The sequence below is a fragment of the Gobius niger genome, assembly GCF_951799975.1.
Source record: "Gobius niger genome assembly, chromosome: 8".
Classification (NCBI taxonomy): domain Eukaryota; kingdom Metazoa; phylum Chordata; class Actinopteri; order Gobiiformes; family Gobiidae; genus Gobius; species Gobius niger.
In genome coordinates, this window is record NC_136859.1 from 38,394,981 (window position 1) to 38,461,888 (window position 66,908).

Here is a 66,908-nt window from a genome sequence, read left to right on the forward strand (position 1 = left end):
AAAGGCAAATATATATTCTTAAAGGCTCTATACCTGATTTTTTTTTTAAGACAAACAATGACACAGGAAACCGCAAAATGAAAATGTTAGCTGTGGTGCATGAGTTCATAGGCACATTTTACAATTTGCAGGGTCATTTTATAGGGTCACTGTCAGGAAAAATGTTAGAAATCTCTCCTACAAGTTCATGACATTGATTCAAAGGCTTTATAATTAGATACACAGTGATATATATATATATATATATATATATATATAAAAAAAAAAAAAAACTCTTCCTCACCCTCCGCGGGCGGTCTGTTTTTCCTCCTGCTCGGGTCCTCTACCAGAGGCCTGGGAGCTTGAGGGTTCTGCGCAGTATCTTTGCTGTTCCTAGAACTGCACTTTTCTGGACCGAGATGTCTGATGTATTTCCTGGGATCTGCTGGAGCCACTCCTCCAGTTTGGGGGTCACTGCCCCGAGTGCCCCAACGACCACGGGCACCACTGATGCTTCACCCTCCAGGTTTTCTCCAGCTCTTCTCTGAGCCCCTGGTATTTCTCTAGTTTCTCGTGTTCCTTTTTCCTGATGTTGGAGTCGCTTGGTATTGCTATGTCGATCACAATGGCTTTCCTCTGCTCTTTGTCCACCACCACAATGTCCGGTTGGTTCGCCATTACCATTTTGTCCGTCTGTATCTGGAAGTCCCACAGGATCTTGGCTCGGCCATTCTCGACCACCTTTGGAGGTGTTTCCCACTTTGACCTTGGGGTTTCCAGCCCATACTCTGCACAGATGTTCCTGTACACTATACCAGCCACTTGGTTATGGCGCTCCATGTAAGCTTTCCCTGCCAGCATCTTATATATATATATATATATATATATATATATATATATATATATATATATATATATATATATATGATAGATAGATAGATAGATAGATAGATAGATAGATAGATAGATAGATAGATAGATAGATAGATAGATAGATAGATAGAGATTTTTGAAAATTTTGAACCATTACCAGAAAAAAAAAAGTCAAGTATAGTGCCTTTAAGATTTGCAAACATTTCATCAAAATGAGGAAAGACAATTGGACAAAACTTTTTTGTCGATGAGCAATGTCATAATTCGCCAATAGATTCAGATTAAATGTCAGTTTAATGCAATTTAATGCTTTTTAATGAGATGTGAGGGATTGATTTTGGGACAATTCATAATACTTTTGAATCCCCCCGAGATGGTTGTTCGGCATCAAAATGGCATTAAAAAGCATTAAACTTGACTTGCTGCTGCCTGTATAAAACTGTATTATTTTGCATTGATATCTGTTTGTGACATTTACATAAGTGCTGACCCTCCCTGCTCCTAACAGTAGGGATGCACCGATACCACTTTTTCTAAAACCGATACGAGTACGAGTACTTGGATTTAAGTACTCGCCGATACCGAATACCGATACGAGTACAAGGCATTTTCTTCAACATTCTTTATTTTTTCACAGCAGATTGGTTTGTAATTAGTTAATTTACTCATGTACATTTCCTTAAGTAAAGTAGGCGACACATTTAAGAGCAGTTATATTAGAATTGTGCTGATGCCATTTATTTATTTATTTTTATTTTCATTCAATATAATTTTTAATTTTTATTGCACTGTCCATCATAGACAGAAAAGCCCATGTCCAAGAGCTCCCCAATGCCTGTGCTTTATTCATTTATATATTTTTATTTAACAATAGTATTGAGATGTTACTTAAATGGTCTCTTTTCGTTTTTACTTCAGCTCCGTGTGGATTTTCTCGTGTGTTTGTAGTAACTTAGCGAGAAGCTACAGCGTTTTCATTGTTCTGCTGCAGCTCATTTTCGCTCAATATAAACATGCTGTATGTCTTAACGTTGCATTTTCTGAGGACTTTTTAGTCGCTGGGTTAGTTTTTCAGATGAATAAACCCCTGGGCATAAAACGGCGTCAGAATGGCCAAAACTGCGCTAGCCGCGAGTTAGCATCGTTAGCCTGTATCTTGTAAACACTGCAGACGCTGCAGATTTAGAGAGCGCAGTCTGTGATAAAGTCAGCTCTATGTGGAATATTGTATTTCCACTAAACAATTCTCCAGTTTGTTGCTATTTCCTCTCTTTAGCTGAGAGGCCTCGTAGGTGCGCTCACCGCACGTCAAATGGTATCGGTTCCTGGTATCGGGACCTCATGAATGAGTACGAGTATGAGTACAAGCATGTGGTATCGGCCCGATACCCGATACTGGTATCGGTATCGGTGCATCCCTACCTAACAGTCACATTATTAAAGGTGCACGATGCAACTTTTGCAAGTTCATACAGTATTAGTGCGTATTTGACTTTTCAGTGACCTTCCAGCGGCTGTATGGGTGGTTAGCTTAGTGCCTTCAATTTCCATCCCAGTAGCTCCTATGATGCTTCAGGATTCATTTTATTTCTGGTGTTTTAGGATTTCTGATGGTTTTTGGAATGAAATGTATATGTAACCATGGTGACAGTTCAATCAGCAGTGACAACCTAAAAAACTACTGATCCTGGAGCATCCAACAGGTTATCGAGATGGCCAGTAAAAGACTTATGCTAATCACCTAAGCATCCACTGGGTCACTGAAAGGACAAATACGAATTAATATCAACACAAAAAAGTTGCATAGTGCACCTTTAAACAACCTTTTTATTACAGCATGTCTCCAAAAGGAGCTAACGCCATGGGGATGGGCTCATAATTCTATTTTCATCATCAGTGTGTAAGTCCAAGCAGGAAGTACTGGACAAAGCTGCCAGTAAACTGCTCTAAAGATTACTGTAAATCACTCACGTGAATGATATCTTTTACAATCTGAAGATACACATGTTTCCTTCACTTAATGATTAATGTGGTCCTTTAAAATGTGAGCAAAACAGCAATGTACAGAGATAAGACACAAGCATAAATACTCAGAGAAACAACCCCTGGTCAACTCTGATCACATCGAATGTCAAGTCCTCAAGTCAGACCTGGTGAAGGTAAGTGGGCACTTAAATTTACACTTTAAAATCTCCAGTTTTCAAAAAAATGTCAATATAAAGCGCTTAGAAAATGTTTTCTTTCTCTTCCAGCGAAAATGAAGTGCATTACATTTTTGTTTTTGTTGTTGACGGTGAAGACCTGCTCCACCCGAACCTACCGTAAGAATCAATAGATCGTTTTTTTCCTTGAGAAATATTAGTGATTGCATAATTCTTCACTATTTTTCAGAGAACGTGGCTCTTCGAGGCAAAGCTACCCAGTCTGATCGGTTCAACAGTCTTTATGGCGCTGCCTACAACGCCATTGATGGAAATCGCGAGTCTAACCACCTCGCAGGCTCCTGTAGTTACACTGATGAACAGACCAACCCCTGGTGGAGAGTGGACCTGCTGGAGAACTACATAGTGACCTCCATCATTATCACCAACAGAGGAGACTGCTGCCCTGAACGACTGGACGGGGCGGAGATCCATGTCGGCAATTCATTACTGAATAACGGGATTGACAATCCAGTGTAAGTGACAATGTCCTTTAACAGATGCTTCTGGAGTTGCACAAGTCAATTTGTGTAATTTACTGTACGCCGTCTTCCTCAGAGTGGCTGTGCTCCCACACATCCCTGCAGGCCGGTCTCTGACCATCACCTTCACCAGACGAGTGGAGGGACGATACGTCTCTGTGGTTCTGCCAGGTTTACGCAGAATTCTGACGCTCTGCGAAGTGGAGGTGTACGGATACCACGCACCAACTGGTAATGATCAGCAGAAAACAAACTAGTGCTGAAAGTTGTCCTGTTTCTGTTATCAGAGATTGTTTCTCCCTGATTTAGCAGTAGAAATAGGGTTCTCACACATTGGCCAGGAGACACATGCCTTTCACCTTCATCACACGCTCTCAGCCATTCTCCACAGTTGTAATCCTGATAACCAAAGTGATCATGCAGTGACTTTGCCTCCCTTCTCACTCTGGTCTCTGTGTTGACGGCAGTGTCCCCTAGTGAAAGTCTCATGCCAAGGAGTGATCAAAACTTCATAGTTAGGGCCATGTCGCAGGGCTATGATTTGTAATGTGGGCATTTCGAACTAATGAAGGGTCAGATAGTGATAAAGATTTGTTTGTGATTATTACCAAGAGATTTGTCAACATTGTATTATTTACCATTTGCCAATGCAATGCTTAATGAAAGGTTGTTGAAAAATGTAATAACCTTTATGTTTTTTTGTGCAGGAGAAAATCTGGCTCTCCAAGGAAAAGCTACACAGTCTTCACTGCATGGCAATTACATGGCATACAATGCTATAGATGGAAACCGAAACAGTGACTGGAGCACATGCTCTCACACAGGGGCTAATTTAAACGCCTGGTGGAGACTGGACCTGAGGAAAACACACAGGATCTTCTCTGTCAATGTGACCAACGCACCGAGTTCTCATCAAAGACTTAACGGAGCAGAGATCCGCATCGGAGATTCCCTTGAGAACAATGGCAACAACAACCCAAGGTATCTTTAGAATTGTAATGGCAGCAATAAGCTGCGTCGGGAGTTTGTCTGATGCTTCTTCCAATCCGACAGACTCAATAATAATGCACAAAGAGCGGTACTTTCAAAGATCAGACAATAAAACTCTGAAGGGAGAGGAATGTTCAAGTATTTAATATTGTCATCACAAACACAAAGCTCTGGCCAGTTTAATCACAATGGGACAAATAACCAAAACTTTTACAAGCACTATCCCTTCAAAACATTACTCAAGTAAAAGTTGTTTGTTATGTAGGTTTTACTGAAACGCAAACTGAAACGGTTTTGTTCCTGTAGGTGTACCGTCATCAGCAGTATCCCTCCAGGCTTCACCCAGGGCTTCGACTGTAACGGGATGGACGGTCGATACGTCAACGTCGTGATCCCTTCGCGGACAGAGTACCTGGTTATAGCTGAGGTGGAGGTCTATGGATCTGTGCTGGACTAGATGCACTGGCAGCACAAGGCCTTCTAAAGACAATAATGGTCAAGGATTCAGTCCCAACAGTAGAGGGCAGCACTACAATGTTATTCACTTAGACCAAACGCTGTACACAATGTGTTACTTTTAATGATATAATTTCTAATTATAAATAAGATGAAATCATGGTTAATCTTTTCCTTTTGGAAACAGGACTCAATCGGCCCATTTAATGATCAGTCAAGGATAATTTATTCACTTATTTAAGAAAAAGGGGAATGATGAACATGCAAACAAAACATGTAAATCATGAACAATAAGAAGCATGTTGATAAAAAGTGTTTGTTTATTTCAAACTACTGATGTGTTGTATAGGTTGTTTTGTGCTGTATGTTGGTTATTGTAGTATCAGCATATCGTGAGTCGTGTATCGTGTATCGTAGTGAATCGTGAGTCTCCCCTACACTGTAATATCTATAGGATATTGTAAAGCTAAATCACAAAAAATACCATTCGACCTAAACGACAATTAACAATTATGTTCATGAATATTTGTATATACTGTATGTATTTTCAATAAAAAATGTAAACTGAATGACTGGTCATTTCACAAACTTACAAACTCGTACTTGAAAGAAAATGTTTTAATATGTGGGGCGGGGGGGATTTTAACATTCAATTAAATCAGAAAAATGACAATTCAAATGTCAAACCCGACACCATTTAAAAAAAAAAAGAAAAGTAAATAATTTCATGAAAGAAGAGGGAATAGTAGATGTATGGGGGGAAATAATTTGACATGATGTGACTACACTCACTATTCTGAGGCGCACAATGTTTACTCCAGAGTAGATGTTTAAAAACGCTATGTTTCGATGGATGAATTGTGACATAGGAACAAGTGCACTCTCATTTGGTTACATTTGGTTTATACTAAATTCACTTAAAGTGATAGTCTGGAGGGAGAGAGGACTCTTTTTGAAAAAAATAAATAAATAAAAACGGCTCAAGCTCCCTCCCCCTCCCTTCCTGATTTGTCTGGGAAGCCACGCCTGTTTTCCCGTGCACGCGCGAGGTTCAATGGGCCAAGAAGTGACGAGGAGAGACATTACGGTGACAGTGTCAACAATGGAGTTATCCGAGGTAACGATGAATTTATGTGAGAAAATCCTTGTGTTTGATTAGGATAACGCGTTTATGCAGCTAACTTTTTGTTCCGGCTGAAGTGCCCTGATCAGCAGTGTCCCCAAACTTCAGCCAGGGCTTAACGGGATGGATGGTCGCTACGTCAACATCGTGATCCTTTCGCGCACACGTACAAATATTTTAATATGCTTAAGGTTTGTATTTTTTTCTTTTTATATTCGAAAATAGCTGGAAACAGTGTAATAAAATATGCACATCGCAATTTGAAGATCACAGAATTGTTAAATCATTGCTATTTTCCTTTTCTGCTTTTAACTAATTTAACTAACTAATTTATGAATCACCAGATTCTCGGTTTATTTAGTGCTATCTATGAACGTCACAAAGGAGAGTAAATAATTGTAAGAAGCACAGATCTGTAAAACACTATTCACAAGTGTTCCATCAACTTTGGATGAGTACATGATTTATAGGAACATACTACACATGTGCAATTAGCAGTCAAAAGCAGATCTAAACAGGTGTTTTACTAACAGCGTTGCTCCTAGTTACCAACCAGCAGCTAGTTGTTTTTGCCGGTTAGCGTTCACTTTTCGTGCTCTACATAGAGATTCACCTGTAATCACTTGTGCACAGCTGAAATCGGGACAGTCTCCATCATCACTTAAACTTTAAACTTTTCTCTCTCACGGACTTATTCACGTTGGATCAACTACGATCTAACTCTCCGGGACCGAAAGCTTGTTTACTTCAGACCTTGGATTTACAAGGACGATGAGAGGCCAGATGAGGAGGAGAGCGAGACAAATGGAGGAGGGAGGAGAGGATGCAGATCTATACAACGTTTCTGAGGCGCAGGTAAACATTGAGCATTGAGTTAAAACCTAGGAAATGGAAATAAGCCACTATATTGGATTTTAACCCAGAAAATAAGCTGTAAAACTTGCTCAAATGTGAGACGGATTTGGACTTGAACATATTGTACTTGTTGTAAATGAGGCCACTGTTAATGTGATGAGGTCATCACAAGACTAGTCGACTCGACTTGGACTATCTTGACAATAAAGTTGACCTCTAAAAATCAGTAGTCGTAAATGCCCCAATAGCTCCTCCTCCTCCTCGCCTTTGATACTTCATGATGCACTACACTGTGTTCCAAATTATTATGCAAATTGGCTTTTTGTGTCAAAAAGGTAAAAAAAAAAACAATAATAATGAAACTCATGGATGGTATCGTGTCTCGGGGCTCTATGAATTACTGACATTAATCTCAGAGACCTGGGATGATTAGTTTTCAGGTTAAGCCCAGTTAAGGGAAAAACTACTGAAAAGGATGTTCCACTTTATTAAGCAGATCATCATTTTTAAGCAATATGGGAAAGAAAAAGGGTCTTTCTGCTGATGAAAGGCGTGAAATAGTTGAATGTCTTGGTCTAGGTATGAAAACCTTAGTTTTTTCATGAAAGATTAAGTGTAATCATCGAACTGATAAGAGATCTGTGGATGATTCAGACACACTCCGGTTTGTGCAGATAAAGGCACAATGAGGACGGTTTCTGCCAGACAAACACATCAGATTAAGAGAACAGCTGCTACAAAGCAGCAGACAGGTATTTGAAGCTGCTGGTGCCTCTGGAGTCTCCTGAACATCAAGGTGTAGGACCCTCCAGAGGCTGCAGTTGTGCATAAACCTTCTATCCGGGCCTCCCCTAAACTGTTAATTGAAGCTGAAGCAGAAACGGCTGCAATGGCTCAGAAATACATGAGACTCATTTTCAAACAGTCTTGTTCACTGATGAGGCTGTGTGACCCTGGATGGTCAGATGGATGGAGGAGTGGATGGTGGTGAATGGTCACAATGTCCCAACAAGGCTGTGACGTCAGTAAAGAGGGGGCGGAGTCATGTTTTGGACCAAAATCATGAGGAGAGAGCTGGTCGGCCCCTTTAGGCCCTTTTAGGATCCCTGAAGGTGTGAAAATGACCTTTGAAAAATATGTGGAGTTTCTGACTGACCACTGTCTTCTATGCTACAAAAAGAAGAGCCGTGTTTCCCGAACAAGATCCTCTTCATCATGACAACGCACCCTGTCCTGCTGTAAAGAAAACCTCTGCATCACTGGCTGCTATGGGCATAAAAGGAGAGAAACTCATGATGTGGACCCCCTCCTCCCCTGACTTCAACCCTAGTGAGAACATTTGGAGCCTCAACAAAAAAAACTTCTATGAGGGTGGGAGGCAGTTTTCATCCAAACAGCAGCTCTGGGAGGTTATTCTAACATCCTGCAAAGAAATCCAAGCAGAAACTGTCAGAATTTTAATGGATTTAAGAATTTTGAAGCTGCTTCACACAAGGGCTCCTATGGTAAAATATAACTTGACCTGTTAATATTTTTTTTGATTGAAATATCTTTTGATTTCAGTAAATATGACCTCCTAATGCTACAAATACAACAAATGACCATTTTCAGTTAATTACAAGCTTTAAAATGTATTGAAACGATGAGTTGCATAATAACTTGGAACAGTGGATTTTGAGGTTTTTACTATATTTATTTTTGAAAAAAATACTGTTATCACTAGGAAATTTCTTCCACCACATTTAAATGATCCTCGACCAGGTAAAGACTTGAAAATTATGCTGACTCTCATTTGAGTTGACAGTTTAGAAAATCAGAGAAAAATGTCATTTGCATAATAATTTGGAACGCAGTGTAGTTTGCTCGACTACAAGAGCAAGAAGAATCTTCTGAATACAGAAGGAAATGTACTACACTCGATCAACCCAGTCCGGTTGACAAAAGTTGGAAATCTCGATTACAATAACAGGTTGGATGATAATGGAGGAACTCGAAACCAACACCAAAGACTCTGGCCACTGAAGAAGAATTATCTTTGCCTTAGAGCCAACAAAGGCACAAGAAGTTGATAACATTTCAAATCATTAACATACAAGCAACATCTTGTGAGGTTCGTCCCAGTGATTCTTCAAGTCTGACTGATTATAATCATAATATTTGCACAACTTACAAATACTCCATGCGGCGTCACCCTGAGTTTGTTTGAACCATATACATCAGTACCTTCTCCTGATGTGACGACTCACTCGCTGCCGTCTCCAGATCCCCGCGCACACAGCCCGTCATTTACACTTTGATAGTGCGGCTCTTTCTTGTCCTTGTCTTGTCTTTGCCTCGGCGGTGAAACAAAAGGAGCCTTTTGACGCCTAAATGTCACTCGGAGCTAAATCGACACAACAAAGAGTGTTCTCGCAAATAGAGAGGCGACGTTTATGACCAACGCGGATGTTTTGAACAGCTCTGTATCATGAGCAGTGTAACCACATCAGCTCCCTTAAAGCCGTGTAGAAGAGTGTTATAATAGCATTTCTTTTGTTAAAGGTGTTGTTCCAGGTAATGGCTGTATCAATGGACTATCTTATCTTATTATGTGCTCACTCACACAGATCTCACACATATTTTAAGAAAGTAGGTCTTGGCTTTTCAAATTATGTATCACAGTGGCATATAGGCTGTAAGCTCTCCTCGATATGCTTTGAGATTTGGATATAATAATTGATTAAACCTAACCCTAGCTCTAAATGGTAAATGGTCTCAACTTGAATAGCGCCTTTCCACCTACATTAGGCACTCAAAGCGCTTTACAGCAAGGATCCACTCACCCATTCATACACCAATGTACGCAGACACTGTGGGCAATGTGGGTGAAGTGTCTTGCCCAAGGACACAACAACAGTGTGCACTTTCAGGAGGTGGGATTCGAACCCCCGACCTTCGGATCATGAGACGACCCGCTCTACCATCTGTACCACTGTCGCCCCCTCTAAGGTGCAGGTTACAGGTTAAAAACACACACAACTACAATTACACTTTGGTTGCCTTAAGTTTGAACGAGTCAGTCCTCATATGAATGCTAAGAGTTCAGTCACTGAACTAAAACTGCTGCTTAGCTCCAGCTATGACTTGCTTACAGTATGCTGTGGTTCCGGATTTAGCTATAGGAACTGGAAACTCTAACCCCAGGCTCATATTGAATACTTATGGTGCGAGTTCTGCAAAAAATCAAAACACATTTAAATTGTCATCAAAACATACCTGGAGCCGGTTTTCCACCCATTTGCGCATCTTCGAGTAATCTTTGGATCGCGGCGACCGCTCCCAAAAAGCTCCTCCCGAGGTCTTACGTATCCAGGAAATGCTTTCCTCACCTCTGGTTCTCTTGCTAAGCTTAATTCTCTCAGCACTTGCCATAGCTTCAATTCAGCAACACATTCATAAAAAAATCTCTTTAGTTGCACGACAGACAGACAGACAGACAGGCAGACAGGCAGACAGGCAGACAGGAGGAATGACTTTATTCGTATAGTGCCTTTCACAGGGGATTATTTTTACCCTGGGGGAGACGGACAGAAGCGCTATCGCAACTACACACACACACTCGTATAATGCTATCTTAGTGAGGACACTAATAGACATAATGTATTACTCTAACCCCTAAACCCCAAATACTAACCTTAATCCTAACCCTTTTCTTAATCCAATTCTAACCATAACCCTAAAACCACATCTTGACCCTCAAACAGTCCTTCAAAGAATAGAAATTAACGTTGAATCAATGACATAATTAGGCAAGTGACAGAGTAAAGGGGATATATATATATATATATATATATATAATATATATATATATATATATATATATATATATATATATATATATATATATATATATATATATATATGTACGCTCAGTGGCAGGTTAACAATAACAGAGCAGACCCACCAAGGCTGGAAACTGAACAGTACTGGAAAGGCATATGGGAGAAGGAGGCAGCACACAACAGTGATGCACAGTGGCTGGTGGCTCTGAGAGAGGACCACAGCAACCTCCCTGAACAGAATCCAGTTACCATCACAGTGGCAGACGTCCAAGAAAGAGCCTCAGGTATGAATAATTGGACAGCACCAGGCCCTGACATGATACACGCCTACTGGCTTAAGAAACTCACGGCTCTCCATGAGCGCTTGGCAGCGCAAATGAACCAGCTGCTGAGGGATGGGAATCACCGTGAATGGTTAACCGAAGGGCGCACAATCCTGATCCTGAAGGATCCCTCAAAGGGTACAGTCCCATCCAACTATCGGCCAATAACCTGCCTCTCCACAACGTGGAAGCTTATGTCCGGCACCATAGCGGCTAAGATAAGTAAGCACATGGATCAATACATGAGCACAGCTCAGAAGGGAATCGGTAAAGATACCAGAGGTGCCAAACACCAGCTCCTGGTCGACAGAACAGTCGCTCGAGACTGCAGAACCCGACACACTAACCTGAGCACTGCCTGGATTGATTACAAGAAAGCCTACGACTCAATGCCACATACTTGGATCATTGAATGCCTGGAGCTATACAACATCAACAGGACTCTAAGAGCCTTCATTGCAAACTCGAGGAGGTCGTGGAAAACCACCCTTGAAGCCAATGGCAAGTCACTTGCACAAGTCTCCATCAAATGTGGCATTTTCCAAGGAGACGCCCTGTCCCCACTGCTGTTCTGCATAGGTCTGAACCCCCTCAGCCAAATAATCAACAAGACTGGCTATGGATACCGACTCAGGAACGGGGCCACCATCAGTCACCTCCTCTACATGGATGACATCAAGCTGTAGCTAAGAATGAGCGAGACATCGACTCACTGATCCAGACCACCCGGATATACATTGCAGACATTGGGATGTCATTCGGACTAGAGAAGTGTGGTCGGATGGTGACTAAGAGAGGGAAGGTAGTCCACACAGAAGGGGTCTCACTCCCAGAAGGAACAATAGCAGACATTGAGGACAGTTACAAGTACCTCGGAATCCCACAAGCAAATGGCAACCTCGAAGAGGTGACAAGGAAAGCGGCTACGGCCAAATACCTCCAACGAGTAAGGCAGGTCCTAAGAAGCAGCTCAATGGCAAGAACAAGTCCCGGGCAATAAACAGCTACGCCCTGCCAGTAATCAGATACCCATCCATCCATCCATCCATCCATTTTCTTCCGCTTTATCCGGGGCCGGGTCGCGGGGGCAGCAGTCTCAGCAGAGATGCCCAAACTTCCCGATCCACACACACCTCCTCCTCCAGCTGTTCTGGGGGGACCCCGAGACCATCTCGCACACACACACACACACACACACACACACACATATATATATATATATATATATATACACACACACACACACACACACACACACACACACACACACACACACACACACACACACACACACACACACACACACACACACACACACACACACACACACAAAAAACTCTTCCTAACCCTCCGCGGGCGTCCTTTTTTTCCTCCTGCTCGGGTCCTCTACCAGAGGCCTGGGAGCTTGAGGGTTCTGCGCAGTATCTTTGCTGTTCCTAGGACTGCACTTTTCTGAACCGAGATGTCTGATGTGTTTCCTGGGATCTGCTGGAGCCACTCCTCCAGTTTGGGGGTCACTGCCCCGAGTGCCCCAACGACCACGGGCACCACTGATGCCTTCACCCTCCAGGTTTTCTCCAGCTCTTCTCTGAGCCCCTGGTATTTCTCTAGTTTCTCATGTTCCTTTTTCCTTTTTGAAGTCGCTTGGTATTGCTATGTCGACCACAATGGCTTTCCTCTGCTCTTTGTCCACCACCACACTGTCCGGTTGGTTCGCCATTACCATTTTGTCCGTCTGTATCTGGAAGTCCCACAGGATCTTGGCTCGGTCATTCTCGACCACCTTTGGAGGTGTTTCCCACTTTGACCTTGGGGTTTCCAGCCCATACTCTGCACAGATGTTCCTGTACACTATACCAGCCACTTGGTTATGGCGCTCCATGTAAGCTTTCCCTGCAGCATCTTACACCCTGCAGTTATATTCTTACACCTGCAGTTATGTTCTTACACCTGCAGTTATGTTCTTACACCTGCAGTTATGTTCTTACACCTGCAGTTATGTTCTTACACCTGCAGCATCTTACACCCTGCAGTTATGTGCTGGATTGTCTCATTGGCCTCTTTGCACAGTCTACACCTGGGGTCTTGTCTGGTGTGGTAGATCTGGGCCTCTATTGCTCTGGTGCTCAAGGCTCCTGTGCAGCCATGATGAGTGCCTCTGTGCTGTCCTTTAGTCCGGCTCTGTCTAGCCATTGGTAGGATTTCTGTATATCCGCCACTTCAGTTATGTTTCGGTGGTACATGCCGTGTAGGGGCCACTTCCGTTATGTTTCGGTGGTACATGCCGTGTAGGGGCCACTTCCGTTATGTTTCGGTGGTACATGCCGTGTAGGGGCCACTTCAGTTATGTTTGGGTGGTACATGCCGTGTAGGGGCTTGTCCTCCCATGACGGGACCTCCAGCACCTCATCTTCTGTTCCCCATTGTCTGAGACATTCACTGAGCACGTCATCTGTCGGAGCCTTGTCCTTGATGTACTTATGGATCTTGGATGTTTCATCCTGGACAGTGGCTCTCACACTCACTAGTCCTCGGCCTCCTTCCTTACGGCTAGCGTACAGTCTCAGAGTGCTGGATTTGGGGTGAACCCTCCGTGCATGATTAGGAGCTTTCGCGTCTTAACATCTGTGGTCTGTATCTCATCCTTTGGCAGCTTATTATTCCTGCAGGGTATCTGATTACTGGCAGGGCATAGCTGTTTATTGCCCGGGACTTGTTCTTGCCATTGAGCTGCTTCTTTGGACCTGCCTTACTCGTTGGAGGTATTTGGCCGTAGCCGCTTTCCTTGTCACCTCTTCGAGGTTGCCATTTGCTTGTGGGATTCCGAGGTACTTGTAACTGTCCTCAATGTCTGCTCTTGTTCCTTCTGGGAGTGAGACCTTCTGTGTGGACGACCTTCCCTCTCTGAGTCACCATCCGACCACACTTCTCTAGTCCGAATGACATCCCAATGTCTGCACTGTATATCCGGGTGGATCAGTGAGTCGATGTCTCGCTCATTCTTAGCTACAGCTTGATGTCATCCATGTAGAGGAGGTGACTGATGGTGGCCCCGTTCCTGAGTCGGTATCCATAGCCAGTCTTGTTGATTATTTGGCTGAGGGGGTTCAGACCTATGCAGAACAGCAGTGGGGACAGGGCGTCTCCTTGGAAAATGCCACATTTGATGGAGACTTGTGCAAGTGACTTGCCATTGGCTTCAAGGGTGGTTTTCCACGACCTCCTCGAGTTTGCAATGAAGGCTCTTAGAGTCCTGTTGATGTTGTATAGCTCCAGGCATTCAATGATCCAAGTATGTGGCATTGAGTCGTAGGCTTTCTTGTAATCAATCCAGGCAGTGCTCAGGTTAGTGTGTCGGGTTCTGCAGTCTCGAGCGACTGTTCTGTCTACCAGGAGCTGGTGTTTGGCACCTCTGGTATCTTTACCGATTCCCTTCTGAGCTGTGCTCATGTATTGATCCATGTGCTTACTTATCTTAGCCGCTATGGTGCCGGACATGAGCTTCCACGTTGTGGAGAGGCAGGTTATTGGCCGATAGTTGGATGGGACTGTACCCTTTGAGGGATCCTTCAGGATCAGGATTGTGCGCCCTTCGGTTAACCATTCAGGGTGATTCCCATCCCTCAGCAGCTGGTTCATTTGTGCTGCCAAGCGCTCATGGAGAGCCGTGAGTTTCTTAAGCCAGTAGGCGTGTATCATGTCAGGGCCTGGTGCTGTCCAATTTTTCATACCTGAGGCTCTTTCTTGGACGTCTGCCACTGTGATGGTAACTGGATTCTGTTCAGGGAGGTTGCTGTGGTCCTCTCTCAGAGCCACCAGCCACTGTGCATGACTGTTGTGTGCTGACTCCTTCTCCCATATGCCTTTCCAGTACTGTTCAGTTTCCAGCCTTGGTGGGTCTGCTCTGTTATTGTTACCCTGCCACTGAGCGTACACTTTCGCTGGTTGAGTTGCGAACAGACGATTTACTCGTCTGGCTTCGTTGTCTCTCGTGTACCTCTTTAGTTGGCTGGCCAAGGCTTGGAGCCTTTGTTTGGCAGTTTCCAATGCTTCAGGTATGGGCATCTGGCTGTACCTTTTGGGTACTTGCTTTTTCATTGCACCTTTCAAGGCCTCTGTCAATTGACTCACTTCCCTCTGTGCTGCCTTGATGTTTTCTTACGATAGCCAAGCGTCCCTAGGAATCACTGCTGCTTTCTGACAGTACTTCTCTTAGCCTCTGTAATTGGCTTCGGGGTTGCCTGCTGGACATTTTTGCCATGATCTTATTTTTCAGGTCAGTCGCTGCCTCGTTCAGCATGATTGCACTTATTGGGGCTTCGTTCCCAATCTCCATTGGGAGGGCTGGTGTTAACTCCCCTCTGACCTGGTGTCCTGGCTCCCCGTTGCCGGAGCATTGGTGTTGTACCTCGTCAATCTCAAGTTGTGATAGCAGTTGCCGTTTGTGGATGTTGGAACACTGAGCTACTAGTTGTTTCGCCGTGAGTTTGGACTGTGGGTTTATATATATATATGTATATATATATATATGTATATATATATATGTATATATATATGTATATATATATATGGGAACAGAAGACAATGGGGAACAGAAGATGAGGTGCTGGAGGTCCCGTCATGGGAGGACAAGCCCCTACACGGCATGTACCACCGAAACATAACTGAAGTGGCGGATATACAGAAATCCTACCAATGGCTAGACAGAGCCGGACTAAAGGACAGCACAGAGGCTCATCATGGCTGCACAGGAGCAGGCCTTGAGCACCAGAGCAATAGAGGCCCAGATCTACCACACCAGACAAGACCCCAGGTGTAGACTGTGCAAAGAGGCCAATGAGACAATCCAGCACATAACTGCAGGGTGTAAGATGCTGGCAGGGAAAGCTTACATGGAGCGCCATAACCAAGTGGCTGGTATAGTGTACAGGAACATCTGTGCAGAGTATGGGCTGGAAACCCCAAAGTTAAAGTGGGAAACACCTCCAAAGGTGGTCGAGAATGACCGAGCCAAGATCCTGTGGGACTTCCAGATACAGACGGACAAAACGGTAATGGCGAACCAACCGGACATTGTGGTGGTGGACAAAGAGCAGAGGAAAGCCGTTGTGGTCGACATAGCAATACCAAGCGACTTCAACATCAGGAAAAAGGAACATGAGAAACTAGAGAAATACCAGGGGCTCAGAGAAGAGCTGGAGAAAACCTGGAGGGTGAAGGCATCAGTGGTGCCTGTGGTCGTTGGGGCACTCGGGGCAGTGACCCCCAAACTGGAGGAGTGGCTCCAGCAGATCCCAGGAAATACATCAGACATCTCGGTCCAGAAAAGTGCAGTTCTAGGAACAGCAAAGATACTACGCAGAACCCTCAAGCTCCCAGGCCTCTGGTAGAGGACCCGAGCAGGAGGAAAAAAAAAGAGACCGCCCGCGGAGGGTGAGGAAGAGTTTTTTTTTTTTTGTATATATACATATATATATATACATATATATATATATATATATATGTATATATACATATATATATGTATATATACATATATATATATATATACACAATATACAATTGATGTCCCCTGTATTCTTGTCTTTTCAATGAGCTTTCTTCTTTCGGACTTTCTCCTTTTTTACAGTTTGATTATATCTGTAAATGGATGATCAAACCAGGAAGGATTTAGAGCTTTATCGTTTGTACAGTGTTTATTACTTCTATTGGATCATTTCACTTTGTCAAAACAACTGCAGATCAAGACTCATTTCTGCAGATGATAAAAGAAAAAAGGACTTTGTTGCAAAAGTGTATTGTTTTAACAGCACGTTTTACAAACATCCAGGTAGATTTAATGTTAGTGCCTTCAATCTATCTATCACTTGAAAATGTGAAATGTGCTTAATCAATGTTAATTTATCTAAAAAAATTATACTTATTATTAGTATTATTAAGTATTAGTATCGCATTCACTCACATTTAAAACATTTCCTCACATTTCTTTAACCAAATACTCACAGTTTCATAATTCTGTCGGAATAGCCCCACAGCTTATAACAGGGATCTCGCTCGCCCAAGGCTTTAACATTTCTAAGTACACTTGATAATCACATTTTAGATACATTTTCTTTGATGCTGAACATCTTGAACAGAATCTGCAAACTTTTAGGTTCATAAAGAAGAGTTTAAGGTCAAAATGAAAGTCATGTTCATTGAAATAGCAGAATTGCTCAAGCCCCTGATGCATAAGTCGCTCTCTGTTGCTTTTGTTATATAAAAGTAGCTCATTCTGTAAAAAGACGATATGTAACAATATGTAGTTGATTCAAGTGCTTTATCTTTCAGGTCATGTGTGGCTAAGATACAGGAACACGTTTGACAGCCCTAATTTAACATAGCTGTGTTTTGATTGACTGAAGTCAGTTTGAGTATTTTCTGGCACTGCCTTTATGTAAATTTCAGGTGGTTTTGTCGCAGTCCTCCTCAATGCTCCCTCCTACTCTGTGAAACAATGACTACCAGGGCCTTTACTGAGCCATGTCCCAAACTGCCCTTTGTCACCGGTTCTGTTCATTACTTTTATGGACAGAATTTCTAGGCGCAGCCAGGGGCCGGAGGGTGTCCCGTTTGGGAGCCTCAGGATCTCATCTCTGCTGTTTGCGGATGATGTTGTTCTGTTGGCTTCAACAAACCAGGACCTTCAGCTGCTCTGGGGCGGTTTGCAGCCGAGTGTGTAGCGGCCGGGATGAGGATCAGCACCTCCAAATCTGAGGCCATGGTCCCCACCGGAAAAAGGTGCATCAAGTGAAGGAGTTCTCGGGGTCTTGTTCACGAGTGAGGGACGGATGGAGCGTGAGATCGACAGACGGATCGGTGCGGCATGGATCGGGAAGTCTGGGGGTCTCTGCTCAGACTGCTGCCCCCGCAACCCGGCCCTGGATATAGTGGAAGAAAATGGATGGATGGAGAATGTTTGCTAAAGTTGAGAAAAGATATATGCACAGAACTTTGTGGCATTAAAAATATTGTAGTGCTGCTGCCTGTATAAAGCCTGTATTATATTCTATTGACATGTGTTTAAACAGACTTTCTAGTGACATGTCTCCAAAAGGAGCTAGCGCCATGGGGATGGGCTCATAATTCTATTTTCATCATCAGTGTGTAAGTCCAAGCAGGAAGTACTGGACAAAGTTGCCAGTAAACTGCTCTAAAGATTACAGTAAATCACTCACGTGAATGATATCTTTTACAATCTTAAGATACACATGTTTCCTTCACTTAATGATTAATTTGACATGTTAAAATGTGAGCAAAACAGCAATGTACAGAGATAAGACACAAGCATAAATACTCAGAGAAACAACCCCTGGTCAACTCTGATCATTGTCCTCAAGTCAGACCTGGTGAAGGTAAGTGGTAACTGCTATTCATACCATTTTATTATATAATATAACAATTTAACTCAGAAAGTACGTTTCCCACTCAACTCTTTGCCTGCCAGCTTTTTACCCCAACCTGCCAGTTTGTTTATTTGTGTGTGTGTGTTCTGGTACTTCCGACATTGTGAGGACCAGTTTGAGTTTTTAACTGAGGATATTTTTGGAAAGTGACGACATTTTGGGTGGTCCTCACTTATTGAAGGGCTGTTTGAGGGTCAAGAGGTGGTTTTAGGGTTAGAGTTAGGGGCCCTAACCTTGGGGTTAACCCTAGCCCCCAAAATTAATACAATAAAAATTCTCATTTCACAAGGAACATAGGGGAGCAAACAAAGGAACAAAACAACAATAAGGAAACAGCAAAACAAAAACATGGCTGAAATGACTGAGACTCATGTACTGTATACATTCCCCAAACAGAAGAAAGAGAAATACTGATTACGAAACAACAATGATAATGCTACGTAAAGAACCGTGTCAGTCGTGTGCATGACCTCTGCAGCATGCACACCCGTTTATAAATGAACTTTGGCAATTACATTAGTTAGATAAATAATTAGTTAGATAAATAATGCAGCATGCCAGAAACTTTCTTGACCAGACTGACCAGTGATCGCTGACAGTAGACTGTGCATGTAATAACTCCAACAACAGCGAGGACCGTGACACTCGTCTCACCGTTTCCTCCGGGAGGACGACTTCATCTCAAAGTTCTCTTCAAATCAGCAAAGTGTTTTTCCCAAAAATGTTTTAAATATCAATAGCATAAAGAAAATGTTTTTCTTTCCCTTGTAGCAAAAATGAAGTACATTACAATTTTGTTTTTGTTGCTGACTGTGCAGACCTGCGCCGCCCGTACCTACCGTAAGTATCAATAGTTATTTATTTTTCCAAGGAATATTAGTGATTGCATTTTTTTTTACTATTTTACTTTACTATTTCTTAGCAAACGTGGCTCTGCGAGGCAAAGCTACCCAGTCAGACAGATACAACAGCGATTTTGGAGCGGCCTACAACGCCATTGATGGGAATCGTGAATCTAACTACTACGCTGGTTCATGTGCAGTCACGGATGTACAGACCAACCCCTGGTGGAGAGTGGACCTGCTGGAATCCTACATAGTGACCTCCATCTCCGTCACCAACAGAGGAGACTGCTGCCCTGAACGACTGGACGGGGCGGAGATCCATGTTGGCAATTCATTACGGGATAACGGGAATGACAATCCAGTGTAAGTGAAAGTGGCCCATGTTGCCCAGACATAGAGCCTATGACAGGTTTTAATGCTTTTGAAAATATTACTTATTGAGATGGATAATGTCTGTAATAATTATCATTTTATTTCAGTGAACTCACTAATTTTCCATTGACATACCATGGTTGCATGGCAGCAGTTTAAAATCATTTGCCTCTGGTCTGAGTGGGGCTGTAGCCATTAAGTAGTTGTTAGTGCCGCTGTTACGAGAGAGAAATGAAAAGGAAGGAGCTACTGTGTTTTTATGAGTGTATTCCACTATGCCATTGGCCAATACATTCTGTGTGTTCACTTTTGGGACGGTAAATCACCCATGCTTCTCCTGTGCGTCTAAATTTAGGCTTAAAAATTAAACATGAGGCAAAATCAGGCAAAAAAAATCATATAGTGTGTGTGTGCTCAGCTTTAAGGAAACAAAAGAAACTAAAAGAAAACTGAGTGCATTTCTTTTTTTTTGCAAAATGATTGTGTTTTATGTTTTAGAATAATTGATCTAATATGCACTTTAATCCCGTCAGAGAACACTGACCATTTGTATGCTCCAGTTTCTCCTATGGGCTGTAATTTATCAATTGCATTAATACAACAGTGGCACAAATACTGTCCAATGCCGTTCAGTCACAGTGGCCTCAGTGTGGTTCCTCTTGGAGTATCTGATGGCTGAAGCACAGTGAAAACGTAGTACAGCCCCACCATGACACAATGCATGTCCTAACTTTACACTGTCTCCATCAGAGTGGCTGTGCTCCCACACATCCCACAAGGCCGGACTCTGACCATCACCTTCACCAGACGAGTGGAAGGACGATATGTCTCTGTGGTTCTGCCAGGAGCAGGCAGGCTTCTGACCGTCTGTGAAGTGGAGGTCTACGGTTACCATTCACCAACTGGTCAGTCGAAGTAATGGAACTGTCTTGTTGCTTTACTCCCTTGCTTTCCATTTTATCATTCATTTAGACGGCATTATGGACCAACACAGCAATTACAGAACAGTTTACAATAGTCATCTCCAAAATCACTTGGTAAATGGTCACTAGTTTGGGATTTCATTTAATTAAAACATGAATGTAGACTTTCATTAGGGATGGACTGAGGTTAAGCACAACCTCATTACCTCATTTTTGTTTGTGCAGGAGAGAATCTGGCACTCCAAGGAAGGGCTACACATTCATCATTACACAGTTTTGGCATTGCATCCAATGCTATCGATGGAAACCGTGAGAGTGTATGGGAGAAAGGCTCCTGCCAGCACACAAAGGCTGATTTAAACCCCTGGTGGAGGCTGGATCTGAGGAAAACACACAGGATCTTCTCTGTGAATGTCACTAACATCATACACGCTCCTCAACGACTGAATGGAGCAGAGATTCGCATCGGAGATTCCCTGGAAAACTATGGCAACAATAATCCAAGGTATGATATACAGAGAGTTACAGAGAAGAACAATCCTGAAACTTTGCCCTCTAAGTCCAGACCTATTCACCTTATTCCGGAGGCTCGCGTGGGCGCCGCCATTAATTGAGCCCGCCCCTTTTATCCTATCTGTTAACATGGGACTGGAGAAAACAAAGCCGTTTTTAGGCCGCTAGGTGCCTCACATAGATTGTCTGGAAGTTGAGGCACCACCATACTTGTGTTCCATCAATCATAGACACTGGGAAACATTGGTACATACAGTGAATTACTGCAGTCATGTTTATTTGCAGAACCACTCTGCAGCATATGGTAAGGGTAGGCCGCCATGCTTCTTTTATAAGAGACAAAATATAATTCATAATCTTATCAAATGCAGCACAACTAAGACAGGAACCGGATAGAGTTCCATTGGTGTTATGAACAAAAGAGGTTTTAAACTAGAGCACTGCGGCACCCAGATGATAGAGGAGGAGAGACAGGCAGTCAGAGGAGAGACATGCAGTCAGAGGAGAGACAGGCAGTCAGAGCAGAGACATGCAGTCAGAGCAGAGACATGCAGTTAGAGGAGAGACATGCAGTCAGAGGAGAGACATGCAGTTAGAGGAGAGACAGGCAGTCAGAGGAGAGACGCGCAGTCAGAGCAGAGACATGCAGTCAGAGGAGAGACATGCAGTCAGAGGAGAGAGCAGAAGCTTTATAGAGTCTTTCTGGTTTACACTTTTCTGCATATAATGGATCATATAATTATTATAATTGGTTCCAAGCAGAAAATGTTCTGTTTCTGTTGGAGGTAAATACAGTATATTTACTAATCAAGGTCAAAACAGTGCAATTTAGGCCATTGGTAGGCTTCATCACCAGGCCTAAAATAAAGATCCAAAAATAATCTAGTCTGGTATTTGACAGGAATTAAATTTGCTTAACAGTTTATTTACATGGATTATTATAATTATTTTTAAATGTTACTGTAAAAAGTTACTGTGGCCAACATAACCTGCATCATCTTATCAACATTCCTGAATTATTATTAAAACAACTCCTTGATGTGAGACACATTACCACATAAGACATTAGGGTTACAGTAGATATAACATACAGGTACGGGTACTGCAGAGCTTACTTTATCAGTGGAATACTGCCTAATCAGGAGAGTTGAACCAGTGAATGGGCCAAGATACTGAAAATATTATTAACATACTCTGACAGTCATCCAAAAAGATTTGAAAAAAATACAATTTGGCTTTTCTGCAACAGGGAGATACCATTTGACGTCAGTCATCCCTCTGCACTAGTTCAAGTAGATTAAAGGTGCACAATGACATTTTTTATGTGAAAAAAAAACCTTGATATCTGTGCATACTTGACCTTGTAGTGACCCAGCGGCAGCACGAGTAGTCAGTATGGCACATTTACTTTGGATCACAGTGGTCTCTACAACACTGCAGGGTCAGCTGTTTTGTAGGTTTTCTGGTTAGAGTCAGAGACAGTGAAAACAATTGATCCTGGAGAGTCCTAGAGACCACTGTGATGGAAAGTAAAGGCGACATGCTGACCACTCATACAGCTGCTGGGTCACTACAAGGTCAAATACGCACAGGTAACAAGTTGCATAATACACCTTTAAGTCCAATAGTGGTTCTCTCAGTTCTTCACAAAAGATAAGCGAAGGAAAAAAATGACAGAAAAAGCCAGGTTAGGCTGAAAAAGTAAGGTTAACAAAAAGAAAGTCATTAGACCCATGTGTACTGAATTACATTAATCCATTGACTGTAGTTGAGATGTGTCTGCTGCTGATTGAATCCTGTCCCAAACCTATCACTTCACTTCACTCCATTGTTTTCATTCCTAAAACTAAAGAATGGACCTGCTCTTTTCTGCCAGGTGTGCCGTCATCAGCAGTATCCCTCCAGGCTTCACCCAGGGCTTCGACTGCAACGGGATGGACGGTCGATACGTCAACATCGTGATCCCAGGACGAGCAGAGTATTTGCAATTGTGTGAGGTGGAGGTCTACGGATCTGTGCTGGACTAGATCTACTGGCAGCACAAGGCCTTCTGAAGACAGGTGTGCATGTGGTCCACTCGGGGACCAGGACTCACCTGAAAATAAGATTCAGTGGGACTTTCCTGGTTAAATAAAGGTCAAATAAAAGATGAAAATAAACAAATGTAAATCATGAACAATATGGAGCATGTTCATATAAAAGGGTAAATAATCGCTTTTGTGTCTTGAAAACTAGTGATGCATTGTAGGCTATTTTGTGCAGTATATTGATTATCGCAGTATCGGCGTATCGTAAGGTTTTCATAATTGTGAGTCTCCCTTATACAGTAATATCTATAGGATATTGTTAATATTCTTAAATAAATCACTTATTAAGCTTATTCTACACTGATGAGATGCATTTATTTTACAAATGCAAAGTGAGTTCATTCGCTTTTCACCATCTCATATTTGTCATAATAATAATGTGTCAAGTCTGTGACAGAGTTTTAATACTGTATTCCAGGTTCTAACCAGCAAAATGTTTGATATTCCTCAACCTAAACGACAGTTAACAATTGTGTTCATGAATATTTGTATATACTGTATGTATTTTTAATACAAAATTGAAAGTTATTTTGAAACAGAGTCTGTGTTTACATTGGATATGCACATACTGTATACTGTGTCTGGCACCATGACATTAAAACCCATTATTTCACTTATCCATTGATGGTGCTCTTGGACAGTGTTAATTTTGAATATTTCAATTTAGTTTTGGTCTTAGTCTTTTGACGAAAATGTAATTCGATTTTAGTCTAGTTTTAGTCAAAAATATCTTAAATTTTAGTCTAGTTTTAGGGGTTAGAATTTACGACTTTGCATTGATAATATTATTTATAATCATATTTAATCTTGTGCCTCTGCTTCATGGAGCTGCACCTTTGGCAGTAAATTTACATGATCTGAGGCTCTTTCAGACGGTCAATAGAAGTTTGGATGATTTTAGTCTCTCCTTTTCATTTTTATTTAGTCTTATTTTAGTCGACTAAAATATTTGGACATTTTAGTCATAGTTTTAGTCTCATGAAATCTTTTAATTTAGTTTTAGTCCAATTTTTATTGTCAAAAATCACTTGGCCAAAATCAAGACAAAATATTTTTGTCGAAAAATTAACATACAGGCAAGGCAAGTTGACTGCTGCGGCACTAGTAGGGTTGCCACCTCTGTCTGATTAAAAACCTGGACATTTCGGCAACCCAGTCAACGCTTTTGCTTATAAGCAGTGGCGCCCTTCACACATGCCTAACCTAAATATTGCCCTTCTACAGCGAAATTGGACATAATCTTGTGATGGAGCTATATTAGTTTTGGTTCATGTCAACGCATGTGTTTACTAATATTATTGTTAATAATATTACTTTGCTCTCAACAGTAGAATAGCTGATACCGTAGAAATGCGCTAGCCTAGCACTAGCCTAGCGCCACCAAACTTTTCAAATATATGGACTGCATGAATTAAAAAAGTATATCTCTCCAGAAATCAACGACACTCTGGATAACTAGGAAATTAAGCCCTACGTCAAAAATCCTGAAATATCCCATTTATCCATTTAGAAGGCAGGTACTGTTTGGATGCAATTGTTGAAAGTGGTTTGGTTTGCAACAGAGTAAAACAGAGACCAAAATTTGCTGTGTTTGCTCAAAGTTCTTTAAAAGCTCATATGTTTCCAGTTTGAGCCCAGCCTGGGTGGTGCTTGTGGCTCAACCTTTGAAGCTGATTGGCTCCTGTGGATAGCCAATGAGTAAGTTGACAAGACTACTTAATATTGTAGCATGTGTCATTACATCAGTGTCCAATATAAATATATAATGAAATGTTTGCATTAATTAGGGGTGCATTTACTTTTGTGAGATACTGTACCTTTAAAGTGTGTCTCGTTGGTTTAAGACTGTTGAGCAAGGAAATTTGTCCTCTGTATTTGACCTATCTTTCATTTAAAGATTGGACCTACTTCAACACTACCTGCTTTATCTGCCACGTGTGTCCAACAGCCTTAACAACTGGACTGTTGAAAGTACATGATAAACAGTTATTAATGACATGGTAATAAGAGTTTACAACCCTTAGAAATGATTGTAAGTTTTGCAATGATCCCCACCCCTGGTACCATAAATAAGGGAGCTTCAGTTGAAAATCTCATTCCAACAGTACAACAGAGTCAAACAATGCACTGGGGAAAATGAACTGGAACAGAGGTTTAGTTTTGCTGTTTCTGGTGAAGATCTGCTCTACTCGGACCTATCGTAAGTGTTTTAGCTGTGGATTTTTTGGGGTCCAGGCATAGTTTGGTATGCTCTTTATATTTCATTGAGTGCTAATCCATGACGTTTTGTGGTTTACCCTTTAGCAAATGTGGCTCTGCGTGGCAAAGCTACACAGTCAACCAAATATCTGGACAGTCTTTCAAATGCCATCAACGCCATTGATGGAAACAGGGAATCAGCATACTCTGCCGGCTCGTGCACACATACTAAATGGCAGAACAACCCCTGGTGGAGAGTGGACCTGCTGGGGAACTACATAGTGACCTCCATCACCATCACCAACAGAGGAGACTGCTGTGCGGACAGACTGAATGGGGCAGAGATTCATGTTGGAAATTCTTTACTAAATAATGGTGCTTACAATCCTGTGTACGTAAAAATAAATCTCTCAACATTGATGTTGCGGAGGTTCAAAAGATTAATAATCTGTTGCTTTTCAGAGTGGCTGTGTTATCACACATCCCAGCAGGTCGCTCTCTGACTATCACCTTCACCAGACGAGTGGAGGGCGATACGTCTCTGTGGTTCTGCCAGGTTTAGGGAGAGCTCTGACCCTCTGTGAAGTGGAGGTCTATGGATACCCTGCACCAACCGGTACCAAAATCCTTTTTTTTCTAAATTGAAAACACTGATAGACGTGCAGTTAGTTGTACTTGCTGTTACTGAAAACATTGTACTTATATGTTTGGACTGCCTTTACAAGCAATACCGAGCTCTCATCAAAGCAGAATGGATTCCATCTGGCTCTTCACAGGTTTATATTAAACATGCTCATGTTTTGTGTGTGTGTTCAGGGGAAAATCTGGCTCTCCAAGGAAGAGCTACCCAGTCTTCACTGTATGGCAATTACATAGCGTCCAATGCTGTAGATGGAAACCGTAACACTGAATGGAGCTCATGCTCTCACACAGGGGCTAATTTAAACCCCTGGTGGAGACTGGACCTGAGGAAACCACACAGGATTTTCACGGTCAATGTGACCAATGTAATAGAAGCTTCCCAAAGACTGAACGGAGCAGAAATCCGCATCGGAGATTCCCTGGAAAACAATGGCAACAACAACCCAAGGTAATTTAAATATAGGGGTTATTGTGCGTAACTATGTTTCCCACTTTCTATGGATGGAGGAAACTGGGGCACCTTGTTTCAACACTCGGACAAGCCCTGGATTCCCTGTGTGCTCACTGCCGGCTGATGCCAACCTTATATCAGGGGCTGGATACCTTAAAAAATAATGTTTGCCAGTACTATAATAATATTTAGTTTTCCATACCAACATCTGAACAATTCCCTTCCTGTAAATAATTGTCATCTAGAACCAGAACACAGAACAATAATTTGTGGAAGATCTGCAAATTTACTATATAGAGTTAGGTAGTGTCAGGAAATGTGTGAAAAATGGGGAATCATTTGGGGCAAATAGGGCAAATATTTGTAATAAAGAAATCGGGGGAAAATTTAAAAAAATAAATTGGGGCAAACATTGGGCGAAACATTTTGGAAAAATAGGAGAAGGTCATTTATTTGTGCTGGACCAACAGCATCAGAACTTGGATTTTTTTTTCCGTATATGCTTTCGATAACGGTAGTACCTAAACTTTTTCTCCGATTCAGACTGATATCGGTTCACGCCCTATATCTGACACCTATGACACCTAGAAGTTTAAACTGTTTTCTTCCCTCAGGTGTGCCGTCATCACAAATATCCCTCCAGGCTTCACCCAGGGCTTCGACTGTGACGGGATGGACGGTCGATACGTCAACATCGTGATCCCAGGACGGACAGAGTACCTGCATGTGTGTGAGGTGGAGGTCTATGGATCTGTGCTGGACTAGGTGTTCTGGTGCATAGGTTCTTGATATGTCTCGGTTGCTTTGTAATATATTGTAAAAAAAGAAAAAGAAAAACAAATGTATTAGTCAAATAGGCATCATCTGTGCTGTAGTTTTCTTGCCAAATTAAAACGATATGACACTATGTTCTACCACAAACAAGCAGATGAAGACATGGCTGTTCAGACGAGCTTTTAGTTGACAAGGCTATGATTGTTTCTATGTTTATTTTCTTGTAATACTTGTTTTTTGATCCTCTTGTTCTTTGTGATGAACTTTGTGATTTTATCTGTGAACGGTGCTGTATAACTAAAGTTTCCTCTTCTTCCTTGATGACCTATATATTGATGATGGTCTATCAGATGCTTTAACGAGACTAGATGCAAGTTGGTCATTTTATGCTCACTACTGCCACCTGAGGTCTTTCACCTAACTGCAGGTGACGCCAGTACACCTTTCTGAGTGACCGTGCAGGGTTTTAGAGGCAGTTGTGGTGAACAGTTCTGAGCTCATTCTACACATTAGGACATGGCTGGAACATGTAGGGGGAGGAAAATACGTATAGTCGCTTTGAAGTGAATGTTGAAAACAAGAAAAATATAATTGTAGGTGTAATACATCGACCTCCAGATTCTTACCTCAATTTTTTCATGACCAAATTGGATGATTTACTAAATTGTAAAAGATAATACCAATCAAAACAGTTTCTTACTCAGTGACTTTGACATCAATTTAGCCGAAGAAAATTGTCTTTATTCTTCATCGTTTTCTCCACAATAAATTCATATACCAGAAAGACAGAAACCTCTAAATCCACCATTGACAATATCATATTAAATACTCAGAATGCTTGTTTTGATGCAGGTGTAATACCGTCAGATACTTCGGAACACTTTCCTATTGTTCTCTTCATCGATCTTCAAACAAAGTTCTGGGATTAACCTAGCAAACTGCCTTATAGAAGGATAGTAAAAGTATTAACAATAAATTACATAAATAGATTTTCTGAAAACCTTAGGCATCAAACGTGGGATTCTATTCTATCTTCTTCTATCTCTTCTATTCTATTGCTGTGTAAGTCCTGGAGAAGCCTATAATGCTTTTATCAATGAAATAACTGACCAAACTCAAACTAAACGATCTTTACTATCCCAGTGATGACGATCTTGCCAACTGTTTTAACAATTACTTCAATTCTATTGGTGAAACACTTTCAAAAAACATAACTCCACGAGGGGGAGCCGCATCCCCACATGACCTCAATGGTAATTATTTGATGTCAGTTTTTCTTACACCTACTGATAAAGCAGAAGTGATCGAAATTGTTTTGAACATGAAAAGTACCCATGGGCTGATCGGTGTGGATGATGTATGTCGTAAAACTGTCAGGTCTACTGTACAGATCCACTTGTGTATTGTATAAATCTCTCTCTGCTCCATGGAGTGGGACCTAGAATGACTAAGATTGCAAACATTATACCAATTCACAAAGCTGGTGATAAAAACAACTTAGAAAATTATCGACCTGCATCCATTGCTACATTACAAAAGGCACTTGAAAGAGCGGCTACTTGGATCAACTAGATAAAATATACTCATCCCAGCATGGTTTCAGGAAGAAATCAATGACGCTATTGATAAAGGTGAGTGTGGAATCTGTGTTTTCCTTGATATATCAAAAGCGTTTGATACCATTGATTTTGACATTTTATTGGGTAAATTAAATCATTATGGTGTCGGAGGGACTGCAGAAGTTACTTATTTGAAAGGGTTAGTGCAACTACATAACAGCAAATCTCAAAGTAAAAGTATTACATGAGGATTTCCACCGGGCTCCATACTGGGGCCACACCTCTCTATATTATACATAAATGACGCTGTATTTTGGATGCATTTGTATTTTAACTGTGGGTTTGTAAAAAAATAAATTCTTCTTCTCACAGTGTCTGTTTTAAATCACAAACAGTGCATCCTAAAGGCATTACCTTTGAAGAGTCATTTTATGTGCCCAGCGGGGACTTCAGAGCGGTGACTTCAGCCCTATCTATATTGGACGTTTAAAGTTTATCCGAGAGGTACTTCCTTGTTTTAATATGATGAAGCTTTGAGGAAGTAAGAAAAGAAAAGGGGAATCTTTCAAAACACAATGTCTTTGTACTTTGCTTTTTTAATTTACAATCTTGTTGTCAATCTTTGACCACATTAAGTGAGGTCAGACCTTTGGAGTTTATGATTTAGTTACAAATTGTCTGCAGTGTCACTCTAGTGCAGGGGTGTCAAACATACGGCCCGTGGGCCTGATCCGGCCCACGAGATGCCCTGTAGAGCATAAATTCCAGTATGTATGTAGGGAAAAAAGAATAACCAGAATACTCATTCTAGCCACTAGGGGGCATTAAATAAATAAAAAAGGAAAGAGTTCCACACGTGTCCAGCAGAGGGCACTGACCTAATAAGAGCTCAGGATATGAACAACACATTATATAGCCACGTGGTAAATGGACAGTCTGCCCCAGGGCGGCTGTGGCTTCAATAACAGCTTACCACCTCCGAGTGTGGAGTGAATGAATAATGACTACTATGTAGAAACTTGTGACACAGGCTTGTAAAGTGCAATAAAAGTGCAAGCCATTGTTATTAATGAAGCTACAGTCAAGTTGGGGCTTTGACCAAATCACAGCTTATTATTCATTTATATATATTGAAAAAAAATCTCTATTACATGCGGCCCACGACCCAAAATGAGTTTGACGCCCCTGCTCTAGTGCTAGCAAGACACATGTCCCTCTGAGTTTCTTTGGTGACAAGGGAAGAAACTAAGCTTGCAGCCTTTTTAAAAGAAGGACGTCTTTTCAGAACCAGGAGCACATGTTTTTTTGTTTATGGTTTCCACTTGTTTCAGCGTGAGCAGATAAACAAACTCTAGATAAACAATGGAGTTTGAAGGATAAATCGTCTAAAAACTGATACTTCCAACCTAAAGCTAGACGATACCGTAACGTTCCCGAAACTAAACAGACAAGTTGGTGCCAGGCCAAAGCAAAGGAAACGTGCTAGCAAAAATAAACCTGGAATAAAGTTAACAAACAGATATTCACCTCTCTCAGAAGATGAGTGTAACAGAGACAATCAGAGAGAAACAGAGAACAAGAAGTCAAAACAAAGCCTGAGAGAAAAAGTGTGGCAAGTGTCAAGGCCAGAGATATCCTGGTGCTCGGAGACGGAGCCATATCTAATATAAACAATGACAGGATTACTACAAGCAGTTATCCCAGCGCCACAGTTTCTGACATCATAGATGTTCTAAACAAGGAAATCACAAATAACCCTGGGATTGATAAACTTATCATACATGTCGGTGCTGTGGACATAAGAGACGGAGAGTCTGAAGCCCTGAAAGAAAAGTTCAAAAAACTTTTTGAGAGACTTGATTGTCTGGATAAAGAGGCAATACAAATGTTCATCAGTGTACCTATCCCAAATATCGATGGGAGAATAAACAAATTCTCCCGGCTGTTTCAGTTGAATACATGGCTGTCCAACGTCTGTGAGTCGAGAGGACTGTATTTCATAGAGAACTTTAATTTGTTCTGGCAACGTGATGACCTGTTTAGAGGAAATGGGCCTCACTTGAGCAGAGGTGGAGTGAGACGACTGACGGAGAATCTCCTCCACGCTTTGCAAAATCAGAGGAGGCCTGAGCTACAAGAGAGAGCCGAGAGGAGCATGAGAAGAGCTCCTGGCTCAGCAGCAAAGGCCTCAACTGCACCACCAATAAATGATACAGTCGCAGCTGCGTCATCTGCACCTGTAGTAAAGGACTCAGCTGCAGTAAAGGTTTCAGCCATAGCAGCACCACCTGCACCTATGGAATCAGCCACAGTTAAGGATTCAGCCATAGCAGCATCATCTGCACCTATAGACTCAGCAGCAGCTAAGGATTTAGCTGCACCAGCACCACCCGCATCTCCAGAAAGCGTTTCAACAATAGCAGCATCACCACCTGCATCTCCGGGGAAAAGCTCAGCTTCAGCACCACCTGCACCTATATTAAATGATTCAGCCGAAGGAGCACTTTCTCTTACTCCACCACAGGCCTTGAGCCCGACTACACCTTCCAGAGACTTTTCTGAATCGTTCCCATCCCCAGAGTCACCTATGGGATTTTTCAACCATCTTGAAAACTTGATCAAACATGGGACTAAAATGACTCCCCTCACTCCAATTGTGTCAAGACCAAGGCTTTCATCCCCAAAGAAGCATCATGCCCCTCTCCCACCTCCGCCTTTTTCACAAACCAAGGTCTCCCCAGCTCGGCCCCCACCACCGGCGCCCACAGCTGTTATCTCCAGCAGCTTCACTGCTGCTGTCTAGGACATTAGGGGCCTCTGCGTTGCTACCATACATAGCAAACTCAAAACCAACCAGAGGTCCATAGAGGGAGTGTGTTCTTACAAGACAATTAGTACCGTCAAACAACATAGATTAGATAAGAGAGGGACAGTCAGACCGTCCAATCAAAGAAATCTAATCCACATCCCCTGCAAAAAGATTCCACCCACTCAAACACAGATAAATCTCAAACATGCTGTACTCAATGTCAGATCGCTAAAAAACAAGTCCTATTTAATACATAGTTTTATTTCCTCTTATAATCTAGATTTTATGTTTTTAACTGAAACATGGCTGGACAAAAACACTGGTAATGCAGTTTTGATTGAGTGTAGTCCATCTCACTTCAATTTTGTGTCTGAAACATGCCAAAACCAGAGGGGTGGGGGTGTTTGTGCCATATTCAGGGACAATTTACTCCTGCAAAAATTGTCATTTGGGGTTTTTCCATCGTTTGAGTATGTGTCATTCAAAATGGAGATAAAACAATCTTCCATACTTTACATGACTATTTCCACACCACCACAGAACGGTTTTATTGAAGATTTTACTCAATTACTGTCATTTATATGCATTGATTTCGAGTGTTTAGTACTGTCAGGTGATTTTAATGTGACCAACGACAGGCATGCAAAAGAACTCAGTGCTGTCCTTGAAATGTTTGGTTTAACTCAGCACGTGAGTGAGGCGACTCACAACAAAGGCCACACTCTAGATCTAGTTATTACAAAAGGTGTTAATATATCAAATGTGAATGTTGTTAATGTTGCTTTATCTGATCATCATCATGTGTCTTCTTTGACCTGTGTGTTACACCTAAATCAGTGGTTGGGCCTGGAGTTATTCAAAGAAGACACATAAATGATACAACAAGGACACAGTTTATGGAGATGATCAGATTTGAAAATGCCCCATGTTCTAATGTTGATAATCTGTTGGACTCTTACACATCAAGGGTCTGAAATGTGTTGGATACTATTGCTCCTGTCAAGGTTAAAATGGTTAACAATAGGCAAAAGGCACCTTGGAGAAGTGAAGATTCGGTCAGGGCACAGAAAAGGGAGTGCCGAAAAGCCGAACGGAAATGGCGCAAGTCAAAGCTCCAGGTCCATTTTGAGGTTTACAAAGAAGTGCTTTGTGTGTTCAACCAGATTTTGCGTGGAGCAAGGGAGAAGTACTTCTCTACAATCATCTCAAACTGCAGAAACAATTCTCGTGTTCTGTTTTCCACAGTAAACAGATTAACTAACCCTCCAGTTTCACTGCCAGTAGAACAAATCTCTATATCTAAGTGTAACGAGTTTGCAATATTTTTCTATGACAAAGTCCAAAGCATTAAAAATGCCATAATTTCCACAACACAAATAGAAACTCTGCCACCAGATAAACACCTTGAGCTGACACATTTCACACCTGTTACTGACAAAACAATCGAAGAGGTTATCTCCGGTCTGAGTTCATGTACATGCTGCCTTGATGAATTACCCACTAGATTTCTGAAGTCTGTGCTGACCAGCTTGTTACCACAACTTGCTCAGTTAGTTAACATCTCACTCCAGACTGGACCATTTCCAAAGGCCTTGAAAACAGCAGTCATTAAGCCTCTTCTAAAAAAGAGCAGCCTTGATGCCAAGGTAATGAACAACTACCGGCCCATATCAAACCTACCATTCTTAGGAAAAGTCCTAGAGAAAGTAGTATATCAGCAGCTCACTTACTTTCTCCTGTCTAACAATGTGTTTGATACTTTCCAGTCAGGCTTTAGGCCCCACCACAGCACTGAGACAGCTCTGATCAAGGTGACAAATGATATCCGCATGAACACCAATGCAGGTAAGGTCTCAGTTTTAGTTCTGCTGGACCTGAGCGCTGCCTTTGACACAGTGGACCACGGGATCTTACTTCACAGGTTAGAAAACTGGGTGGGAATCTCTGGTACTGCTCTAAACTGGTTTAAGTCCTATCTCGAGGACAGGACGTACTTTGTTGAAATTGGCAACTGTGTCTCAGACAAAATTGCCATGACCTGTGGAGTCCCCCAGGGGTCAATCTTGGGACCCCTCTTATTCAACTTGTACATGCTTCCATTGGGTCAGCTGATAAACAGCAACAATGTTTTGTACCACAACTATGCAGATGACACTCAAATCTACGTGTCACTGACGGCTGGTGAACATGGGCCTGTAGATACACTTTGTCACTGCATCCAACAGATCAGTTTGTGGATGCAAAACAACTTTCTCCAGCTAAATGCAGACAAAACTGAGATAATTGTTTTTGGCCCACAGGCACAAAGACAAAGTGTTATCAGTCACCTTGAGTCTCTCTCTCTAAAACCAAAAAATCAGGTTAGAAATCTAGGAGTAATCATGGACTCAGACCTGAACTTAAACAGCCACATCAAAGCAATAACATCAGCAGCTTTTTACCATCTGAAAAACATTGCTAAGATCAGAGGAATAGTGTCAAAACCAGACTTAGAGAGACTTATCCATGCATTTGTCTCCAGCAGGTTAGATACTGTAACGGCTGCTCACTGGCCTCTCTAAACGAGCTATCAGAGCTACAGTACATCCAGAACGCTGCTGCTCGAGTCCTGACAAAAAACAGGAAATACGACCATATTAGTCCAGTGCTCCGGTCTCTGCACTGGCTTCCTGTCACTCAGAGAATAGACTTTAAAACAGCTCTGCTTGTGTACAAGTCTTTTCATGGTTTAGCACCAAAGTACATCTCTGACATGTTACAGCCGTATGAACCATCTCGGGCCCTGAGAATTTCAGGGAGGGGCCTCCTGGTGGTTCCCAGAGTCAATAATAAACATGGTTAGGCTGCGTTTCAGTTTCATGCAGCTAAAATCTGGAACAGTCTTCACGAGGATGTGAGACAGGCCTCAACTCTGACAATGTTCAAATCCAGGCTGAAAACAGTTCTTTTTACCGATGCAAATGACTGAAAGTATTTTATCTGCACTCTCGCCTTTAACTGTAATTGATTAATTAATTGACTGCGGAATTCTTCCGCAGTCAATTATTGGTTTTCATGTTCTTTATTGATTGACTGCGGAATTCTTCCGCAGTCAATTATTGGTTTTCATGTTCTTTATTATTATTCCTCTTCCATCTTTTTCCCGATTTTCTAGAGCTTTCAGCACCTTCATGCTTTGTGCAATTTCTGCAAGTTATGCATCAAAATGTTCCGCATGTTGAGGAGAAGGGTGCTATTACTTTTGGGACTTCTGCAATTTACGGTTTTTCCGCAATCGGCCAAAATGTCGGAGATTTTTCCCATTGACTTATAATGGGGCTGCCGCAAATCCATGCTTTTCTGCACTTTTTTCTGCATTTTATGCCATTTCTGCACTTTGTGCATGTTCAGCTTATGCAACTTGTGGGTTTTGAGAAAAAATTGGCCTTCTAACCCTAACCCTAACCCTAACCCTTCTGCAGTTTTCCATTTTTTTAATACAGGAGTTTGAAATTTTTGCATTAGTGTGTATGGGGGAATCCAGCCAATGGGGAAACTCCAGGCCTTTCAGCCATTTGTGCTTCTGCCAATCAAGCACTGAGGCCATTTCAACAGTTTGACCAGTTTATGGAATATAAAAGTTTATGCAACATTAACAATTTATGCAAAGTAACCACTTTATGGGATTTAACCAGTTTATGCAACTTAAGAGTTTATGCCATTTAGGATTTATGAATTTTAAAGAGTTTATGCAATTTACATAATTTATGCAAATTAACCCATTCATGCATTTTACCATTTTATGCAGTTTATACAGTTTATGCAACATGACATTTTATGCATTTTACCAGTTTATGCAAATTAGATTATGCAAATTAAGCAATTTATGCAATTTGAACAGTTTATGCAATTTCTGCATTTGCTTCCCGCAATTCCGCAGTCAATCGCAATGGCACAGCCATTGCATTTCTAGTTATTATTCCTCTTCCATCTTTTTCCCGATTTTCTAGAGCTTTCAGCACCTTCATGCTTTGTGCAATTTATGCAAGTTATGCATCAAAATGTTCCACATGTTGAGCAGAAGGGTGCTATTACTTTTGGGACTTCTGCACCTTACGGTTTTTCCGCAATCGGCCAAAATGTCGGAGATTTTTCCCATTGACTTATAATGGGGCTGCCGCAAATCCATGCTTTTCTGCACTTTTTTCTGCATTTTTTGCAATTTCTGCACTTTGTGCATGTTCAGTTTATGCAACTTGTGGGTTTTGAGAAAGATTTGGCCTTCTGCAGTTTTCCAGTTTTTTTATACGAGAGTTTGAAATTTTTGCATTGGTGTGTATGTGCGAATCCAGCCAATCGGGAGACTCCAGGACTTTCAGCCATTTGTGCAGCTTCTGCCAATCAAGCACTGAGGCCATTTCAACAGTTTGACCAGTTTATGGAATATAAAAGTTTATGCAATATTAATAATTTATGCAAAGTAACCACTTTATGGGATTTAACCAGTTAATGCATTTTAAAGTGTTTATGCAACTTAAGAGTTTATACCATTTAGGACTTTTGAATTTTAAAGAGTTTATTGAATTTACATAATTTATGCAAATTAACCCATTCATGCATTTGACCACTTTATGCAGTTTATACAGTTTATGCAACATGACATTTTATGCATTTTACCAGTTTATGTAAATTAGATTATGCAAATTAAGCAATTTATGCAATTTGAAGAGTTTATGCAATTTCTGCATTCGCTTCCCGCAATTCCGCAGTCAATCGCAATGGCGCAGCCATTGCATTTCTAGTTTTATGTTGATGTTTTTATTGATTCTATTTGTTTTCTTGTATTTATGCAACTGTGAAGCACTTTGAATTGCCTTGTGTATGAATTGTGCTCTACAAATAAACTTGCCTTGCCTTGCCTAATAAGTGATTTTAATAATTAATAATAAAAAAGATGCTTGAATAAACCAGTTGGCTAATGCAGCAACAGCTTTAGGCATTTGCGTCCGCAGCGTAGCCAAAGTTAGCATTTGATCAGTTGTATAAAACCAGCAGACCTTAGAAACAACGACAAGTCACAAACAGCACAAATCCACATTCATGAGCAAGGCTTCACGCAGTGTCACAAACTGTTACCACGTGTTACCATTAATGGCACGAATTTTTATGCGCGGCCACTAATATTGTCCTGCGCTGTTGCACGCTGCTACAGGCCTTTGAAAACTGTCGCGTCCTGTCAGGAATCTCAACAAGAATCAGGCAAATGTGGTACATGTGTTCATGCCGTTGCTTCAGATTTGTCCTCCAGCCTGTTGCTGCTCGCTGTCCTCTCCATACACAACATGGGTTTCTATCAATGTTGAGCCCAAGAGAAAATAATATTTCCTTCACTACGAACGCTGTAAGAATGCTCTCACACTGAATCAAGAATCACCAGTAATCATCATAAAAGGACACGCTCTGCTGCGCTCTCCATGAACCGAGGATGAATCGTGACATTTGTGAATTTTTTCGTCCAAAAACATCCTCCACGAACATCACCGATGTCATGAGTCGATGCACTCGATTAAGAACCCGATTAAAATGTCACGGATGATGGAAAAATGACATTCATAGCCATAGTGCATATGTGTAAACACAGCAGATTCCACCTCGGGCTCTGCTCATGACTTATGCAGTGAATCAATACAATGTACAGGGCAGGTAGATAAATTGCCATCCTCACAGAACGATATTTTGTATCTTAGCTCACTGATATAATTATTCTATTGCGTGTTCTCCATAACACGAGGTAAGGCTCCCCATAAAATCCTCCACAGAGGAGTCCACTCTTGGATGATGTCTTGTATAAAGTGAAGATAGTTCATGTTTATTACATTTAATGTAATGATTCCAGTGTTTCCCACACATAGACTGATCTGTGGTGGTGCGCCACAGAATCAACACCGGCTGCCACATATTGCGTAACACACATCATATAGAACTATATATAGCCGTCAATTTGACTGCAGGAGGGAAATCCCCCACTAATAATGATTAACTTCATACTTTGAAATGGGGTCACAACGTCAATATACTGAGATAAGACAAACATTCATAAGTACGAGGAGGAAGAGCCTCTGATCAGTTCAAAGAGCACGCTCACATAAGTCGTACAGTATCTCATGTCAAGTCCTCAAGTCATACCAGGTGAAGGTAAGTGGGCACTGTAACCTTTGCCACAGCTTTTCTACATTATTTTCATCAACAAACTATGGATCGTGTTGCTGTAACCTTCAAATCTTCTTGTTCTAAAGGCTTGTAATTATTTAATACAGGCCTCTCTCAAGTAGAGCTGCAACTAGGGCTGGGCAATTAATTGAATTTTAATAGAAATCACAATCTCTACTTTGGTCAATCTCAATTATCGTCATAGGATTTTATAATTGACAGGTTTACAGTCATTTCTTTGGCACAAACAGGACCTAGTTTGGACGAGACAATGGAAGACTTTTGTGTGTTAAATGAAACTGGAGGAAAACATATGATTTTGTTTGAGCTGAGGTTTGAATAAAAGATTTATCTAATTTTATGAATCAGCAAGATTGTTATGAAAAAATCAAATCGAAAATTTAGATAAAACAATCGTATTTATTATTTTCCAAAATCGCCCAGCCCTAACTGCAACTATCAATTATTTTAGTAATCACTTAATCACTTTGTTAATCGAGTAATTTGATACTGAAACTAACTTTCACGACTTTATGGCAGATTTCAAAAGGAGAACAACATAGTTTTAAAGTAAAAGTATTTTCTGCAAGAAATGACACCATTTATTCAGTCCTAAAAGCAGCAACATTTCCCTTTTATAATCAGGACACACAGTGTCCATGATGAGGAGAGAGCCGCCTCATAGTGTCTTTTATGACAGCACTTTTACTGTTCAAGAGAAGTAGGTCCTGGATGGGGACGGATTGTTGAAATGTTTTGCTGAAGCTCAGGTGATACATTTATTCCCTATAGAAACTCATCCAAACAGAGGGACGTTTGATGAAATGAGAAGTAAAGCATGTGGCATGCACAAAGTGACCCTCACATTTTGGAAGTGAGGAATTATGACAACTTGTGGGGCAGCAACTGATCAGAATAAATAACAAAGCAATGTGACGCAAAAATAAGTAAATAAGGCTGTTTTTAAAACGCTATAATGTGGGACAGAGGGACCGGTGGTAGATATGTATTTAATTTGACCTTATTTAAGAGACATAAGCTGACACACCAGCTTTACCATACATGTTCAAAAGACAGTGAGGGATGTGTCCATTTGCTGCTTGGTGAGGGGAGAATAAGTTCTCCATCATTGCCTTGCCTTATTATATGCTGTGCTTTGAACGGTGGATGAATGTATAGACCTAATGATAAGTCATCATTGAGGTGGCTGTTAGAGTTCTTATTAGCGCTGGTTCTGGGAGCCGGTCTTTGTCGCTGAGTTACTTCTTGTTTCAGCGGGGTCGGCCCATTAGTCTGAAAATAACACATTGACTAGGGACTAAGGTTAGGGCCAGTGGTTGTATATAAGATAAGATAAGATAAGATGATACTTTATTGATCTCACAGATGGAGAAATTGCATTCAATGAGAGAGCATGGCTCTGTAATCCACGACACAACTGGGTTAGAGACGTTGGACTAACGGCGCCTCTGCTCAATGGTGCATTTTCTGACTCATGAGACGTCGGACTAATGGCATGGCACCGTTTGAGCCGTGTTTTGGTGATTAACGCACCGTGGTTCTCCTCCGCTCTGCTACCTGGCTCTGCCCTGGTTCCTAGTCTGAAACATCTCTTCCCTTGCTCTGTTCTGTTTGTTTACCCAAGTCCCCCTTTCAGAAGAGACTGAGCGGGGAACAAGCTGTTTTAATGATGTGTATCATAAAAAAAATAATTGAAGCGGAAAAATCATATTAGAATATTCTCCTTATCGAATGAATTGATTTAATAGATGAATTGTTGCTGTTAAGATACTGTACCATGGATTGATTTCAGGAGCAGGACCACGCCTCAACCAACACTGCCTTCGTTGAACCATGTCTCTGATTATCCACATGCCCTGTTTGCACCAGCCATGCCAATTCAACAATGTTTTTCTTTCTCCTCTAGCAAATATGTACAAGTACATCGCTGTTGGGTTTTTGCTGTTTGCAGTGAAGACAAGCTCTGCCCGTACCTACCGTAGGTCTCCATAGATCTTAAAAGAAAAAAAAAAATCTAAAAATTTTAAGGCTTGTATAATTTTGCTTTTGCTTTCTCTTTAGCAAACGTGGCTCTTCGTGGTAAAGCTACACAGTCTACCACATACGACAGCGTTCATGCCTCTGCCTACAACGCCATCGATGGGAATCGCGAGTCGAACCTCCTTGCAGGCTCCTGTACTCTCACCGAGGAACAGACCAACCCCTGGTGGAGAGTGGACCTGCTGGAGGAATACATAGTGACCTCCATCACCATCAGCAACAGAGGAGACTGCTGCCCTGAACGACTGGACGGGGCTGAGATCCGTGTCGGCAATTCATTACGGGATGACGGGAATGACAATTCTCTGTGAGTGAGCTTGATTTAAAACAGTTCAGATGTTACCTGTGGCTAGTGCGCTTGTCATGATCAATCTGATACCACAGAATTACAAATCTCGGCAAAATCGGCCCTCAACCCAAAGTAAGCGCCCATGTCCCCCTTAATCTGCCCTGGTTTCAACTGCATTTACTTTAAAATAGTTCAGTCCCTGTTTTTCACACATGCCTGCACCAAACATCACACCATCAGCCACGTAGCAACAATCAGCTGTTCAATGAACGTATTCCCATGACAACGGGATTCAACCTGTCAATGTGCCCACGCATGTAAGAAAGGGAACGAGGGAAAGAAGAGAGACATAATAAAAAGTTGATCCATTTTGCCTAGTCAGAGCAGTAGTCCAAGCGTCCTCTACAGTGCATATATTCATTCTTTCTTTGTGCAAAAAAGAGGTGTGAAACTGAAAGAAGTTTGACTCGAGGTCGACCACATTCACACCACACGCGCCACCTCAGAGGACGAGTGAAGCCACTCTGAGAAAAACACCTGTTTCTGCCGGACTTTCCTCTTTTTCTTGCCCCTTAAGGGAACAGGCCACCGTTTTTCCATACTGAGATTTGTTCTTACCTGAGCTTTGACGAGTTCTTTTGTACGAGTTTTGTAGGAGTTCTTTTGGCGTAATAATACCAAGAGTAGTTCGGCGTCCGCACAGTAAAGTGAAGATATTACTGCGCAAATTTCTGCGCAAACTCCTGGTGTTATTATGCCTTACAATATAGTCCCCCCTTTTATCCGCTTAGAAAATCCACATTGTTTAATTTTATGTAATTATACTTTGTAGTGTAACACTTCACGTAACCATCTTTAAATAGGGAAAACGTGGAAGATATCTTGACCTTGTTTGGAGCTATAGAGGAGAGGAGGAGAGGCTAAATGCTAACACCGTCTGAGCTGTGTTTATGTGACTGAGGGCACGCGTGAAGACCAGGCAGGTACAAAAGAACTCGTTAAAGCTAAGGCAAGAACAGTCCTGAGTACCTTAAGTCTCTGGATGTTGTAGGACTGTCTTGGCTGACAATTCTCTGCAACATCGCGTGGCTGTTGGGGGCAGTGCCACAGGTGGTGGTCCCTCTCTTTAAGAAGGGGGATCGGAGGGGTGTACTCCAATTATCAAGGGATCACCCTCCTCAGCCTCCCCGGTAAGGTCTACTCCATGGTGCTGGAGAAGAGGATCCAGCCGATAGTTGAAACTGGGATTCAGGGGGATTACTTTAATGGACAGAATTCCATAAATAGTCTGGGCCAATGTAGTCTGTCATGTCTGACCAACATATAGGCTACATGCACAGTTTCCCCACGTGACGTCTTCCTGGACAGTCAGCCAGACCTGTCAGCGGTCGTTTACATTCACAATTAGCAGGTTTCCAGACAAATATAGAGATAGCTCAGGATCTGGTTAAGGACAAGGAGTTACTGATGGAGTCACAGAAACGTGTTACAAACATCATGTTCGCTGTAAATCCAGCACACAAAGGAAACGTCAGCTGTCGTAAGGAAGAAGAAGAAGAAGATCTTTATTTATATAGGGCCTTTCACAGACATGGTCACAAAGCGCTTTACATGAGACAGTTGTACACTGCGTTCCAAATTATTATGCAAATTGAATTTTTGTGTCAAAAAGGTTAAAAAAAAAGCAATAATAATGAAACTCATGGATGGTATTGTGTCTTGGGGCTCTATGAATCACTGACATAAATCTCAGAGACCTGGGATTATTAGTTGTCAGGTTAAGCCCAGTTAAGGGAAAAACTACTGAAAAAGGGTGTTCCACTTTATTATGCAGATCATCATTTTCAAGCAATAAGGTAAAGAAAAAGGGACTTTCTGCTGATGAAAAGTGTGAAATAGTTGAATGTCTTGGTCTAGGTATGAAAACCTTCGATATTTCATGAAAGATTAAGCTTAATCATCATACAGATAAGAGATTTGTGGATGATTCAGACACACTCCGTTTTGTGCCGATAAAGGCACAATATGGACGGTTTCTGCCAGACAAACACATCAGATTAAGAGAACAGATGCTACAAAGCAGCATACAGGTATCTGAAGCTGCTGGTGCCTCTGGAGTCTCCTGAACATGAAGGTGTAGGACCCTCCAGAGGCTGCAGTTGTGCATAAACCTTCTATCCGGGCCTCCCCTAAACGGTTCATTGAAGCTGAAACAGAAACGGCTGCAGTGGCTCAGAAATACATGAGGACTCATTTTCAAACAGTCTTGTTCACTGATGAGCGCCGTGTAACCCTGGATGGTTAACTCAATGGAGTAGTGAATGGTTGGTGAATGGCCACAATGTCCCAACAAGGCTGTGACGTCAGTAAAGAGGTGGTGGAGTCATGTTTTGGGCCAGAATCATGGGGAGAGAGCTGGTCGGCCCCTTTAGGCCCTTTTAGGCTCCCTGAAGGTGTGAAAATGACCTTTGAAAAATATGTGGAGTTTCTGACTGACCACTGTCTTCTACGCTACAAAAAGAAGAGCCGTGCTTTCCCGAACAAAATCCTCTTCATGCATGACAACACACCATGTCCTGCTGTAAAGAAAACCTCTGCATCACTGGCTGCTATGGGCATAAAAGGAGAGAAACTCATGATGTGGACCCCCTCCTCCCCTGACTTCAACTCTATTGAGAACCTTTGGAGCCTCAACAAAAAAAACTTCTATGAGGGTGGGAGGCAGTTTTCATCCAAACGGCAGCTCTGGGAGGCTATTCTAACATCCTGCAAAGAAATCCAAGCAGAAACTGTCCAAAAACTCACAATTTTAATGGATTTAAGAATTTTGAAGCTGCTTCACACAAGGGCTCCTATGTTAAAATATAACTTGACCTGTTCATATTTTTTTGATTGAAATAGCTTTTGATTTCAGTAAGTATGACCTCCTAATGCTACAAATACAACAAATGACCATTTTCAGTTAATTACGAGCTTTAAAATGTATTGAAACGATGAGTTGCATAATCATTTGGAACAGTGGATTTTGAGGTTTTTACTATATTTATTTTTGAAAAAAATACTGTTATCACTAGGAAATTTTTTCCACCACATTTAAATGATCCTCTACCAGTTAAAGACTTAAAAATTATGCTGACTCTCATTTGAGTTGACAATTTAGAAAATCTTAGAAAAATGTCATTTGCATAATAATTTGGAACGCAGTGTACATTCACTCCATACTCGGTGGTGGAAAGCACCACCGAGTATGGAGTGAATGGAGTAGCTTGAGTTTCCCCTGGGGGAGACTGACAGAAGCGCTTTCGCGACTACACACGTCTGCGCCAACGGACCCTCTGACACCACCATACATTCACTCACACACATCATTCATCCTGGCCTATTGTGCATGTTTTTAGTGGTAGGGGAAACCGGAGAGCCCGGAGGAAACCTACGCAGACACGGGAGAACATGCAAACTCCACACAGAAAGGCCCCGTGCAGGTGGGAATCGAACCCGGACCTTCTAGCTGTGAAGCGAGAGCACTAACAGCTGCGCTACCGTGCCGCCCGCAAGGGGCGGAGCTTTTATCTTAGAGCTAAAGGCAAGGGTTGAAAAATGATAATATAACATGTAAACAAGTAAATATTATCTAAACTACTAACAGGACGATTCTTTTTTGTGCAGGCTCGTTCAAAACTTTGCGCTAGTTTTATTGTTTATTTTGTTAGCCGCGTTAGCCTCATGACAAAAACATCCATCGTTATGAACACGGTGTTTCCTCCAGTGAAGTCGTTATGTGTCATGTAATATTTTTTAACCTGCTCCAGTCACATCTTAACTTTTACTCGCTGTCCTTTACCAAATCTTAAGTTATTGCTTCATTTCTGTGGGACCTGCTCATTTTTAATGGGAAGAGATAACGGACAGGAAGGACAGCGTCTGGCTGGCTGTCCAGGCGGAAATCACGTGGGGTCACTGTGCATATAGCCCATTGGTGATATTGTGTAGTTTAATGTCTTTACCAAACTCTGCTTCCATCAGAGCGGCTGTGCTCCCATCAATCCCAGCAGGCCGCTCTCTGAACATCACCTTCTACAGACGAGAGGAGGGACGATATGTGAATGTGATTCTGCCAGGTTTCAACAGAACTCTGACCCTCTGTGAAGTGGAGGTCTATGGTTACCACGCACCGACTGGTAAGACATGGAATACTGGATACTTTTCTTTACACCATTACATTATTCATTCACGGCCCAGAATAGGATTCTGCAGCATTTCTTGATATGGGTGACAAGGGCAGTCGTAGATTGGCAGAAGCAGATTCACGACAGTGGATTCATGACAGCAGATCCATGACAGCAGATCCATGACAGTGGATTCATGACAGCAGACACATGACAGTGGATTCATGACAGCAGACACATGACAGTGGATTCATGACAGCAGATCGATGACAGTGGATTCATGACAGCAGACACATGACAGTGGATTCATGACAGCAGACACATGACAGTGGATTCATGACAGCAGATCGATGACAGTGGATTCATGACAGCAGACACATGACAGTGGATTCATGACAGCAGACACATGACAGTGGATGCATAACAGCAGACACATGACAGTGGATTCATGACAGCAGATCCATGACAGTGGATTCATGACAGCAGACACATGACAGTGGATTCATGACAGCAGATCCATGACAGTGGATTCATGACAGCAGACACATGACAGTGGATTCATGACAGCAGACACATGACAGTGGATTCATGACAGCAGATCCATGACAGTGGATTCATGACAGCAGATCCATGACAGTGGATCCATGACAGCAGACACATGACAGTGGATTCATGACAGCAGACACATGACAGTGGATTCATGATAGCAGATCCATGACAGTGGATTCATGACAGCAGACACATGACAGTGGATTCATGACAGCAGACACATGACAGTGGATTCATGAAAGCAGATCCATGACAGTGGATTCATGAAAGCAGATCCATGACAGTTGATTCATGACAGCAGATAGATGACAGAAAAGCGTCACAATAGCCGTGCCCAAGCTCATAATGACACGCACATGTGATGAAAGTAATGCATCAACAAGAAGCAAGGTAAAACTAATACAAAAGACACAGCATCTTACTAACCTGAGGAGGGCAACTTCTTAGCGTCAGGTAAAGCTGCTCCACTTTAGTCCAAACTCCGTTTACTTGACAGAAAGACTCGTCCATGACGTGGTGGAAGTAAAGTCTCATGATAGTTTCTGCTCCTTGTTTCCTGATAAGTCCATTCGCGGTTTCAACGGTTCCTCAGCAGTGCAGTAAGTAGCAAAACAAAGAATCAAGTGCTAATTCTCCTGTAAACTCGGCGTCACGTGTTGCGCTCCCGTTTGAGTGATATCCAGCTGAGCGTGACTAATGCAGCAGTTTTTTAATGTGCGCGGGTCGGGTCGGGCCGGGTCGGCAAACAGAGAGGCTTTTCTCTGGGTCGGGTGGGTCGGGTTTAAATTACAGCGAGTCGGGTTGGTGCGGGTCAGAAAAAAAGCCGACCCGCGCATCTCTACCGTCCACGGTAATGCCGGTATATATTTTGGACACCAGTGTAACTTTCGGTAGATGAGATCATTTGCATGCGCAGCTCACGTCAGAACCACACAGAGATGCTGCTCAGAGTCACTCAAAGCAGCAGCATAAACATGACTGTGGAGGCTTCAGGGGCAGCGCTTAAAGAATCTAATGATATGAAGGAAGTCGCTCATATTTACGTTATCAGGATTTGCGTCCTGGATGAACTCCGGAGAGTTGTAGCATCACTTAGGTCGCTAGCTAACTTTCTGGCGCTAAAACAACAGCAAAGACAACCACGTTGCAAACGCGGTTAAAGGCTAATAATATCCTTCTCATCACAAGCGCTCACATAAGTCTCAGGACAAGCTCATATACACTGCGTTCCAAATGACATTTTTCTAAGATTTTCTAAATTGTCACCTCAAATGAGAGTCACCAGAATTTTCAAGTCTTTAACTGGTAGAGGATCATTTAAATGTGGTTGAAAAAATCTCCCAGTGACAACTGTATTTTTTTTCAACAACAAATATAGTAAAAACCTCAAAATCCACTGTTCCAAATGATTATGCAACTCATCGTTTCAATACATTTTAAAGCTTGTAATTAACTGAAAATGGTCATTTGTTGAATTTGCAGCATTAGGAGGTCGTATTTACTGAAATCAAAAACTATTTCAATCAAAAAAATATTAACAGGTCAAGTTATATTTTAACATAGGAGCCCTTGTGTGAAGCAGCTTCAAAATTCTTAAATCCATTAAACTTGTGAGTTTTTGGACAGTTTCTGCTTGGATTTCTTTGCAGGATGTTAAAATAACCTCCCAGAGCTGCTGTTTGGATGAAAACTTCCTCCCACCCTCATAGAAGTTTTTTTTTGTTGAGGCTCCAAAGGTTCTCAATATGGCTGAGGTCAGGGGAGGAGGGGGTCCACATCATGAGTTTCTCTCCTTTTATGCCCATAGCAGCCAGTGATACAGAGGTTTTCTTTACAGCAGGACATGGTGCGTTGTCATGCATGAAGAGGATTTTGTTCGGGAAAGCACGGCTCTTCTTTTAGTAGCATAGAAGACAGTGGTCAGTCAGAAACTCCAGATATTTTTAAAGGTCATTTTCACTCCTTCAGGGAGCCTAAAAGGGCCTAAAGGGGCCGACCAGCTCTCTCACCATGATTCTGGCCCAAAACATGACTCCGCCCCCTCCTTACTGACGTCAAAGCCTTGTTGGGACATTGTGGCCATTCACCAACCATCCACTACTCCATTGATTTGACCATCCAGCGTTACACGGCCTCATCAGTGAACAAGACTGTTTGAAAATGAACCTTCTGAGCCACTGCAGCCGTTTCTGTTCATCAGCTTCAATGAACAGTTTAGGGGAGGCCCGGATAGAAGGTTTATGCACAACTGCAGCCTCTGGAGGGTCCGACACCTTCATGTTCGGGAGACTCCAGAGGCACCAGCAGCTTCAGATACCTGTATGCTGCTTTGTAGCATCTGTTCTCTTAATCTGATGTATTTGTCTGGTAGAAACCGTCCTCATTGTGCCTTTATCTGCACAAACCGGAGTGTGTCTGAATCATCCTTAAATCTCTTTATCAGTCCGATGATTACGCTTAATCTTTCATGAAATATCGAAGGTTTTCATACCTAGACCAAGGCATTTAACTATTTCACGCTTTTCATCAGCAAAGAGATCCTTTTTCTTTCCCATATTGCTTGAAAATGATGATCTGCATAATAAAGTGGAACATCCTTTTTCAGTAGTTTTTCCCTTAACTAAGCTTAACCTGACAACTAATCATCCCAGGTCTCTGAGATTAATGTCACTGATTCATAGAGCCCCAAGACACGATACCATCCATGAGTTTCATTATTATTGTGTTTGTTTTTTACCTTTTTGACACAAAAATCATAATAATTTGGAACGCAGTGTACGCACTTCTTTCTTTCTTTCTTTCTTTCTTTCTTTCTTTCTTTCTTTCTTTCTTTCTTTCTTTCTTTCTTTCTTTCTTTCTTTCTTTCTTTCTTTCTTTCTTTCTTTCCCTAATTAAAAAATATTTCTATTTGTCAAATGCCAGAAGAATGAGAGATTGAATTTTCTACACCTTTTTTTTAAATTACTTTTTATAAACCAAAGATTTTAGATTACTATACCTTTGAACAATTTGAGAAAGCCCAGATGACAACGTCATGTCCTTGGAAGCATGGTTCATCCTTGGGTGTAATTTCAAGACACTTGAAGGTTCAGGTGCATTGTTTAAGACAATGATGGAAATGACCAGTCATCATACAGATCAGAAAGTAGACTGGTTTTCTGGCCCAGAGATGAATGTGCTGTGTCTGAAATGTGAATATCAACCCAAGAACAAATGCAAAAGACCTGGTGAAGATGCTGAACCTGGTAAGAGTTTGTCATTATCCAGAGTGAAACAAGTCCTGTACCGACATGGGCTGAGAGGGAACTCTGCAGGAAGAAGCTCTTACTACAAAAGAAAGACATAAAAGCCAGTTTGACTTTAATTTTTGGAGACATATTCTGTGGTCTGTTGGGAAAAAATAATAATTTGTTGGCCTTGATGACCATTGTCACGTTTTGATGAAAAAGCCTGAGAACACCATCCCAACTGTGAAATACAGAGGTGGCAGCATCATGCTGTGGGGCTGTTTTGCTGTGGGAGGGACCATAGACTGTAAAAAATAATGAACGTCTTCTGCTCACTCCTCCCCGTTTACCATAATGACTACGGTCGTGAGGGGACTTCATGGAGGGTTTACAGACTCCCCCTCCCCAACTCTGACGAAGCATGTTCCTAAAAAGGGCATAAGGGCGGGATCTTCACTGTAGACTCGGCCCTTGTGTGACGTGTAGCTCGCGCTGCTCCAATGCTAACAGTCCGACCCTCATTAAGTACGAAAATTCATATTACAAAAACCAGCCTGGTTTCATAAATTGTGACTAACCCAGCGTTATCTCAGGAGAAATATCTAGCCTAGTCTAGTGTTGAAAAAATTGAAACCAGGCGTTAAAGTTGTTTTTAAGGTGTCTAAACTCCAAAGCTTTTCAATGGGGGTCTAGTGGCGATATGGAGGTACTACAGCAATGGTGGCCCCCAGTGCCGTGGTCATAAAGCAGAGCAGCCAGCGCCCATTGGGAGGGACTGGTGCACATCACAAAATAGATGACATCAGTGCTTTAAGCAGGCCGGTACGCACCGGCACACTTCCAAAAATAGCTCTTGAGCGTACCGCGGCATCTCCATGTGCCAAGAACGTGCTTTTAGCGTACCGGTATGCTCATTTGCACATCTATCTTAATCATTTGGCGGCTCTGCCGCGGTTCAGAGCGCCCTTCATAATGCACGCTTCCTATTTCGTCCCACCGTGAGCAGAGACTACATTACCCATACACCCTTGAGTTGTATGAGTGAAAAGCGCGGTGCGTCGCTGTAGCCGCTCGTCCACACAAACAAGCGGATTCCGGAGAGTGTGTGAATGTGAAGCGCAACCATCGCTGCTCGGTTAAAATACAATGAACACTTGACTCTGCTCTCCTGGCTTCAGAGAAGTAAAAGAACAAGGTCAGAATCAGAGACGCGTTGGCTGACCCCACCTGTGCTGCGGTCATTTAGGTTCTCACAAGTGGAGGCGAGCACAAGAGCCATGTGCCTCGTTTGGTCTCGTAGATGCAAGAAAAAACTAAACAAAGGGGTAAATATGGATTGAAACAAACTGCTGCGGATTGAGATGAGGCGGACTGCTGACAGAACAGAGCCTGACGAGCTGCAATGACAGCACAAGCTCCAGAACATGGAAGTGTTTGTTGGACACTTTGGAAAGCACAGACATTAGCCTGTAAGAATCACATCTGTAACAGAGCTTCAGAGACATCCACCCATGTAAGAGTTCAGCTAAAACAGTCTGTCTTCTAAGGATAAGACTGGGCTTTCATTACTGTTATTGTTTATTATGCAGATGGACGTTCACAAAGCTTATTTTCTTTGCATTGGGCTGTCATCATGAGTTGTTTATTTGAGCAGATCTGACTAATTATTGTGAATAATTAGTGAATTTGTGAATAAAACATGAATAGAATTCATGTTTAAAATTCTAATTGACCTAAAAAATATAAAAGTTTATTCTGGTTTCATGTTAGACAGTGAGAAAAAAATGCAAATGTGTCTTTTTATGAAGTGTATGTAAACATATGGTTCCCGCTGTACTTCTGCTGGCACTATGCATGGACCAAAAGGTAACACCCTGTTAACCTGTTCAATGCAGCCCCTCCTCTGCGTGTCAATATCTGGCACAGACTTGAGACTGCTGGAGTATAAACCAACCTTTAGTCAAATGAGAGTTTTATGTATTGAGAGAAACATCCTGCCCTCTGAACTTATCTAACAATTATATTTACAATAGCCTTTTTTAAAATGCTTCACGCATATTGAGAGTTTAATCAGAATGTAGTTTACGCTACTGTGCCCAATTTATTTATCAAATATAAAGCTACATGCATATTATGATGCCAGTTTTCACAGGTTGACCTTGTTAGTGTGGGCAGGGATTAAGACAAGTGAATATATGGCCATAAACATGACCAGACAGCCACCTATTGGATGGATGGTAATGTGTCTTGACAAAAGAAACAAATATTCAACTTACTTTAAAGAAAATAAATAAAAGTTACTGTCAATTTTCATTAGATTTATTTAATTAACACAGCATTAAACATTTTTTTTTATGTCTTGTGCAGAAGAGAATCTGGCTCTCAAAGGAAAAGCCACACAATCATCATTGTTTACACATGGCATTGCATCCAATGCTATCGATGGGAACCGTCAGAGTATATGGACCAAAGGCTCCTGCCAGCACACAGTGACTGAATCAAACCCCTGGTGGAGGCTGGATCTGGGGAAAACACACAAGATCTTCACTGTGTATGTGAGCAACAGCAGAGAAAACGCTCACAGACTGAACGGAGCAGAGATCCGCATCGGAGATTCCCTTCTGAACCATGGCAACAATAATCCAAGGTATTTTTTAGGGCTGGTACGATATACTTCTGTCACGATCTGATACGTATCATGATACCACACATATTGAGATACAGTGAGTAATTATGGTATGTAATATGTTTGCCTTAAAATTGTAAAAAGATAGCAATCATGTGTCCAAAGTTTATAAACCAAATGACATTTGTCATTTATTGAAGTGCTAAGTTCAACCCCGTGAACTGCTACCTTAACGTGGTGGGGTTGTTTGAGTGCCCGAATGATCCGAGGAGCTATGTTGTTTGGGGCTTTATGCCCCAGACAACATAGCTGGGGGGGAGGAGCCTGAGCTTGTGCGGGAGGTTGTGCTGGGGGGGAGGAGCCTGAGCTTGTGTGGGAGGTTGAGAGATACCGGCTAGATATAGTCGGGCTCACCTCCACGCACAGCTTGGGTTCCGGATCCCAACTCCTGGAGAGAGGCTGGACTCTCCATTTTTCTGGAGTTGCCCGCGGGGAGAGGCGGCGGGCTGGGGTGGGTTTGCTCATATCCCCCCAGCTCAGCCGTCACGTGTTGGAGTTCACCCCGTTGGACGAGAGGGTCGCGTCCCTACGCCTTCGGGTTGGGGACAGGTCTCTCACCGTTGTTTCGGCCTACGGGCCCAACATCGGTGCAGAGTACCCGGCATTCTTGGAGTCCCTGGAAGGGGTACTAGATCGTTCTCCGACTGGGGACTCCATTGTTCTGCTGGGGGACTTCAACGCCCACGTGGGTAACGACAGTGAGACCTGGGAGGGGGTGATTGGGAGGAACGGCCTCCCCGATCTGAAGTGGTGTTCTGTTATTGGACTTCTGTGCTAGTCGCAGTTTGTCCATAACGAACACCATGTTCGAGCACAAGGGTGTCCATAAGTGCACGTGGCACCAGGACACCCTAGGCAGGAGGTCGATGATCGACTTTGTAGTTGTGTCGTCTGACCTCCGGCCGCGTGTCTCGGACACTCGGGTGAAGAGAGGGGCGGAGCTGTCAACTGATCACCACCTGGTGGTGAGCTGGATCCGCTGGCAGGGGAGGAAGCCGGTCAGACCTGGCAGGCCCAAGCGTGTTGTGAGGGTCTGCTGGGAACGTCTGGCGGATCCCTCTGTCAGTGGGGTCTTCAACTCCCACCTCCGGAAGAGCTTCACCCAGATCCCGAGGGAGGCAGGGGACATGGAGTCCGCGTGGACTCTGTTCTCCGCCTCCATTGTCGTAAGGTCTCTGGTGCCTGTCGCGGCGGCAATCCCCGAACCCGGTGGTGGCGCCCGGAAGTAAGGGATGCCGTCAAGCTGAAGAAGGAGTCCTACCTGGCCTTGTTGGCTTGTGGGACTCCTGAGGCAGCTGAGAGGTACCGGCAGGCCAAGCGTGCTGCAGCTCGTATGGTCAAAGAGGCAAAAACTCGGGTCTAGGAGGAATTCGGGGAGGCCATGGAGGCAGACTATCGGTCGGCCTCGAAGAGATTCTGGCAAACCATCCGGCGCCTCAGGAAGGGGAAGCGGTGCTTCACCAACACTGTTTACAGTGCGGGTGGGGGGCTGCTAACCTCAACTGGGGATGTCGTCAGACGGTGGAAGGAGTACTTCGAGGACCTCCTCAATCCCGTCGTCACGTCTTCCAATGAGGAAGCAGAGGCTGGGGACTCGGAGGTGGGCTCGTCCATCACCCAAGCTGAAGTCACCGAGGTGGTGAGAAAGCTCCTCGGTGGCTCCGGGGGTGGATGAGATTCGTCCTGAGTACCTTAAGTGTCTGGATGTTGTAGGACTGTCTTGACTGACACGTCTCTGCAACATCGCGTGGCAGTCGGGGACAGCGCCCCTGGATTGGCAGACCGGGGTGGTGGTCCCTCTCTTTAAGAAGGGGGACCGGAGGGTGTGTTCCAATTACAGAGGAATCACCCTCCTTAGCCTCCCCGGTAAGGTCTACTCCGGGGTGCTGGAGAGGAGGATCCGGCCGATAGTTGAACCTATGATCCAGGAGGAACAATGCGAAATTCTTCCTTGTCGTGGCACTCTGGACCAGCTCTATACCCTCCGTCGGGTGCTTGAGGGTTCGTGGGAGTTCGCCCAACCAGTCTACATGTGTTTTGTGGATCTTGAGAAAGCGTTCGACCGCGTCCCTCGTGGTGCCCTGTGGGGGGTGCTCCGGGAGTATGGGGTCCGTGTCCCTCGTGGTGCCCTGTGGGGGATGCTCCGGGTGTATGGGGTCCGGGGCCCTCTGTTAAGGGCTGTCCGTTCCCTGTATGACTGCAGCAGGAGCTTGGTTCGCATTGCCGGTAGTAAGTCAGACCTGTTCCCGGTGCGTGTTGGTCTCCGCCAGGGCTGCCCTTTGTCACCGGTTCTGTTCATTACTTTTATGGACAGAATTTCTAGGCGCAGCCAGGGGCCGGAGGGTGTCCGGTTTGGGAGCCTCAGGATCTCATCTCTGCTGTTTGCGGATGATGTTGTTCTTATGGCTTCAACAAACCAGGACCTTCAGCTGCTCTGGGGCGGTTTGCAGCCGAGTGTGTAGCGGCCGGGATGAGGATCAGCACCTCCAAATCTGAGGCCATGGTTCTCCACTGGAAAAAGGTGGTTTCCCCTCTTCAGGTCCGTGGGGAGTCCTTACCTCAAGTGGAGGAGTTCAAGTATCTCGAGGTCTTGTTCTCAGTGAGGGATGGCTGGAGCGTGAGATCGACAGACGGATCGGTGCGGTGTCTGCAGTGATGCGGTCGCTGTAACGGTCTGTCGTGGTGAAGAGGGAGCTGAGTCAAGGGCAAAGCTCTCGATTTACCGATCGATCTACGTTCCCACCCTCACCTATGGTCATGACCGAAAGGACCGAAAGGACAAGATCGCGAACACAAGCGGCCGAAATGAGTTTCCTTCGCAGGGTGGCTGGGCGCACCCTTCGAGATCGGGTGAGGAGCTCAGTTACCCGGGAGGAGCTCGGAGTAGAGTCGCTGCTCCTTCACGTCGAAAGGAGCAGCTGAGGTGGCTCAGGCATCTGTTCCGGATGCCTCCTGGTCGCCTCCCGCGGGAGGTGTTCCAGGCATGTCCTAGTGGGACAAGGCCTTGTGGAAGACCCAGGACACGGTGGTGGGACTATGTCTCCGAGCTGGCCTGGTGTCGCCTCGGGGTCCCCCCAGAACAGCTGGAGGAGGTGTGTGTGGATCGGGAGGTTTGGGCATCTCTGCTGAGACTGCTGCCCCCGCGACCCGGCCCCGGATAAAGCGGAAGAAAATGGATGGATGGATGGATGGATTAAGTGTTAAGATTGAAAAGTGCATTACCACAAAATGTAACAAAGTGTTATGGAGAGGCGACAAACGACAGTGACTGGTGAAACTCATCGCCTCCGAGGTGAAAACCAACACACGAGACGCAACAAAACTGCAGTGGCGAACGGAAGCGACACATATCGTGCTGGAACACAGCATGGATCACAAGTATATACAGATTTGTTTAGCTCTGAAACTGGACGGTATTTCATCAAAACGTGGTGTGGAGATGATGGAACATATAATCATTATTGTTTGATTTAACCGAGGAAAACACTGAATTTGTTTTGAAGACAATTTGGCAGGATAATAGGTTTTTCTAACAGGCTGAGTCAGAGATGGGGACTTGTGAATTGGACTCAGACTTGAGTCGGACTTAAATCGCTATTTTTAGAGACTTGCGACTTGACTCGGACTCGTGACTCGACTCAGACAACAAGTCCGAGTCGAGTCTTTAGAGTCTGAAACTCTCATACGTGCACTGCTCCTCTGCTCGACATCGTGAACGCGCCAATCTGTACTTCTAGTGATCATGGCAAAACACAACAGTTTCTTATAGGGATGCACCAATACCACTTTTTCTAAAACCGATACGAGTACGACTACGAGTACTTTGATTTAAGTACATGCCGATACCGAATACCGATACGAGTACAAGGCATTGTTTTTTTAATTAGTTAATTTACGTATGTACATTTCCTTAAGTGAAGTAGGCTACAGTGGCGGCAGGTGATGTGAAAACCGGGGGGTGGGGGGGGTTGAGGGGGGGGGGCTGTTGCCTCTACCTACCTTCAATTATATTTTAGAAGAAGAAACATTGTTTTTAACTTAATAAAAGAAAGTTATCTTTGGGGCATGTAATAATATTATTACTTTATGTAGAATATAGTAAAAACTTATTGTTAGTTTTATTCAACAAAAAAAATAAAGAATTTCTGACTAAAGTGTAACGATAATCACTATACATATTTGTGTTGTGCACCACTGATTTGTGTTTTGTACCAACAGAACCAGAACAAAGGCAGGAGGTGTTTCCTCTCTGATTTCATGTACAGTTTTAATCCAAGACCTGCTATGGTTTCATTATGAGCCTCAGAGCCACAGGTTTAAACCCGTATAAACCGTCAGACAAATGATCCGGTCAGAAAAAAAGTGCAGCTTACGTTGAACCGAGAGTCCTCCTCCACCTCCTCCTCCTCCTCCTCCAACTGGAGCTCCACCTCTGTTTCACTCAATGAATGAATGATGTTCCCCTCTCCTGTCGTAGCTCCTCCTCACGGTCCTGAATCTTCTTTCCATCAAATGTCCACGTCCTGGGACAGAACTGTCTGTCCAAGTCAGCGAGGGTTGTCCCAAAGTGTGAAATAAACAAGCAGTAGCTAAAGCAGATGAGCTAGTTAGCATCGTCATGCTACCTCCAGGTAAGTCCTTTTAGACGTGACTTCTGACGGAAGAAAGTTGTCCCAAGTCCATTAGTTTGACTAAATAATAATAATAATAATCCTTATATAAATAAATAAATCCTTTCACCTCCTCTCAGGAAACAACACGAAGCTTCTCCGGTCTCTCAAATGAGAGGTTTTTCCCTCCGATCGTCCGTGAGCTCAGAGCTGCTCCAACAACGAGCTCCTCGTGTTTGTTTACAGGAGACACTCGTCTTTCACCTGTTAAAAATCGCGTGGCGGTCTGCTAAGGGCTGACGGATTGGTGCGGCGTCAGCAGTGATGTGGTCGCTGTATCGGTCTGTCGTGGTGAAGAGGGAGCTGAGTCGGGGGCAAAGCTCTCAATTTACCGATCGATCTACGTTCCCACTCTCACCTATGGTCAAGAGATTTGGGTAATGACCGAAAGGAAGCGGCCGAAATGAGTTTCCTTCGCAGGGTGGCTGGGCGCACCCTTCGAGATCGGGTGAGGAGCTCAGTTACCCGAGAGGAGCTCGGAGTAGAGTGGCTGCTCCTTCACGTCGAAAGGAGCAGCTGAGGTGGCTAGGGCATCTGTTCCGGATGCCTCCTGGTGGCCTCCCATGGGAGGTGTTCCAGGCATGTCCTAGTGGGACAAGGCCTCGTGGAAGACCCAGGACACGGTGGCGCGACTGTGTCTCCGAGCTGGCCTGGTGTCGCCTTGGGGTCCCCCCAGAACAGCTGGAGGAGGTGTGTGTGGATCGGGAAGTTTGGGCATCTCTGCTGAGACTGCTGCCCGCGCGACCCGGCCCCAGATAAAGCGAAAGAAAATGGATGGATGCACTGTCCATCATAGACAGAAAAGCCCATGTCCAAAAGCGCCCCAATGCCTGTGCTTTATTCATTTATGTATTATATTTAACAATAGTATTGAGATGTTACTTAAATGGTCTCTTTTCGCCTTTACTTCAGCTCTGTGTAGATGTTCTCTTGTGTTTACAGCGTTTTCCTTGTTATGCTGCAGCTCATTTTCGCTCACTATGGACATGCTGTAGGTCTTTACTTTGCATTTTCTGAGGACTTTTTAGTCGATGGGTTAGTTTTGAAGATGAATAAGCCCCTGGGCATAAAAAGGCGTCAGAATGGCCAAAAATGTTAGCCGCGAGTTAGCAACGTTAGCCTGTATCTTGTCAACACTGCAGACTCCACGCTGCAGCACTAACAACATTAAGCTCTGGTTAAATCCAGCACAGACTCTGATTTAGAGAGCGCAGTCTATAATAAAGTCAGCTCCATGTGGATTATTGTATTTCCACTAAATAATTCTCCAGTTTGTTGCTATTTTCTCTTCTCAGCCCAGAGGTGCGCCTCGTAGGTGTGCTGGCCGCACGTCAAATGGTGTCGGTTTCTGGTATTGGGACCTCATAAATGAGTATGAGTATGAGTACAAGCATGTGGTTTCGGCCCGATACCCGATACTTGTATCGGTGCATCCCTAGTTTCTTCTATTATTTAATACTAGCTATATTATTTAATACTAGCTCCCTAAAGGGAGAAAGCTGCTGCACTAGTTGTAGCCTGTTAAACTGTTGGCATGACGTATAGTATACGAAAAGCAGACTATATCTTATAATAGCAGTATGTATTACAGCATTACTATGACTAATAACTCATTAATGCACTGTTTCTTCTCTGTCAGGTGTGCCACCATTAGAAGCATCTCTTCGGGCTCCACGGATAGGTTCTACTGTAACGGGATGGACGGGCGATACGTCAACATCGTGATCCCGGGAGGAAAAAGGACCCTGCATGTGTGCGAGGTGGAGGTCTTCGGCTCTGTGCTGGACTGAATTCTCTGGCAACACGCCTTTGTTCATTTCCTCAAATAAAATGTAATCATTCTCGTTACAGTGGCATTTTTGTCAAGTACAATTAGACTAAAACTAAATATAAAGTTGTTCAAGATGACTAAAACTAGGACTAAAATCTGCAGATGTTTTCCTCGACTAATTAAAAGAAGGAACTAAAACAAAATTTTGTAGTTTGAGATATGACTGATGTTGTGATTCTCAGTCATCCAGGGGGTTTTCCAATTCTATACTAAAGGTTTATCACAATACAACTGGACATTAGGGTGTTTGGGAAAGATGCCAATGTTTCACTTTCTAAATGTGGTGGCTGACATGGAACCTCTCTAACTCTTCTGTAAATGTTTCATTTCCTGTCTAGAAACCCCAATAAAACATCTTATTACGTTGTCCTCTTGCTAACACTGCATTATCAAACTCTAACATGCATTTAACATTGAACCTGGCCTCCTGGTACAAGAGAAAAAATGTGGAATTCAATCTAGAATGTTTAAATGTCACTGCCCATATATTGCTCCAGTCGACCTACCAGCAGAATCAGGGTATTTAGCAGATGAAGTGAAAGCTTATTCAGCCAAATCTCGCTTTGCAGAGCGGTTGTGCATACGTTTCAATGTTTTATTTACATACTTGCTTTTCAAAGAGCTGATAGACAGATGGCTTTTTGAGAAAAGGGTCAAAATGGCGAAAGAAAACAAGGATGGAAACACGAAAAAAAGGTGTCAAAAAAGTGTCTGAAGAGCAACCAAAAAGCGACAAAAATGTGTAAAGAAGTGACAAAAACTCGTACAAAAAAGGCAAAAAATGTGACGAAAACACAATAGAAAAAACATTAGAAAGCAACAAAAACGTGGCAAAAATGGGATGAAAGATAATGTGAAGAAGACAATACAGTAACAACACAAGGAAAAAGATCAGTTTAAATCACATTGGACCCTCCCAGAACCGGCACGGGTTAGGGTTAGGGTTAGGGTTAGGGTTAGGGTTAGGGTTAGGTATAGAGAAGAAAGTGCAGATGACTCTGGAAAGCCAAGACTCTCATTTGCATATGTGGCAACGTTTCCTAACCCCATCCACTAGGGGGAGTTCCCCTAGGGTTTAGGGGTTAAGGGTTTGACTTATGCACTGGCCATACCTGAGTTACTCATCACTAACTGAGCTAGACTCCAATTAGTTTGAAAATCAGAAAATAAGAAAGCAACGTCATTCTAAATGCAAAACTGATATAATGTAAAACTGAAATTGTCATTCCAAAAAAGGCACGATAACAAACTAACATAATCCCAAATGCAAAAAATGATATTTTTCTGTAGAACTGAAATGGTCCTTCCTATAACTTAGGTTCAGGCATGGGTCCACTGACCTTAAGGTCAGGCCCGATGGTTGTATATGGCCCTCTAGTCAACAGCTCAACTGGGTATAATGGAGAAATGAATTCTATTGAAAGTCATTTTCAAGTCATGAATTAGGGCGATATGAGTCGACCAGATTTGTTCAAATGATGTGTAATGTAAATGCAGGCATGGCCAGAACTCAGTAACAAGATGTGACAAGCACTTACCAATGGGGTCCACTAGGGGGAGCTCCTCAGGGTTTGGGTTACAGGGCTGCCGGGGCCATGGCGGCTGTAGGTATAGGGAAGAAAGTGCAGATGACTCTGGAAAGCCAAGACTCTCATTTGCATATGTGGCAACGTTTCCTAACCCCATCCACTAGGGGGAGTTCCCCTAGGGTTTAGGGGTTAAGGGTTTGACTTATGCACTAGGGTTAGGGTTAGGGTTAGGGTTAGGGTTAGGGTTAGGGTTAGGGTTAGGGTTAGAAAATTATCACGATGACCCTCCCTGTTCATTCCTTGATGAATTAAACAGTTAAGGAGAGTCAAAGGCAATGCACGGGCCCACGCACGTCGCTGAGTTTCCCCATTCCAGTGGCGCTTAAAGTTGTCATACTAAAAATATTGTATTAATGGGCGTAAAAGCGACGATAGACCTTAAAATGAAAGGGGGAAGAAATGGCTGTGGTGATGAAGAAGGAGAGGAAGAGCAAAGGAGTAGAACCCTTGTCCGGGGTCGAGCCACTCCCCCCACCTGTCGAGCCGCATGCTCCACCAAACCAACCAACCACACACATCCAAAGAAGAGGTATGGGGAAGGAGAGGGGAAATAAAGAAAAAAAGAGGGAATGGGGGAGGAAGCGGAAGAGCATAGGAGTAGAACCCTTATCCGGGGTCGAGCTACTCCCAAGAAATGGCTGTGGTGATGAAGATGGAGAGGAAGAGCAAAGGAGTAGAACCCTTGTCCAGGGTCGAGCCACTCCCCCCACCTGTCGAGCCGCATGCTCCACCAAACCAACCAACCACACACATCCAAAGAAGAGGTATGGGGAAGGAGAGGGGAAATAAAGAAAAAAAGGGAATGGGGGAGGAAGCGGAAGAGCATAGGAGTAGAACCCTTATCCGGGGTCGAGCTACTCCCAAGAAATGGCTGTGGTGATGAAGATGGAGAGGAAGAGCAAAGGAGTAGAACCCTTGTCCAGGGTCGAGCCACTCCTCCCACCTGTCGAGCCGCATGCTCCACCAAACCAACCAACCACACACATCCAAAGAAGAGGTATGGGGAAGGAGAGGGGAAATAAAGAAAAAAAGAGGGAATGGGGGAGGAAGCGGAAGAGCATAGGAGTAGAACCCTTGTCCGGGGTCGAGCTACTCCCAAGAAATGGCTGTGGTGATGAAGATGGAGAGGAAGAGCAAAGGAGTAGAACCCTTGTCCAGGGTCGAGCCACTCCCCCCACCTGTCGAGCCGCATGCTCAACCAAACCAACCAACCACACACATCCAAAGAAGAGGTATGGGGAAGGAGAGGGGAAATAAAGAAAAAAAGAGGGAATGGGGGAGGAAGCGGAAGAGCATAGGAGTAGAACCCTTGTCCGGGGTCGAGCTACTCCCCTACCTGTCCAGGCATGAGCTCAACCCCTTCCCCTCTCACCCACACCACCAAAGAGGAGGCATGGGGGAGGGGAAGGGGGGAGGAGAAAGTGAAGAAAAATTGTATTAAAGAGGCTCAAGTTCAAGCATGAGTTCCCAATGGTTAGAGTAATGGTCGAGATTAAGTATATTTAAGTTGCGTAAGGAGCGCTTCTATAGAGTCCTAGGCTTAAGTTTAGGCATAAGCCACTAATATTAGGTTTAGGGTAAGAGCTTGGATTAGGATTACAGCAAATGTGATTAAAATGAGTCCTGTTTTAGAGTCCTAGGTTTAAGTTTAGGCATAGGCCACTAATATTAGGTTTAGGGTAAGAGCTTGGGTTAGGATTACAGCAGATGTGGTTGAAATGAGTCCTGCTTTAGAGTCCTAGGTTTAAGTTTAGGCATAGGCCACTAATATTAGGTTTAGGGTAAGAGCTTGGGTTAGGATTACAGCAGACGTGGTTGAAATGAGTGCTGCTTTAGGGTCCTAGGTTTAAGTTTAGGCATAGGCCCCTAATATTAGGTTTAGGGTAAGAGCTTGGGTTAGGATTATAGCAGACGTGGTTGAAATGAGTGCTGCTTTAGAGTCCTAGGTTTAAGTTTAGGCATAGGCCACTAATATTAGGTTAAGAGCAAGTGTTTGGGTTAGGATTCTTTAAGTTGTGGTTGAAATGAGTGATAGTTTAGTGTTAGTCCTCGGTAATTGGGTTTAAGTGAAGGTTTGTAGGATAGATTCTTTGTTTAGAGTCTAAATTTGAGACACATCAGTAGAAGACCTTGGTGTCATCGAGTGTTTCGGCCATAGGGTTAGGGTTAGGTTTTTCAGAAATTAAAAGTTATGTATGAGGTTTAAAACGTTTTTGGATATTATTAGCGGTTTTTGGAATGTGTTTTATGGAGAAAATGTTAAGCTTATTTTTTTCTGTTCAAGAATTTCTTTATATTGAATTATCCCGAAATTATAATTTGACACATCTTCAGTAGTGTACCTTGGAATCACAGGGTGTTTCGGCCATTACCACTATACACCCTCATCCAAGGCCGGCCCCAACGGGAATGATCAAGTCCCGTGGTGTGTCTTTTTAAATTTATTAAAGTAACGGTGAGTGAAGGAGTAATTAATTTATGAGAACAAGATTTAAGTTGAGTCTGAGTTTAGTTCTACGTGAGGTAAGTGGTTTAGGTAATCGAGATTCAAAGTTTTAATTCTATATAAAAAGGTAAGTAATAAATTGTAAGAAAAATAGTGAATTTAAATTTTTTATTTATTTTTTAGCCAGAGTTTTGTTCCAATTTTTAAGTGTAAATAAATGATTATTCTGGTTTCTGAGAGTCTTTTCTTATTTCTAACGAGTTTTTGGTTTGAGAAACAATCGTCTAATATTGGAGATTTCTTAGATTCTCCGTTAATTTCGTTGTAAGATCCTATCTAAAATGCGGAAGTTTTAGGGAAGCTGGGATGGGTCTATGTAGATTTGGGATTTGATTGAGGGACTTATAATTTATGATGGGAAGCATAGTTTATTCTGGAGTCTTGTGAGGGCCTCCATCGGTCCAAGTGAAAGCACTCCTTCCTTTCCTAGGTCCAGACCAGCCATGACAAAGCATTGCCTTCCGGATTTCGGTCAGGTAGAGGGAATGAGAGCCTAGCCATGTCTGAACATTGCCTCTCCCATCCCAAAGAATGCTCCCAATAAAAGACCTCCAAGGTTCACTGGACCAGCCCCGGTTGAACGTTGCCTTCCAGTTAAATCCCTGGTTTGGAGGGGCCCTCAATGTTGGGGAGAATCCCCAAAAGAAAGGGCTCCTCAGGTGACCCAAAATAACCATGTCCATCTTTGGGGAAAAAAAAACATTTGTGAATTATCCACGGCCTGAGCCCTTATTGGACCAGGGGATAACATTTTTTAGAAGGTTTAAAGGGGTTTTGTAGAGTCAGATTAAAAGCGTGCGTAATGCATATGTGCTGTTGCATGGGCGGGGCTAAGCCCCATAGAAAATTGGGCTACATTTAAGGTCCTGATGCCCTGGACCGCCACACCCATAGTGCTGTCCTATAGTCGGAACCTGGGGGGCTGTATACTTACCGCCCTCCTCAATCCACCGGCTGTTCGTTCACACCGCTAGGTATCCCAGCCAGGGTCTAATAAGGGCGCTGCTGTAGGTCGTCTCTCGTCTTGAAAATGTGTGGGGGGAGAGGGAGGGGGGGGCCCTGACCCCCGTAGACCCATAGCCCGGAGCGGTGCTGTGTTACTCAGGGCCAGCTCTGCGAACAGTGCCTCCCTGGTGGACAGCAGTTTAGGGTCCACCACGGCAGTCAGTGCCTGCCGCGTAGAGCCCCAAACCCCCGCTCGTAGCTCGGTGTCTAGCATCCTCCACGGGCTATCGAGAGGAGCGGACTGTCCCTTGTCAGCGCACCGGGCCAGCCCCGCCAGGCGGTGCACACCGGAGCGCCTCAGGGTAAAGGAGCAGAGGCCAGCACCGGCACAGCGCCGCCTCCTCCGCCCCCCCAGTCCGCATCCCCTCCACGTGAGAGGCATCCGTCCCGTGTCAGCGCTCCAGGCCAGGCCCGCCGTGCGGTGCCCGCCGGAGCGCCTCGGGGTAAAGGAGCAGAGGCCAGCGCCGGCACAGCGCCGCCTCCTCCGCTCCACCGGTCCGCTCTCCCGCACCGAGAGGAGCCGTCTGTCCCTCTGTCCACGCACCGGGCCAGCTCCGCTAAGCGGCGCCTCCCGGAGCGCTTCAGGGCAAAGAGACGGGAGTCAGCGGCGACCGCGCGCCGCCTCTCCCGCCCCGCCAGACCGCTCTCTCCCGCCGCAAGGAGCTGTCAGTCCCGTGTTGGCAAACCGGGCCAGCCCCGCCAGGCAATGCCCCCCGGAAAGCCTCAGGGTAAAGGAGACGGGGTCCGCTGCGACAGAACGTCGCTTCTCCCGCTCCACCAGACCGCTCCCTCCGCAGCCCGACAGGGAAACCGCTCCGGGGCAGCCGCGCCAAGCGCCGCTACTCGGTTAAGTTTCCCTGCTGGAGGGAAAGACTCGTGGGTCTTCACGATCTCCTGTGCTCCATACAACGCACAGCCCCAGGAGATCTGTCATACAAACGTCCCATACACCGCACGACCATTTGTTATGACTTGTGTCAGCGCTTTCTGCGTTCCATACACCGCACAACCTCAGAAAGTCTGTGTAATGCGAGGATACTCACCAAAGAATAGATCCCCGCCATCCGGTGGGTTTAGGTGAGGCTGGGCGAGGCTTCCCTTTCTTTATGATGAGACTTAGAGTCACGGTGCCTCTATTTTGCCAACTTGAACCCCGGGAAATAATGCGAGTATCGATTTGATTGGTCGTAGCTGAAACCAGGAAATAAGCGTTTTTCTTAAAGGAGCAGTGGCAGGGTTTTTGTGGATTAGTATAAGTATCTATATTTATTAATGTTTTAGTTATAACGGACATTCTAAATTGACGAAAGTCCTACGAAAATATAAAGATATAAATATAAAATGTTAAAGGATGAAAAAATTATTATATGAACGGGTTATTTTGAGGATACAAATTAGTAACGGAATAGGAAAGAAATGGCTGTGGTGATGAAGAAGGAGAGGAAGAGCAAAGGAGTAGAACCCTTGTCCAGGGTCGAGCCACTCCCCCCACCTGTCGAGCCGCATGCTCCACCAAACCAACCGACCACACACATCCAAAGAAGAGGTATGGGGAAGGAGAGGGGAAATAAAGAAAGAAAAGGGGGAATGGGAGAGGAAGCGGAAGAGCATAGGAGTAGAACCCTTGTCCGGGGTCGAGCTACTCCCCTACCTGTCCAGGCATGAGCTCAACCCCTTCCCCTCTCACCCACACCACCAAAGAGGAGGCATGGGGGAGGGGAAGGGGGGAGGAGGAAGTGAAGGAAAACTGTATTAAAGAAGCTCAAGTTCAAGCATGAGCTCCCAATGGTTAGAGTAATGGTCGAGATTAAGTATAATTAAGTTGCGGAAGGAGCGTTTCTATAGAGTCCTAGGCTTAAGTTTAGGCATAAGCCACTAATATTAGGTTTAGGGTAAGAGCTTGGGTTAGGATTATAGCAGATGTGATTAAAATGAGTCCTGCTTTAGAGTCCTAGGTTTAAGTTGAGGCATAGGCCCCTAATATTATGTTCAGTTTAGGGCAAGTGTTTGGGTTAGGATTCTTTAAGACGTGGTTGAAATGAGTGGTGAGTTAGAGTCTTAGTGTAAAGTTAAATGCGAATAGTAGCAATATTTCAATAGTGACATTTTAACAGTGCTCCTGGATTCATGAAGGAAACCCGCTTATCCGGAGGCAGCTGGCTAGTTAGGGTTAGAAAATTATCACGATGACCCTCCCTGTTCATTCCTTGATGAATTAAACAGTTAAGGAGAGTCAAAGGCAATGCACGGGCCCACGCACGTCGCTGAGTTTCCCCATTCCAGTGGCGCTTAAAGTTGTCATACTAAAAATATTGTATTAATGGGCGTAAAAGCGACGATAGACCTTAAAATGAAAGGGGGAAGAAATGGCTGTGGTGATGAAGAAGGAGAGGAAGAGCAAAGGAGTAGAACCCTTGTCCAGGGTCGAGCTACTCCCAAGAAATGGCTGTGGTGATGAAGATGGAGAGGAAGAGCAAAGGAGTAGAACCCTTGTCCAGGGTCGAGCCACTCCCCCCACCTGTCGAGCCGCATGCTCAACCAAACCAACCAACCACACACATCCAAAGAAGAGGTATGGGGAAGGAGAGGGGAAATAAAGAAAAAAAGAGGGAATGGGGGAGGAAGCGGAAGAGCATAGGAGTAGAACCCTTGTCCGGGGTCGAGCTACTCCCCTACCTGTCCAGGCATGAGCTCAACCCCTTCCCCTCTCACCCACACCACCAAAGAGGAGGCATGGGGGAGGGGAAGGGGGGAGGAGAAAGTGAAGAAAAATTGTATTAAAGAGGCTCAAGTTCAAGCATGAGTTCCCAATGGTTAGAGTAATGGTCGAGATTAAGTATATTTAAGTTGCGTAAGGAGCGCTTCTATAGAGTCCTAGGCTTAAGTTTAGGCATAAGCCACTAATATTAGGTTTAGGGTAAGAGCTTGGATTAGGATTACAGCAAATGTGATTAAAATGAGTTAGGGTTAGGGTTAGGGTTAGGGTTAGGGTTAGGGTTAGGGTTAGGGTTAGGGTTAGGGTTAGGGTTAGGGTTAGGGTTAGGGTTAGGGTTAGGGTTAGGGTTAGGGTTAGGGTTAGGGTTAGGGTTAGGGTTAGGGTTAGGGTTAGGGTTAGGGTTAGGGTTAGGGTTAGTAGGGTTAGGGTTAGGGTTAGGGTTAGGGTTAGGGTTAGGGTTAGGGTTAGGGTTAGGGTTAGGGTTAGGGTTAGGGTTAGGGTTAGGGTTAGGGTTAGGGTTAGGGTTAGGGTTAGGGTTAGGGTTAGGGTTAGGGTTAGGGTTAGGGTTAGGGTTAGGGTTAGGGTTAGGGTTAGGGTTAGGGTTAGGGTTAGGGTTAGGGTTAGGGTTAGGGTTAGGGTTAGGGTTAGGGTTAGGGTTAGGGTTAGGGTTAGGGTTAGGGTTAGGGTTAGGGTTAGGGTTAGGGTTAGGGTTAGGGTTAGGGTTAGGGTTAGGGTTAGGGTTAGGGTTAGGGTTAGGGTTAGGGTTAGGGTTAGGGTTAGGGTTAGGGTTAGGGTTAGGGTTAGGGTTAGGGTTAGGGTTAGGGTTAGGGTTAGGGTTAGGGTTAGGGTTAGGGTTAGGGTTAGGGTTAGGGTTAGGGTTAGGGTTAGGGTTAGGGTTAGGGTTAGGGTTAGGGTTAGGGTTAGGGTTAGGGTTAGGGTTAGGGTTAGGGTTAGGGTTAGGGTTAGGGTTAGGGTTAGGGTTAGGGTTAGGGTTAGGGTTAGGGTTAGGGTTAGGGTTAGGGTTAGGGTTAGGGTTAGGGTTAGGGTTAGGGTTAGGGTTAGGGTTAGGGTTAGGGTTAGGGTTAGGGTTAGGGTTAGGGTTAGGGTTAGGGTTAGGGTTAGGGTTAGGGTTAGGGTTAGGGTTAGGGTTAGGGTTAGGGTTAGGGTTAGGGTTAGGGTTAGGGTTAGGGTTAGGGTTAGGGTTAGGGTTAGGGTTAGGGTTAGGGTTAGGGTTAGGGTTAGGGTTAGGGTTAGGGTTAGGGTTAGGGTTAGGGTTAGGGTTAGGGTTAGGGTTAGGGTTAGGGTTAGGGTTAGGGTTAGGGTTAGGGTTAGGGTTAGGGTTAGGGTTAGGGTTAGGGTTAGGGTTAGGGTTAGGGTTAGGGTTAGGGTTAGGGTTAGGGTTAGGGTTAGGGTTAGGGTTAGGGTTAGGGTTAGGGTTAGGGTTAGGGTTAGGGTTAGGGTTAGGGTTAGGGTTAGGGTTAGGGTTAGGGTTAGGGTTAGGGTTAGGGTTAGGGTTAGGGTTAGGGTTAGGGTTAGGGTTAGGGTTAGGGTTAGGGTTAGGGTTAGGGTTAGGGTTAGGGTTAGGGTTAGGGTTAGGGTTAGGGTTAGGGTTAGGGTTAGGGTTAGGGTTAGGGTTAGGGTTAGGGTTAGGGTTAGGGTTAGGGTTAGGGTTAGGGTTAGGGTTAGGGTTAGGGTTAGGGTT

The 66,908-nt window shown here is 43.6% G+C and overlaps 1 protein-coding gene and 1 pseudogene across 2 annotated transcripts; both read left to right on the forward strand.

Moving 5' to 3' along the window:
• Positions 1-2,564: 2,564 nt before the first annotated feature.
• On the forward strand, positions 2,565-4,982 carry LOC306966094 (uncharacterized protein; the record flags this gene model as incomplete). Its single annotated transcript, XM_079560726.1, has 5 exons — positions 2,565-2,571; positions 3,244-3,529; positions 3,612-3,766; positions 4,243-4,516; positions 4,832-4,982. The coding sequence occupies 5 exons, from the start codon at positions 2,565-2,567 to the stop codon at positions 4,980-4,982; spliced, it is 873 nt and encodes a 290-aa protein (XP_079416852.1).
• Positions 4,983-25,424: 20,442 nt separating this feature from the next.
• On the forward strand, positions 25,425-27,345 carry LOC306966095 (annotated as a pseudogene). The gene is made up of 5 exons: positions 25,425-25,488; positions 25,593-25,878; positions 25,950-26,103; positions 26,304-26,577; positions 27,195-27,345. The product of its transcript is annotated as an uncharacterized misc_RNA (transcript).
• Positions 27,346-66,908: the final 39,563 nt, after the last annotated feature.